Genomic DNA, 69,922 nt, shown 5'->3' on the forward strand with positions numbered 1-69,922 from the left:
TCCTTACTGCCTTTTTGCTTCCATCTCATTCCTGCTTTGCTGCAATCCCAGAGCTTCCAGTGCTACTCAGCACCTCTCTTGTAGTGTGACAAAAATGTTGAAGCAATATGAAGTACAAGAATTCACAGCACAGCAAGTCTTTAGGTGCACACTAGGCTGAGCAAGGCAGAGCCAGCACCACACCTCATCCTTGCTGCTCTGGTGCCCTCTGCTGAAGTATCCACCTGCCTGGATTCTGAGTCACTGGCCAGGGACAGGAGCCTCTGCCAAGTGCCCTATGCTGCCACCTCTTTATTTTGATATATTTCCATTTCTGTTCTGTCTCAACAGAAAAGCAGAGTATGACTCCTTACTTCCCTTCCTTCCTGCGGTGGTACTTAGGCTTTGTTATTTTTGAAATCTGTTCTTTTCCTTCCTCACATTTTACAACAGCCTTATATTGAGCTTCTGCTCTCTTAGGGAAATTTCTTATTCTGACAGGGCCTCACCACCCTCACAGCAGAGAATTCCTAATGCACATAGTCTTGAAAACCTCAGTTATGGAATTAAAACCAGAGAACTCGACACAGTTTTGCAGCAGGAATTTGGGGGTAGAGGTCAGTAACAGCCTCCTTGGGCACAATTACAGCTTTTACCCATCCAACTGCCAGGATTAAAGTGAGGCGCTTCAAAGAAGGAAGGCGGGACTGCTGATGGGAAAAAGAGCTGCAACTGAGCTAAATATTGTTAGCCAAACACCAGAATAAACCATGCTGAAGGACGTGGAAGTTTTTGTACTTTGGCTTTAAGATATTAAAAGCTAAAAAAAAAAAAAAAAAAAAAAAAAAAAGAGAGAGAGAGCGAGAGGATTGGAAGGGGAGGAGGCGCTGTGGGTGTTGGTGCTGTGACTCGCTGAGGGGAGCCGGCTGTGTGCAGCGCCGGGCTGCCCTGCCCTGCTCTCCCGGCAGGTTACCGGGCCCAGGTGGCCTGTGCCACTGCTGTCACTGCTGTGCCAGGTGGCCTGTGCCACTGCTGTCACTGCTGTCGCAGGTGGCCTGTGCCACTGCTGTCACTGCTGTCGCAGGTGGCCTGTGCAACTGTCACGGCCTCACAGCACCGCGCCTCATGCACGATGCCCCGGCCACCCCCGCCGCTAGCCCCGCCGTGCCGTCAGTAGAGCCGCCCAAGGTAACGCCGCCGTCTATGGCTTCTTTTCTATTTTTCTTTTCTTTTCTTTTTTTACTTTCCTCATCGTAATGTCTTTCATCTCCAACACCTCTGTTGCCGGTACGTTTTCAGAGCACTAACTGTTTAATATGCGGGTTAGCCAGGTGGCTTTCTGCTGCAACAGAGCTGGCTGCTGTGCTGCACGCAGACCCGCAGCTGGGCGCTCTTGCCTCTCAGGGGTTTTCAGTGAGAGGAGCCGCTCCCATGCCCGATCCCAGACCGGGACCTAGCGGACAGACCGGCTCAGCTCCCCGCCGCCCACCCTGCTGGGGGTTTGAGCAATTTGGGAGCAGATTCTGATCGCAATCTGCATTTCCGAGCTGTACGGAACCTCGGCGGCGGGGCGGCTGTTTCCCGGGCGGCGGCAGGCTCGGCTCCGCAGCGCGTCCGGGGCGCTCCCGGAAGCCGGCCGGGAATTGGGAGCGGCGGGAGCGGCTGTCCCAGCCCGGCAGCCGGCAGGGAATTGGGAGCGGCTGTCCCGGCCCGGCTCCTGAGCCTAGCAGCAGGCAGAGAATTGGGAGCGGCAGGAGCGGCTGTCCCGGCCCGGCTCCTGAACCCAGCAGCCCCCAGGGAATTGGGAGCGGCTGTCCCGGCCCGGCTCTTGTTCCCGGCAGCAGACAGGGAATTGGGAGCGGCTGTCCCGGCCTGGCTCCTGAACCCAGCAGCCCCCCAGGGAGTTGGGAGCGGCTATCCCGGCCCGGCTCTCGCTCCCGGCGTGGGTCTCCTCAGCGGGAACTGGCGGGCTCGGGGCCGGGCATTCCTTTTGGGTTGAACGTTTTAGGCAGTTTTCAGCTATAAAAGTGTCTGGGAGCACTCGCTCTGTCGAGTCAGCCCGGTGACCTGGAGTTCCAGCCAGTAAACAGAGCTCTCATTTCACCGATAAACCCGGAGTGTGCAGGGCAGGAAAGATGCGAGATTAGCAGTGGTGCCGATGTCCCCTCGTTGTGCTGGGAGCAAGGAGCCGGCTCGCATCCCGGCTGCCAGGCATCCCTGGATCACAGTGGGCTCCCAGTTCCAGGGGAAGCCTGGTTGGAAAGCAGCGGTCCACACGTGCGGTCAGGCCCGGAGGATGTCCCGCAGCGGCAGGCAGTGCTCGGAGCACCGGGAGATGTGACCTCCATCCCCCATCGCAGCCATTCCTCTGCGGGATCGCTGCTCCCGCTGCCTTGCACGGCCGCGCCTTCCAGGAATAACTTCGGGAGCTAAAAGGAAACAGCGAGGCCTGAAATGCTGGTATTGACAGCAGCCCGTGGTGAGATGTTTTTAATAAATGTGGGGATTATAATAAAATTGTAATAATACTAATAAAGCTTTCTTGAACGGGGTTATAAAATAACAACTATATTTTCCACAAAAATAAGTTGCACTTCCTTCCTGCCTTGTTTTTGCATTGTGCATTTTTTGTTTTGCACTTTTGTTTTTGCATTTTGTGGTTTTTTTGCACATTGTTTTTCCATTTTGCCTTTTGCACTCATCATGCTCCCATGTATGAAGGGGACATGTTTTAGGGGTGATTATGGTGACATTGGGGTGGTGGCCTTGGTGATCCAGAAGATTTCTGCCAGCCTTGATGGTCCTGTGTGATTTTGAAGTGCTTTGCCTTAAACAGATTATTGTCCTGATTTTTGGATTTTCTAATGACAACAGTGGGGCACCTCCATAGGGTACTGTTGGTCAGGGAAGGGAGTACAGAGAAAATAAATATTACAACAAGAAAAGATTTTTCTGCCTTAAAAGACACCCTGGCTGCATTTGCTGAAAATATCTGTGATTTTTTTGTTTGGGTTTGTCTGTTTGGTTTGGTTTTTGGAGGGGGATTGTTTGGGCTTTTTTTTTAGGTTGGATTGGAGTTTGTTGGTTGGCATTTTTTTGTGTGTTTTAAACTTTTTTTGGGGGGGAGGGGCTTGGGGTGGTTTGTTTTTCTTATTTGTTTGTGGTTTTGTTGGGGTTTTTTTTGTTTGGTTTGGGTTTTTTTGTTAGTCAAATAATCTCCAAACTTGGAGCTTCTTGCTTCCAAATTAGCTTCCAGCATATGAATGGAATATGGAGAATAAAATAAATAAAATGGAATAAAGAGAAAAAATCAACAGTAATACATCTGATTTTGGTTTTGGCTTTTTCTAAGGCAGAAGCATTAAGAATTATTTTGCTTTTTGTTTTATTCAGGGCTCAGAGATGGATTCACCAGAAGGGGCCACCACTAGAAGTGAGCAGAAATACAGGTAACTTGTATTAGAGTTGATACAAAACTGTCTCTTAATGAAAATCTGAAACCACAGTGGGAATAAACTACTGAATATTGAATACATGAACAACATCATGCCAGAAAACTTGAAGTTACCCCAGGAGCTAGTTCCTTCACTGACCAAGTACTTCATGCTTACTCAAGTTGTTTATGAGGAGTGAACAATGAAAAGAAACAATTTGGGCTAAATGTAGCAGGAGGGCATGGGGCCATCAAACATATTTTATTTGTAGGCACTAGCTGGCAACCATAGCTGCATGTTTATTGCTTTGCCTGAGGCCATTTCAAGTTGACCATTATAGTTTGACCTACATAGTTTCAGATGATTGTGAAATCAGATGTGTTAATAATCTTTATTACCATGTTACCAGGAACTGAAAATCTGTAAAGGTAGTTTGAAAAGTCAGGAGGGTTCTGAGTTTCTGTACTACTGAAGTCCTTGTTTGTACAGAGTGATTTTGTTGTATGGTTTCTATGCATTTTCACATATTTGCTGAGTAATCATGAAAGGCAGATTTTCCTCACATTCCTCTGTGCTGGTTTATGCAGAGACTGTGGATGTAACACCCAACACTCCTCTGAGAGGGATCTGTGGGTAGTAATGTCAAAACAGTGAGTTGGATGAACCCTTGATCTGAACCAGCATGACTGCTATGTTCACATATCCTACAGTGATCAGAAATGAGAATAAAATATTCCACTTTTTCCCAGAAAAAAACCAGAAGTTTGTTTTCTTGGAATAGTGTGACTGTCCCTTTGAAATAGTTCTACTTCCTCTCTATCACATATGTATTAGTTCAGGCATTGGACAATCTTTTGCCTTCTTTTTTCAAAACTTCATTGGAAATGGTGTTTGTCTTGCCCTGTAAATTGCCAATTTTCAATTTGGATCTCAGAGGTAGTGGTGATTTGAAGTTGTTGCCTTTCTTTGGCTGGCATTAACCATGCACATTTATTTGTCTGAAATGGCAAAAAGGCATCAGGGCTATTTGTTGGTTTGGGGGAGGCCATGAGCTTCTGTGGCTGGAATAGAGGAGAATGTGTAGGAGTGGAGAGCTGTTGTGTAGGAATGGAGAACTGTGCTCCTGCAGGTTTGTTGGTGTTTTGGAGAAACTTGAATGGCTCAGGTGAACTTCTGGAGTCAGTCCCTGGGCTCTTCAGGCAAGCCAGGAAACGCACCGTGAACAATGAACACTTTTGTTTTCTGTGTTTAAGAAAATTCTTAAAAAGTCTCATAAGAAAGCAGCCTCGGGACCTTCTGCTGGTGATTGGGACGGGGGTGAGTGCTGCAGTGGCCCCAGGAATCCCAGCACTCTGCTCCTGGAGGAGCTGCATCGAGGCTGTCCTTGGAGCAGCTGAGCAGCTGGAGGTGCTGCACCCGGGGGATGTCGCCGAATTCCGTAAGAAAGTGGTCAAAGAGAGGGACCTGCTTGTGGTTGCACATGATCTCATCAGGAAGATGTCACCAGTGAGTATGTTCATTACCTCTGTTAATTTCTAAGCCTGCTATGTGCTTTTGTTCTGTTATAAGGGAACATTACTTCCAGAAATTGATTTTTTAATGGTGAAAATGGAAATTTTGTGAGTAATCATACTGTTGTAAATGCAGGGCCACCAAGGAAGGAAGGGATGATGAGGGGGACTCCATCTTATCAGAAGGCTAATTTATTACTTTACTATATTATATTATATTCTATTAAAGAATACTATACTATACTAAAGGGTACAGAAAAGATACTTACTGAATGCTAAAAAAATAATAATGTAAACTCGTGACTCTTTCCAGAGTCCCGGCACAGCTTGTCCCTAATTGGCCCTAATGAGTCAAATCAACTCACACCTGAATCCAATGAAACAATCACCTGTGGGTAAACAATCTCCAAACACATTCCACATGAGCACAGCACAGGAGAAGCAAATGAGATAAGAATTGTTTTCCTTTTCTCTGAGGCTTCTCACTGCCTTTCAGCTTCCCAGGAGAAAAACCCTGGGCGAAAAAGAATGTGAATGCCACAATCATACAGCACATTTTACATTTTGGGGAGACTAAAAAAATCCCTGAGTTTTAGTACACGTTAGCATCCATCAGAATTAATGCAAACAGTAGTCCTGACTATTAAATATTTGCTGTAATGTTTTTGAGACTGAAAGAGGAATTTCTAGATCTGTGGCTGTAACTGCAGGGACCCTGTAAGTACAGGTAGGCCTTGAGCCTGCTGGTGGCCTTGGAGCCACACATTGTGAATCACCAGTGCAGATCACACTTCCCTGAGGACAGCCCATGCATGCCCAGTCTCACTCATCCATCTGAGTTTCCAGAGGTTTTCAAACAGTGTTAAGACCTTTGCCAAGTCTTCCTTCTAGTTTAAATAATCTGGGTGACAGACATAGTGCTCAGTGTAGGCTGGGGTGAGCCTGTCAAAGCTCCAGTGTGACAGTAAGTCTGCATGTGTTCATAGCAGATTTAATTAGTAATAAAGTTTTTTCAGCCAGGAATGAAAACACAGAAACTGCTGCCCCCCCATCCCTCTTTATACTATATCCCAGGGATATCCAGGATATACTGAATAGCTGAATACTGATAAAATACTGGTGTGCCTGAATCCAGGGTAAGCTAATTTTTATTCTATTGTCCTTGTATTACAAGCTCTCTTGAGAAATCCAGACAGTTGTTTGGAGCTACATTAAGTAGAAACAAGAGCACTGGAACAAACTGAGATTTGTTTTGGGTGGTTTTGGTTACTGTTCAAGGCCTCTTTTACAGGAATGCTGTGGCATTAGGTGGCCAGGTGGGGTGGGTTCCTGTGGGAGGCAGCTGTAACAGAGCACACGGGCCTCATGCATTGTTCCTCTCCTCTTTCCTCAGCGGACCGGGGACACCAAGCCCAACTTCTTCCAGGACTGCTTAATGGAGGTGTTTGATAATTTAGAGCAACACATTCAGAACCCTGTGGTTCTGCAGTCCATCCTGAGGCTCATGGAGAGAGGCACGATGGTTCTGACTACAAACTATGATAACCTGCTTGAAATATTTGGTCAGCAGCAGGGTAAACCTATGGAATCTTTAGACCTTAAAGATAAGGATAAGGTATGATGAGAGCTGTAAAATTATTAGACTTAATTTATGACAAGTTGGCACATAAGCTGCACTGAAAGATGTTTTCTTGTTTAAAGAGTCAGGACTAAAAGTTGTTAATTGTTAAAGCATGTCTATAAATTACAGCAGATGCCCAGACATTTTTTTTACATATCTCTTTATTCTGAATAATCTGGTAACAGTTACCAAGGAGAATTTCAGTGACATGTTTGTCAACCAGTTCCCTGCCATTTTACATTTGTGGAAAAATCCACAAATTATTTAACTTGTGTAAAGTTGTTAAAATTCCAGATTGAATTTCACCTGGCTGGTAGTTAATTTGGTGTTCATACCTTTCTGTCAGTGGTGCTGGAACTTGCTTCTTGGTTGACTGGCTGTTTAACCTAAAAAGCCAGAGACAGCTGCAGTATCAGCCATCACCTCTTTGTTATGATTTAAAGTGAGCTGTGTAATTAGTAATTACAACCTCTTGCTGTAGGAAAGTGCCAAAGGAGTTGTTTCTGCTTTAAGTGGTTTATAACTCAGTTCAGCTGTATAGTTTTGCAGATTCATGGTGAGTGTGGTACATTATAACAAAAGGATGTATCTTGCATGATGTGCTCTAGGTTCTTCAGTGGGCAAGGGGCCATGTAAAATATGGAGTTCTTCATATTCATGGCTTATATACAGATCCCTGTGGAATGGTGCTTGATCCCTCGGGATATAAAGATGTTACTCAAGATCCTGAAGTCATGGTTTGTATGATCTTTAAAATTTTGACTATGTTTTGCCAAACAGTTTTCTTGTAGTCACTGCAGACAAGATATCTAAGGTTCTGTGGGATCATATAAATTAAATATTTGGGGACCAGAGGAACTATTCAGAATTATTCAGGAAGATGGTTCTGTTGCAAGGGCAGTCTGTGCCCCTGGCTGTGTAAATCACAACTAAACCCCTCACAGCTGGATGTCACAGTTTGTATTTATCTCTGGAAAGAACAGGAGCCTCAAAATACTGGACATCAGGACAAGGATTCATCATCGTATGATTGCTAGGCTTCTTAGGGGTTTAAATTGGTACCAGGATCCTGGACTTAATGTCTTAGCTGTCATAGGAAGTCAAACATCTGGTCAGGAATATTCATTTTCCATATTTAGAGGTTGATTTACAATATTCTGTCACCCTAATTCTTTCAATTTAAATTCCCTTGCTGGCAGCACTTACATGCCTATTTAAATTCCATGGAATGGCTTGGGTTGGAAGGGAGCTTAAAGATCATCTTGTTCCAACTCCCATATTTGTATTATAAATTTGCCCTTTTTTGTGTAGGAACAATGGTTTTGAAATGTCAGTGTGGCCTGATCCTGAAACATTTGATTTTTTCAGGTCACAGGTGAGGTTCTGCTCTGCTGGTCCTTTTCTGGCTGATGTATTTTAGAAGTTCTGACCTTGGCTTTTGTCTGCTGAAGTAAACATGGCTCTTCTTTCTTTCTGTTCCTTCACAGGAGGTTCTCCAGAACTTGTACCGAACCAAATCCTTTTTGTTTTTGGGCTGCGGAGAGACTCTGCGTGACCAGATATTCCAAGCTCTTTTTCTTTACACAGTAAAGAACAAAGTGGATCTAGAACATTACATGTTGGTGCTTAAAGAAAACGAAGACCACTTCTTTAAGCTGCAGGCAGATATGCTGCTGCATGGAATAAAAGTGGTGTCCTATGGGGACTGCTTCCAACAATTCCCAGAGTATGTCCAGGATCTGACTGCTCAGATCTGCAAACAGAGAAGTCCAGGTAATGTGGCCTCATCAACAGCACAGTCTGGAGCAGGTACTGGGCAGTTTGCCCTGCCTGAACACTGCAGCTGATCCAAGGCACTGACCTTGTGTGCAGCTTTGTGGCTTGTGAGGGACATGCAGAGTTGAAGCATGTGGCCAAACTGTAACTAGATGGGCTTTTTAAATCTGTGGATTTTGGAGGTCTGTGGATTCTTGCAAATTTAATCTTGAATTCTGGATTTGTGTCTTTGTTAGTATTTGGTAAAGATGTTTACTTAACATATATTTATGATGTGAACTGCTTGAGCTTATTGAGTATTACATTGTTAGAAATCTGACTTGTCAGGAAAAGAGATTAAGAGAATTGAAGGGATTAGCTGGTGGGATAAGCTGGTTGAGCTACACTATCTGACTGAGCATAGAATGGGAAATTAAATCACTGCATCCAGTAAGTGTTTGGTTTAGTACACTTAAGGTTGTGAAAAGAATGAAGAGAAACAACAACTGTATGTCTAAGGAAAGAGATTTCTTTAATGTTTTCCAAACAATGACGGTTCAGTTTTGGTTTATCCAGAGAACAGAGGAAAATAACTAAATGACCTTGGGAAGAATTGCTATTTGACAATTCTTCTATTTATCATTTCAATTAAACTGTTTTGTCTAAAATTATTCCCAGTTGGTGCATGGGAGGAACCTTTCCCTGAAAAGTGTGTGTCCAAATTAATAGCCTGGTTTTTGTGACTTGATGATCCAATTAGACTGCATTATGTTTTTCTTTCCATGAAGGTCAAGATCCCAAACAAAACCATTTTCAGGTGTGCAGAACTGCTCTGTACATCACCCAACTGTCAGGGTTTGGTTTTTTGTGCCTATTTACAAACTCTATTCTAAAATGTAGCAGGGGGAGTTTGTTAAAAGGGGTGTATTAAAGAAATGAGGAATGCAAAACCAAGATAAGCCTGATGCAGACTGGGGACTACAGGAAAAGGAATCCAGCAAACCACAAGCAGTCCAGGAATCCTGGAATGCCTTGAGGACCAGTTCCTAGGAGAGGTGCAAAAGAGCCCAACGGAGGAGAGGCTCAGCTGGACCTGAGGTCAGGGTTAGTAGTAGCCTGGGCTGGAGTAATCATGTCCTGGTGGAATTCTCAATCTGCTAAACCATGAATGAAGTTGCTCAGCCATATGATTTGAAAAACTCTGTCAACTGGGGAAGTTCCCACTGACTGGAAAAGAGGAAACATAACCCCTACTTTTAAAAAGGGAAAAAAGGAAGACTTGGGGGATGTGGGTAAAAAATGGGCTGGATGGTCACACTCAGGGCTGTGGTTTTATGTGTGGATGGAAACTGATGGAATCTGTCCTCCAGGATCTGTTAGAACCAGGACCATGTCCTGGTTTGATGGGGATGTAGACAGTGAGCTTGAGTGTCCTGAGGAGACAACAGCAGGCTCAGGGCTGTGGTTGTAGGGAAGAGGTCACAGCCAGAGAGACCTGGATAGGCTGGAGAGGTAGGGCTGTGCAATCACCAAGTTCAGCAAGGCCAAGACCCTGCAGCTGGGTCAGGGCAATGGCAAGCACAAATCCAGGCTGGGGATGAGCAGATGGAGCAGCTCTGGGAGAAGGACTTGGGGGTGCTGGTGGTGAGAGCTGGCCATGCCCTGGCCATGTGTGCTGGGAGCCAGAACCCCCCCAGTGTGGGCAGCAGGGGAGGGGGATTCTGCCATCAGAAGGACATGGAGCTGCTGGAAGTGGGTCCAGAGGTGGGCAACAAAGATTATCAGGGGCTGGAGTAACTCTTCTCTGGATACAGGCTATGGGAACTGGGGGTGTTCAGCCTGGAGAAGAGAAGGCTATAGGGAGATCCTACAGCTGCCTTCCAGTGCCTAAAGGGGCTCCCAGAAAGCTGGAGAAGGACTTTGGACAAGGTCACATAGGGATAGGACAAGGGTGAATGGCTTCAGACTGAAAGGGCATAGATTTAGATTAGATATGAAGAGTTTTTGTGATCAAAATGTGGGACCCTGGCACAGGATGCCCAGAGCAGCTGTGGCTGCCCCATCCCTGCAAGTGTTCAAGGCCAGGCTGGACGGGTCTTAGAGCAGCCTGGGATAGTGGAAGGTGTCCCTGTCCCTGGCAGGAGGGTGGAACTGGATGAGCTTTAACATCCCTTCCAACCCAGACCATTCTGGGATTCTAAATACAACCTTGCTGTTTTGGGATGGTGCATAAAAGTGTAAAAACTTCCTGAGTGCTCATGTGTGTTGCTGATGTCTCTTACACTTCTCTAGATGCTGATCGGGTGGACAGCACAACACTGTTGGGTAAGTAATGTTTTTATTTTCACAGAAAGTTCCGTAATCCTACCAACACAAGAAAAATACCCCTCGTTCTAGTTAATTTCCAAAATAATTAACTAATTACTGTGCAGAGCACTGATTTAGCTCTGAGAGTTTGCTGAACATTTTTTTTACTCTCTGGTTTTCTTTCTAGCAGCAGGTAACTATGGCTTTTTCAGGTCTATCAAATGACAAATGATAATATTACCTCAGAGTACTCTGGTGAATGCTAGTAACTTTTTATATACATCTTCTGGAGCTTTTACATGCTAACATCAATGAGATTTTTGGTTTAGATTTCCAAATACATGTTTCTGTTCCAAAAGCCTCCCTTAAGGGATCAGGAAGACCGAATCTCAAGGGTGTGGTACTGAAGGTGATTTTACAGCTGAGCTGTTTAGGTTGCTTTGTGATATTTCTGTGAATAACCCAAGCAATAATGATGGAAAAGATGTAGTGATAACAGCTTTAAAAGATTCCAGTCCTGAGAGATCTGTGCTGCTGCAGCCAACATCAGAGTTGGATATAAGTATCATTTGATACTGAATGTAAGGGCCTTGGGCAGTGCAGGAGGTGCACACCTTGCTCTTTCCCAATCAAAAAGCACACAAGCTCCAAGGCACTTGTGTGCAGGTGTAAAGCCAGAGATTAGTTCTGTAATTCCAGTGGGATTTTAAACTTACCTTTCTCTCAACTAAGTTCATCAATCCCAACTTCAATCAAGTACAATTAGGCAGAACAGAAACCAAAACCTTCAGTACAATTTCAGTCCCTCTTAAACAGTCCTCCTTTACTAACTTGTTAGCACCATCTTTAGGTAGTTTTAGCACCTGTTTACTTGTAGTTCAGAATACAGACCAAATAAAAAACCCAAGATGATTATTGCAGGTAATACCCCACAACCTTCTGCTTTTGAAGTAATTTCTATTCCATTCACTTTACTCTCCAGTTATGCTGTTCATGTACTTCCAACAGCAGCTTACCAAGGATTTCTGCTGCAGACTTCAGGGATGGTTCAAGTTAGGACTACTGTGGTAATCTATTCCAAGCCTCCAGCTCAAGCTGGGCCTCTGAATAAGGGATCCAGACTCATGTGTGAGCTTCACAGGTGCTAAATGAGCTTTGGCAAAAGGCAGCTGAATCCCAAGCTGAGTCCCTGTTGTTTGTGTCAGTACCAGAGGTCAGTTTTGGGGAGAGCTTGAGCCCAGCCATTTAGTAGGGTTAATGTTACATGTAATTCAGAATCCAAAGATGAGAACCTTGGGGGGAACCAGGATTGTGTTTATCTTGCTAGCTGGTGCTTAGAATAAAAAGTACACTAAGCACATGGATATGGCAATATTAATGAGTTTTCTTTCCCCTCTTTCACTCCAGGAACATCATGTGTGGACTGTGCTAAAAGGAAGTTAGGAGAAAGTGGCACTGATTCTCCTAAGAGGATTAAGCATTTAGATATGCCCACTCTTGAATGAAATAACTCCAGACACCAAAGGCCCACCCCAGAAGCTTTTTAACAGTAGGTGTTTTACATCTGCTGCATGGAAAGTTTTGAGCTGGTATTTTCATGATTTTAAGTGGAATAAAATTGTACATACTAGCTTTCTCTCTTCTAAAGCCATAAATGTGTCATGTGTAAAGCTTGAGAGTCAAAGGAGTCACTCCCCTGGCACTGCCAGACCACTCAGGCAGGACCTGCAGGGACAGACAGAAGCAGATGCAACTTCTCTTTGCATCTATGTGAAACCACTTGGACCAAACTCCTCCCCAGGTGAATCAGTTAAAAGTGCCTTTGAAATAGAGGGTTTTCAGTTCAGTTCTCCCATCAGCTGAACTGCAGGTGGGTTTCTGGATTCTTGCAGGCTTCAGTCTCTGATCCCCAAGTCCTGAAGAACAGTGCTGTTCCACATTTATGGAACCACAGCACGATGACCCACCTGCTTTCCACTTTTGGCATGAGGATTTGTTTTTTCCTTTGTCTGGTAAGGCACAAGATACCTGGGGAGGAAAGGCTGGAACTGCTGCACCTGCAGGGACAAGACTGCAGGGCTGGCATTCCCTGACCTGTGGAAATGTTTTAAATATTGCTACATCACACGTTGTGCTGCCTGCTGCCTTTGGTTTGACAGGTCTTTACTCTCTTGTCACACAACCACCTCCTGCAGCTGCTGGAAGGTGCTGCTTTGGAAAGTGACTAGTCAGGCTCTTGTGGATCCTGGTGATCAGCTCAGAATGCTTCACCTGTTGTTTCAAGCCAAGCAAAATCCATCACTTGCACTGAGGTATTTATGACCCTCATTACTACCACTATTTAACCCCTAAAGTCATGCAAATCCTTATCACAAGGATTTGATTTGGGTCCGCAATGGGAAATCCCATCCCTCCCCTTGGTAAGGATCAGCCTACACCCAGCACTGGTGATTCTTCCCTTGTAGATGCTGCTCACCTGGAGCTTGTCCAGCAGCCTCCTGTCTGAGGGCCATCTATTGCATCCTCAAAAGCAGAAGAGTGAGGGGTTGTTTTATCTCCTAATACATGTGTTACTAGATTCTGAAATAAGGCACTGATGCTGAGTCATGCCTCAGAGCAAAATATTTTATTGAGTGAACTGTAGCAATAACACAAGTATTTGATGAACATCTGTATCCTGTGAAACATGTTACACTCCTGCTCAGACAATCTTCCTCCCTGAGGCAGGATCCTCACAGGCCCAGCACACAAGCCCAGGGCTCACAACACATGACAAGGTAGGTGTGTGTGAGCAACCCACAGAACAAAAGGAACCTGCTCTGAACACAAGATAAAATTATTAACAGCCACAAACCAAGGGAAGCTCTTCAGCACACACAGAGGTGGAACATAAGCCAGATAAAGCGATTGCAGCTTTTAGTTCATTTTATCCAACTTCATTAACTTTTAAGTGAAAAATTCATTAACTTCCATTTGCTTAGATGAAAAACAGCCAGCAAAGTAACTTCAGTGTACTGGGACAGCTACATAATAACATTACATTTTTATATATTTTTATATATATATATATTTCACTTGCCTCTAGAGCATGACTCATTCTTTCCACTTCTGTATGAGGTGAATTAGCTCAGAGGTGAAATTTTTCAAGGTTACATCACAGCTCTAGAGCTGCATCCCAAGTTTTTGTACAGTTAACTAATACCTGTGTAAGGTTACAGTGGAGAACTGAAGTCTGATTGTCACAGAGGTCACCCAAGATAATGAACACACTCCAGTACCTTACTGTTTTAGAAAAGAGGAAATAATCCTATTCTGAAGGCAAACAGAGGCAGCTACAACACAAAAGGTCCTGACTGGAGCAGTGAGCACCTGAACAGCATGCTGGCACTGTGGACTTTTCCTAAGAAAAACAAGAGGCTTGTTTGGGATACTCTACTTATGGAAATGAGCCTGCAGCACTTCTTACAGCCAAAATACTTGGAATGAAAGCTTTGGCTACCAGTGTGCACACCTCAGAAATAGCCTCGGGCTCTCCTTAACAAAACTGCATCAAGGAGTAACAGCTGATTCCCTTCATATTTTGCAAAACTGCTTCACTTGCAAAGTGAACATTTCCCTGTCAACCTCTAACAGCCCCATTCAAACCCAGGTTTGTAACAGCCAGCTGTGAACCCAGTTCCTGTTTTCACCTGGCCCTGCCACCATCCATGCACTACTGGAAGAGAGAACCACGGCTGGGCTTCTCTGCTGTGTCCTGCTCTTCCTCCTCGGGGTACTCGGTAAGATCCAGGGTCAGCACTTGGCTGAACATGACATCATCGTACTGAGAAGAGGGAGGATCACATGTAACACACTTCTGGTACTTGAAATAAGCATTTTGTAACTATGAGAAGCAATCATGAGCTGGAGTTCCCCAAAGGATGTTCCCCAAAGCTGGTACAGCAGGACATACCCAGCCACCAATTGTCTGCCTGGTTCACTGGAGCAACACTTCAGGTGCGACCCAGCACTTCCACAACCCCATGTGCATTATTTACCCATAATAATTGTTACCTCAGGACACACTCCAATCAATGCATCTGCCTTGCAATAGAACTCTTCCTTCAGGGAAATGACTATCATTTGGAACTGTTCATGTGCCTGTTCTCTAATGAAACTCGAGACCTTTGGAAAGAAACCAAGTATTTCAGTTAGTTCTGGCAACCTGAAACAATGCTGTGACTGGGGAATGGTGAGGGAAGAACTGAACTGTGCTAGCTGCAAAATTCCATCACGATTGCTAAAATGAGAAATAAACCAGTTTCAAAAGCCAGATATTTTGCATGGTTTTAAGACAACTCCTCAGGTGTGCTGCTTTTTGAAAACATTTAAGAAAATAATGGTTCATTCCAGTGAATAAAGCTATAAAAAGACAGCAGTGCCAATGAATTAACAATTTTACTTTATAGAACTAGAAAGGAAGGTGGCAATCCCTAAATAAGTTTTTTTTTTAGAAGTGTGAAAATTTTGCTACTGGCTGTATAATAATCTTAAATTAGTTCACTGCAGACAACAGCAAGTTTCTCAATGATAATGCAGCTTAAAGGTACAAAATTTAAGTTATTAACTGGTGAGATTGCAATTTACCCCAATATAAATTAAATGCTGCATAAAGGAAAACCAGTACCTTTTTAATGAGCCCTCTTTCTGTACACTTCTATCTACATGACATGTAAATTAGTTTTTTACTGGAAGAACTGTTAGTAAGAAGAACTCTTGGGGGAAGAACTCTTATGGGAAGAACTCTTGTTAGTAAGTTACAAACTGCACAGTCATTTCAGAGTATAGCTCCAATTAGTGAGAGATCTGTTTTAATACATCATCAGCCTGAAAGAATGCAAAGAAACAGATTAATTTCTTAGGATAAAAAACAGATACCAGTGAGTAGCAGCAACCATCTTTCGTAGATCAGTTTTGCTCACTTGCAGTATTTAATTTTAGCTATGTTTGAATTGAGTAATCCAGGTGCATAGAGGCGGAAAATCACCTCTTTGTTTCCAGTGTTTTGACAAGAATGGTGCTCAGCACATCCTTAGGTGTAAAGGGGACCTCTCTTCTGCCAGGCAGAATGAGCCTCCTCAGAGAGGCAAGGTGCAGCAAAGTGCCTAGTGCACTCATTAATCATTATCAGCTCTGGTAATGCATCATAGGTGCCTATATGGGAAGCTGGCAACATCCCAGAAATCCTCACCTTCATGCAGTGGGTACAGGACTGGGGCATGTCTAACTGCAACAGGAACTTATTTGGATTAATCAAGTCATCCAGGTAACAAGCAGGTAAGGGTCTGTGCCCGGCTCCAGAAAGAGCCAGAAACCCCAGGCAGCCACCCCAGCCAGCTGCAGAGGTGGGCAGTGCTCATCACCTGGCACCCCACAGCTTCCACAACAAGCAGAAATGTGAAGTTCAGGAGTAAATGGTGTAACAGCAGAGGAATGCCTGGAGTCAGCCTGCACTGCTCCAAGTCACCAGCCTTGAGACATCTGAGCTCAGAAAGAGTAACACACAGAAAACACAATACTCATATTCAACCAGAACACATCATCTTAGAGTGTCCCAAGTGAGACTCAGAAGCAGAGCAGTATCTGACAGAAGCTCATCTCATGGAGGTGCTGTGTGATGTGATGTGTAATCTTGTTTTTAATCATGTCACTGAGAGCCAAACCCTAAAACTTCCTCAGGGATCTTCATTATAGCCCCACTACATCCCATCTGATGCTGCTGAAACACACTGCACAAAGTTAAAACAACCTCAGGGCCTGGGTAACTCTTGTGGACTTGCATCCCAAGGATTTAAGGAATTTAGGTTCAGGAACTTCTTACAGTGAGTCAGTAATCTCCAAGAAGGAATTTAATTCTATCTGGCAGGCACAAGTGGTAGAGCCTTCCAGCTTATCTATTCCAGAGGTACCCTCCAAGCAAACTCTGGGGCACTTGGCACATCACAGTTAATACCATCAGGGGAAAAACCAAAATATTTGGTGTTTTAACAACTGCTTTTGTTTGCTAGGCTCTACCAAGACTGACATTAGCAGTAGTGCTAGTAGAAATACTGTTCTGAAAAAGAATGCTTCCACAGAAGAAAATCCAGGCATATGCGGAGAGCTTTAGGATTCCTCCCTACAAAAAAATCCCCCAGTTCTGAGCCTCCCCCTCTCTGCTGTTTGTGCTCCAGCCTCCGTTCCTGCTACATTGAACAATTACTGCCAAAAAGAGAAAGAGAAATTAAGAAGGCAGGAAGGTGTTTTACTGAAGAAAAGTCATGGGACTTTTCTCTCTCATAGACTCATTAGTTCAGCCCTAAATCCAATCTAAATTAAATCAGATTCAGTCAGGCTAAACAATCTCTGTATCCCAACACCCTGCAATGGAAGTAGCCACCCTTTTACAGCAGGTACCAGATACTGTCAGTAAAAGAGCAACTTACTTTATCAATGTTTGTGTTGTCCAGGGCAGCATCTATCTCATCCAAAATAAAAAAAGGAGCTGGACGAAAGCTGTAGAAGACAAGAAAGTATTTTGTATTGAAATACCAAAATGTTAATCAACATTCTAAATACTTACTTACTCCATAAATAAAGTTGATAGTATTTTGCAATATTATTCTTATATTTACTGTAATTAAATAACTAGGTACAATTTAACATTTAATATTAAATAGACAACAAATTAATTAGCAGTTAATATTTTTAATTAACATGAAATTCTACATTGAATATGTAAAGTCATGACAGATAAAGAATAAGGACTTCATTAGCAGAATTTTTAACATTTAACATTTTTTTTTGTATAAGCATAACACTTTCTCCTTCTGTCACCTACTTGGCCAGATACTTGGAGAATACCCTAACACATTTTTTTCCCCCTGGATAGTCCCAGAACAGTTCTTTTACCTGTGCACAGCAAACACAAGAGCCAGGGCTGCCACTGTTTTTTCCCCTCCTGACAAACTGTCCATGGGCATGAAGCGCTTGCCCGGAGCCACGCAGTGAAAGCCAATCCCTTCCAGATAGGGCTCCTCAGGATTTTCTGGACTAAGGAAGGCCTAGAAACAAACACATTTACTTGTTACTAGTGAGATTTAGCATATTATTTAGATGGGTATTTTTTAGGTTTAAATACTGCCTGAGCTGGTGACGAAACCATGGAGTTTGCTTCCCTTTTAGGGAAGTTGTTCATCCATTCTGAGAACAGCAGTATCCAGTTCCCAGAGAAAATGGTTTTGTCAACAAACCAGGAACCAAGAGGCTCAGTAACAAAACCAGTATGGATATGGTGCCACATATTTGTTATTTCCAGACTTTCAACTACTGAACAAACTTGACTTTATCACCTTTTATGTAACTACTTAGATTTTTAAAATTATTAAAATGTTAGACTTCAAAAACAGATTTTTTTTTGGCCTGGAAGACAATATATTTGCAAAATTGCCTTTTTTTCATGAAAGGTTAGCTTTACAGAGCCTAGCTTTGAGCTGGACAAAGACTGCTTGTATTAAAGTCTTTTTCTGTACTTTGTATCTTGGTTCCCAGGGACAAAATTTAAAAGCATTATTTTAAAGGAACCCCCATTTTTCCTAACCACTAGAGGTATGATAGGCAAGATCTTTGCTAGATGGTTTATTTTTCTCATTAAGAGAAGAGACAATAAAATGATACAGACTCTTCCCTCTGTGTACCTGGAGACAGGCAAGAGAAATTTCCTTACTTAACCCACATTTCAAATGTCTCCTCTCAGATCACAGACAGCATGGAAGAAAACCAAACCAACACACAGCATGCTGAAGAAAATCTTAAGACAAACAAGAGTTCAATCCTTTAAACATTCCACAGTCTATGGAATTTGACATAACCAAAGCATTTGGGAGTTCCCTCTTGACTTCTGGTATTAACACAGGAACAGTAACAATGCTAATTGTGAGAATTTTTCGACATGTTTCTTAAAAGTTGCAAACATTTTATGTATGTTTATGTTTTCTAAATATTTAAGTGGGGTAGAAGGTGCTTCAAAACCTTATACAAAACACTAGCACTGATTTATGATTTTCAGTTGTCTGTACTAATGATTATTATTAGTGTAACTTGATGTGTAAACCAATGTTATTTTGTTCTGATAATTTACAAGTCTGCTAAAAGCAGAGGCAAACTAAGCCAAGCTGAATTTTTGCTCACAGATTACCTCTCTCTGTCTAATGTCAAGCATACTTAGGCTTATTGCCTATTCCTTCCCTGACCTTAAACTTCTGTAGTCTTTATTTCTGTAATTTTCTTCTTAAGGTCTGAGGCTGTCTTTGGAAACCAAAAGTGCTACTTTATTCTAGATAACAAAGCAGCCAGTATGGCCTTTAAGGCACAGGCCCTGTGCACAGCTCACCTGAGCACTGCTGTTCCTGCAAAGTCTCTTGTAGATCCTGTCAATGGCTATGGAGGCATGCTCAAAGCACCTGCTGAACAGCTCATATCTCCTTTTTTTCACCTCTTCAAATTCCTGCTTGCATTTTCTGGCCTCCTTTCTGCTGTTCTCAAAAGCTATGGAAAAAAAAAAAAATCACAGGAATTATTCCTTAAGAAGTGTTTGAGCAAATACACAGAACAAATATATACTGGGTACCACAAACAGTATCAAAGAAAACACTTATTGCAGAAAAAGGAACATACCAATATAGTGTGAGTTTCCTTCCAAATTTCAAATGGAAGACCCACAAGCCAGCAAAGTTGTGATGTATTCAATCTGCTCTGTGCCACATTTGTCTGGAGCAAGGAACAATATTCTTCTCCTAATTCCTTCTGGGAAGCAGGCAGCCCTAAGCAGCACCAGCACTGACCTGGTACAGCTCCAGAACCCCTGAAGTTTCTTACATTGTTAATATCTTCAAAACTCTCTGGAAATACTAATCATTTTGCAGAAATGCTCGTGTATGAGTTTTGGACAACATACACAGTACCTTCAGTTATGTATGAAAAATTTAAACAATTTTAACAATAAAGTCAGTACTTCTCAGAAAGCAAGTAAAAAAAGTAAAAAACACTTTGTGATGTCATGTGGGGAACAAATATCTTCCCAATCATTCAAACTTTATTTCAACAAACTACTCAACACTCAAGTGTATGTTAATAAGTTGCTGAACATGTAATTAAAATATAACTGAGGATAAACACTTGAGCACAAAAAAATCCCTCAATATCTGAAATGGGCAAAGCCGGCAGGACCAGCCCCAAGAAGAGGAATTTCAGTTAGGGTGGAATCACAAAAGTGACTGACATGAAAGACTCAGTGTTACCATCTATCGATTCTTGGAACCTGTCCCGAGCTATCAGTAACTTCTCTTCTGCTCTCAGGTTTGGAGCAGCTGTCTTCATTAATGTGACCTCTTTAGTTTTGATTTCTTGCTGCATTTGCTTCACTTGATCCTCTATATCTTTATCAGATTCTAGTTCCTAAAGGAAAAAAAAAACAAAAACCAAACAACAGAGCAATCAAATTTGCTTTTGGGCCAAGACATTTCAATACATACAGCAAACACTCATGGTTCCTGAAACAATTAGCCCACTCATTAATAGCTTTAACTTGAAACACAACTGAAAATGGTCTTATTTCTTGCAATGAGTCTACCAGGCCCTCACTCTTCTTTTCCCCAAGACCTTTAAAAACTGGAAGCCAATTATTTTCTCTCAATTCCCTTTATAAAATACAACACAGGAGCAGGATTAGTGCTTCGCTCCTTGATTTTTAAAGAAGAATCAGTGAATTCTTTGAGGTAAGTTCTACTGATGACAGATTCATCCTCCGTTCTGTATTTAGCCTCTGACATTTAACTATTTTCCTCAAGATTAAAGAGGAAAAAAAAATCACAAAACCTGCTGAGAAAATGTGGGCTGTTAGACAGGGAAGGATGGGAAGCCTTGGTCTCTGCAAATACCACAAATAGAAGGTGAACAACCCCCCACAGCCACCCTTGGGTTCTGGAGTTTTGAGCCTTAACATACAAAGTTGGAACTTTGAGGCAGAAGGTAAAGGAGGAAGGAAAAAAAAAAAGTTATATTAAGTCTCTCAGTTCCATTTTTGTGGTTCAGGTAAGCTGTAAGTTAAAGCCAGTTACATGGGAAACTGACCTATGCAGAAATCCCACACATCAATGCTACATCATGAGTACAAAACTAGAGCACACATACACATGCACTTCAGCTTAGCAGTGGTTTTACCAGGTGTCACTTAAAGACTAGGGTGAAGAACAACAAATAAAATACCTTTCACAAAAATAAAAATCAGATATTCCATCTCTAATAATTTCAGACAAAAGATTACCTTTAGGTCAGCTTCTAGGGTGCTGTAGTCTATCTGAATTCCCTCTTCCCTTTCATAGATCCCTAATAGAGCCTGGGTTCCTTCCATTTCAGCTCCTGGCTGTAAGATGAAGGACATTCCAGTTCAGAAATACAACAGTTAACTTTGAAACTGTACAATCAATTCATTAAAAGGTTTTAAAATTAAGATACAGTGGTAACATGGTACAAGGTGTCCGTAATCCATGGCTCTTCCCCTGGCCCAAATGGAATGAAGAGTTAAGATCTCATGAGCCTAATTAACACACACACCTGTTAAAAGAAGATGAAAACATCTGCTCAATTCAGCTTGAAGCTATGCTAAAAGCAGCAGCAACCTGGTTATTACGTATTTACAACACTGTACATACTGTAAATGTCCTCATTGGAAAGATGCACTCTCACTGATACCTCAGTCCCTTCCAAGGAAAGGCTGTGCAAGCTGAGGCATTTCTTCCACTCAAAAGAATTGAGGAGCTTCAGTTCTGTATGGCAGAAGCAGAGAATCTTGTACTGCCTGTCACCTGAATTTCACAGTCATGTTCCCTCAAATGAAACAGGTCCTATCTCTCTTTATTAGACCCTTTCCCACCAAGACTTTTTCTCACAACCAAATCTTGCTGATCTTTCTTCTCTGTGAGGTTAATTAGGAATCCACATTGTTATTCCTTCTGCTCCCCTCCTTGGTTTCCCCTCTTCCTTATTCAGAAACAGTGAGAGCTGAGCTCCCACATCCTTGGATCATTGGCCTTTCTTGTTCTTTCCCTTCACAGACTGCCCACCCCACCTCACTGCCTGCATTTTGTCTGCTGCCCAGTTCACACCTATCCTCCAGCAAAAATACTTTTCTAAGGAATGGGTTCAACAAGACTCCTTCCAAATGCACACACTTGTTGTAAGTTCTTCAAAACCCACAGCTCATTTCTTTTCTAACAGTGCAGAAAGTCTGTTTCTCCTCACAAGAGATGTATGTTGGAAAAAGAGGGAAGATGAAGACAAATAATAAGGAGCAGCCATCAGATAGCAGGAATTTTATTTTAGCCTATCCCTGATTTCTGTGAGTATCTACATCTACTGAACACAAAAGGATGATTTTATACACAGCATTTATATTATGGATGATAGACCAAATATGATCTCAACCCTTGCACGTGCCATAATTATTTACATTTCTGAACTGACCTCTGTGTATCCTCTTACTTATCTTCATACCAATTTTCTTGTACAACAAGATTTTATATATTTCACAAGAGTATGTTTCAAGCACAAGCAAAAATACTTGCAAACAGTATTTCTGTCTACAAAAATAAAAATAAATCCTTCTTTTGAATGTAAGAGACCTCATCACATGAATAGAGTGTATTGGTTTGAACATTACTATGTAAGAGAAACAGTCCTGTAAAGAAAGAAAAATTAAATTCATGAGTAAGTGCTCCTCCATGATATATATCCATCTTCTGTAAACACTCTAAGTACCTCTACTTCACTGATGTCATCCAGTGATCCAGACAGTAACTTGATTTTCAAGTCCTGCACCTTGCATTCAAGCAGCAGATTATGTCCCCTTAATCTCATCTCTTCCAGTGAGGTTTCTAGAGCTGTAGCTTCCCTCTGCAACTTTGTGGCTTCTCTACATGCACAAAAGGCACAAAACAACTCAAGGGTGGAAACAGCACTGCTAATAACATCCACAGAAAAACAGCATGAAAAATACAGCACAGAAAACAGATTCCAAGCACCAAGAGGGCTGTTTCTTCTTCAATGACCCCCACCAAACATAAAGGAAAATGGTAATTCTGCCATCCCCTCCATTCTCCTGAATTACTCCAGAGGGAGCCTCAGTCTCAGTACATTAAAAGCACATTCAAATACCCATCTTTCCTAATTACAGACTACCTCTTCTGTTCAGCTCTAGTGAACATGTATGGAGATTTGATCCTTTAACATGTAACCAAGTATCTTTTATCATTACTCTCCCTGAGACAGCTTGATTCTTTACAACCAATTCCTGTGGTAGCATCAAGTTACCATCAGCAGAAACACTGTTAAAATTATACACAACATAAATTACAAGGCATACAGTCATGAGTTAATAGAAAGTTCCACAAGTTCACATAACCATACTGTGCCAATGTGACAGGGTTTTTAAACATAGCAGTGACTCCTGATTAAGGGACATCAGTAATAAGCAAGCACAACAGAACTGAAGTATTAACTGTCCACAAAGAAGTTGATTTAATATAAAAATAGGAGAAAAATGACCTAAAGTCAGTATTACTTTAAGGTAACCAACATATGAAAAGTCTGGAAAAGTAACAATAAGATTGGAAAATAAGTGTTCCCATTAATCAGACCCACTGTACAACTCAAACTGAACTGTGAAACTACAAGGGAACTTCACATGCTGCCAATCAAGCTGTAAGCTACCTCACCACAAGGGATGGGAGATCTGTGGTCAGAGAGTGAGACCTAAGACTAGGCAGATAATAAAAAAATTCTGTATGGTTTATGGGATGGCCCTCTCCTTCACACAGTGAATTAGAAACACTGTTCAACTAAGGCACACTGTAGATGCAAATCACTATGTCTCCAATAAATCTTTCACAAGAAAACAAGATAAATCCAAACATGTGATCAGTAAATCCATTCTAAATATTATCCCTTTAATCATCCTCCCAGGAGTAGAAGTAGGAGTTACCTATTAAGAGTTAACATCGTCTTTCTGAACTCTTCAACTTCATTTTGGCTTTTTGCAAGCTCAGCTTTATGAGCACTTAGTCTATCCTTAAGGTGTTGCTGCTCCTCCAAAAGTTCATTCACTTTTTTTAGAAGCTTTTCCTCATCCTGCATAGAAATATTTAGATTTTTAACCTCCCACCAAGAATCTAGATCTGGAACCTCTACTAAACAGAAAGGAGGAGTTAGACCTGTTACATTCAAATGTGTTACAGAGAAGATCTGAAAGGCACTGGGGGAGGGGGGGTTCCCCCCACTTTGTGGCAGTTTTATACATTTCACGTTTTGTTTTTTGTTCAAAGCTTCTCCTTCCCTTTTCTGTGAACAAGCACAAGCTTGTTTCTTTGACAAGCACCATCACACATTACAGGATAAAGAACACTGTGAATGAGAAACCCACACCTATTACTTCAACTAAAAATCTAAACTGGTTTCATAGCATTATTTCAAATGTATTAGGGGCTGTAAAGTAGCTTAAAGATATAAAGCACCAGAGTTGCTTGCTCTTACTCATAAAATCTTTGCTGAATCTGAGCCACATGCTGCTGGTTTTATCTATAGTACTATGTTGCCTCTTCATATCAACAGAATACACTAACTGAACAAAATATAAAATAATACTGTACAGACAGTATTCCAAAACTTAATTTTTAGTAAGCTTATTTTTAATAATAAATAAGTATTCAAATATGGCAGCTTATTCCAAAGTTAAAATGCAATATGCGTCTGCATTTGTCTAAGCAATTACAAAGTCAACCCTGACTTAACCCCTTGAAAAATTCATCCACAGCATCAACTACATTTATTCAAAATTGAAACTGAGAGGAAAGAATGTATTGAATTACAGAGACAGAGAAATTGTTTTTATTATTACCTTCTGTAGCTTGATAATCTCAGCTTCATCTTTATGAATTGTCTCCCTCAACTTGCTGACTGAGTTTGTTAATTTTTGTAGATGATCACGATTATACTCCAGCTGAATGTTCAGTCGTGTCCTCTGATTTTCAAACTCCAGTCTAATCAAGGTACAGGATTTCAAACCATTTCTTACAAAGCAGGCTATTAACTGTGACTGGACTCTATTTAGATAGCATTATGTATCTTCTATGTGAACACAAAAATCTGCATTACATTGATTCTACTACACCACATCCTGTGAATATATGTGAAATCACAAAGACATAGTGATACTGGTTAAACAAATACAATATAGCATATAGCCACATCAATATGGAAAGTGGCACTTGAACTTCAACCACCAGTTCATTTAACATTCTCCTCCTAAGATACAAATCTGTGGTGCAGTAACACATGTCTGTGAGGGAAACACTAGCTGAGGTTGCCTGGAAAAACTCAAGAACCTGTTTTCCATACAAGAGTATGTTCCTATACCAAACACCTGCATCTTACACCCAGTTTTCCTTAAGATTTACTCACACATGAGTGACCCTTCATGCTATTCTCTATCTGGGACAGTGCCATTTTTCGATGTGGGTATTAGAAAACTACTTTTTTTTTTTTCATTAGTGCTACCAAAATTTTACCTTTCAAGTTTGTTGCAAGCTGTCACTGACTGTGTCTAACAAACCCAAACCACAGCAGTGATCTAACTAATCCTGGTCTAACTAATCTACAGCGGTGGCCTAACTAAGTGACAAGGAGCACCTTCTACATTCTCCTATGACTTTGTGTTATTTCTTGTGAGGGAGTTTCTCCAGTACCAGTGTGCCCAATCTAATACCAACCACTGGTTTACATTTTGGTGATAGATACCACCTTCTCTTATCAATCTCCTCTTGTTGTCTCACATGCTCTTGTTCATACACACGGATATTTTCTATCCCAATTTCTTCACAGAACTCCCGGAAAACAACATCTTCAACCTTTGAAAACAGAGAAATGGAACAAAAAAATGATTATACTATTTGGCAACTCACACATGTAAAATATTCAATCACTTCATACTACAGACTAGATTTTTAAGGTACTTCAAGAAAACAGCTAACAACTACTGAGAAGTAATTTGTACTTGAAATTTTCAAGTAACACTTTCAGTCCAAATGCCAGACATAAGGCATTATGATCTACCAAGTGCAACTCCAATCTAAGCTCTTCTTGACAGCACCTGGTGATTCTGAAGACAGAAGTCATCACAGTGTAACCAGCTTCCCTGGTTTTGCCTGCTGTTCCCAGGCAGCTGAAGAAGAGAAAGCTAGACAGGACACTAATTCAGATACACTAAATTCCTTGGGAGTTGTAGTTCAGTTCTTTACTTGAATCCTTTCAAGAGATCCATAAATATTAATTACTATGCTCTGTTTATAGAAAAGTTACAGCAAAAACTCTGCCACAGAATAGCTACTTTGCTAATTATACAGCATATATTAACAAAAGCATCAGTCAAAATCAATTCTAAATTGTTTTTTACAATTTATGCAGGCAAATACTAGGTACAGTGTATATGGCTAGACTGAAGGAAGAAAAAGCAACAGTCCATTCCTATAAATTCCTGTTTAAAAGGAAACACAATGGACTGAACAAAATTTTAAGAGAACTCTACAGGTCAAAGCCTGATATTATTTATATTGTTTTAGTATTCAGGATTTTTTATCCAGGTATCAAGTAGTACATCAAACCAAGTTATACTATCCAAGTTACACTTCTCTTTGGAAACTGATGATTGGTTCCAAATGATAGCCTTTATGTTTTTGTTTTTTTCAGAACAAGCAAAAGAAAAGTTCCTGTATCTGGAATTCTTAGACAGTTACCCATCAATGACTTCCTCAGTGTTTGCAGATGACAGACATCTGCACTCCCTCATGCCTGCACCCCCAGTAAGACAGAGAACAGGCAGCAATTTTGGCTTGTTCTTACATGTAGAATTCCAGTCATGGATTAATCCCAGACTGACTGATGAGAATGGGTCAGAAGCCAGGAACTAAATTACAGATGTATGATACAGCCTGAGTTACTGCAGACAGTGGTGAGGAATGTCTCCTTCTCCCAACAATATACATTTACACCAGCATCTAAGTTCTGGGCTGTGTATTTCCCAGATAAAACTGCAGTACCATTTTTCCACAGCTTATACCAGATTTCTTTGCTTGACAAGAGTATGAGCAAAGGCAGCTTCAAAACACAGGTAGAGAGGAGGTGCTATTTCCCCAAGAGGTCAATCACTGCCTACTCTAGCAGAACACAGCAGGAAACCCCTCTTGGCATCACATTAGGCTAACATTCCCTTCACTGAATGCCTTTGGTCTCTTCATGACAACCCTGCTCTGCAATCTGTCCACTGTCTGTATAAACTGCTCTGGGGACCACTGGAAGATTGGGAAATTACAGAGAAACCAAGGGATGAGATGGCCAAAGTGTCTACATCAGTAAAACTTAAGCTTCTGTAGCCTAATAGCAGGAGCTCTCAAAGCTCTGACAGAAGGCATTACCTTGTTAATTTTTTTCTGAAACTCTTCTATTTTTTCTTTTCTCTGCACTATTCCTTCATTCAGCATATCATGCTGAGCCTCAAGATTTACCAGTTCACTTTCCAGTTTTGATTTTTCCTAGATAGAAAGGAAAAAGATGGTAATTTTTCTCAATAGGATGATCAACTTTCTAGAAATTAAGGGACAGCTCTGTTCCAGGTTAAGAGTTTTTTTCTGATTAAAAACATTAAGCATTTTCTTCTCAAATGCCACTTAGCCACTATTAGTGCCAATCTGCATGTAACAATTATAGTTTTAACAAGTGGAAAAGCAAACTAAGTACCTCATAGAGTGCACTTTGACTTACAGACTACTGAAGGTTACTAGATGATAAACCAAGCTTACCAGAAACCCAAGTTTTAAACCACAATAGAAAAAGTCTCCTATAAAGTACTCTGGAATCTTTGGGGTTTTTTTTATTCTATCAATTCCTCAGTTGTAACTGCTGTATGTAAAACTTTAACTGAATTAAAAAAACTACATAAAGAAGTAGCATTACTTGATCAGTAATTGCAATTAAAACAATACCATTATTAAACATGAAAATTGTAAAGATTTAATATCATACCATGAAGAGATTAGCAAGATGTTTCTTTTTAATAAGGTCTAATTCAGTCTGTGAATATTTAAGTCGTGTCTGAGTTCCTTGGCACTGAGCACGCAACTGCTTCAAGTCAGCCTCCTTCCGTCTGATCCTCATCAAGTCCTGGGAAAGTGTTATGGGGGGAGAAAAAGCTTTTTAAACAAAAGAGGAACTGTTAGAAATTTTTTTTTTTCAGATGTTAAAGCCCCACTGACCAAGGCCTCATTCAAGGTAAAGGCTGATAGCAGAGGTCATATGCAATATTAATATTGTAATGGATTTATTTCTCCCCAGAAAGTATCCCATTAAATTACAACTCCATTAAATTAAATTACAACTCCATCCCTCTTAAAAAAAGCCAACACTAAAGGTACAACAAATCATTTTACACTGGCAGGTTTTGGTTCATGCCAACATTCCCATGTTTACACAACCACATTGTCATTTTCATTACAAGTCTTCAGGTACACTCTTAACGTTTTCCTAGAGGGAGCTTGGACCAACAGTGTTGTCCTGTATTTCTGCCTGTATGTCCAGCATGCCTTCTGCAGTTAAGTACTTTTAAGAGACCTACCTTTAACTCAGTAATCAAGCTATCTCTTCTTTCTTTCATTTTATTCATTTCTTTCTCATCCCAACATCTAGCTTTAAATCTTAAATCACTTGATCCTCCAGAAATCACTCCAGATTTCAAAAACAAAGTTCCATCAAGAGACACTGTCTGGAAGAAAATAAGTTATATCCAAATAAATCTGAAAAAACCTCAGCCAAAGTATCCCATGCACTAGTGCCCAAGATATGGTAAGTAAAACAAGTAACAACCACATTTGAGTTGGACTCAATTTTTTCTTTTCTCTCCAAACCTGCTAACATGAAGCATTTGAAGCAAAGAGAAAATCTGCACCTTCTTAGGAGCAATCACATTTTGGTACTATTACAGCTGATCAGAAAATAAAATGAAACTGTATCATTTCCTTGCATATAGCCCCTTGTGTATACACTTGCACTTTAAAGGTGTAGAACAAACACCTTTTAACTTGGTAGAACAGACCAAGCAACATGGTAACAGAGTAAAGGCAAACTGTTTGTAAAGTGAAAGTGTACATTTTTGTAAAGAACATGGGTGTTTTTGTGACTTTATTTCAAGTAAAAATGACTTCACACTCACCTTCAACTTAAAACTCTCTTAATCAAAATTTTAGAAGGTTTATTAAGTGAATAAAATACTCTCTGCAGCAATAGAGACAGGAATGAGAAAGAACTGTAGGAAGTGACAGAGAAGCTTGCAGTCCTTAACATAATGCATATCTACAACCAAGATACTCTGGCAGATATTTTAAAGAATTTTGAAAGATAAAGTCAGTGTTTTAAAATCAGACAGTTTTAGAAGCATGATTATCCATCCCTCCTACTCCTCATAACAAGGACTATACCAAGACCTGTATTTGGACACTAACTATCCTTTCACTTGCCTCCTCCTTTTCTCAGAAAACCACTTCAACTTACTACCAGAGGAAAAAAAAACAAACCAAGAGAAGTATCTAGTGATTTGTTTCTGTGAGATTGGACAGCAGAGTACCAGCTCTGTTTTATCTGCAACACTCCAGCATGTTTACAGAAGAATTTTTTAATGGCATCAAACACATAACTGCAATGAAAAATGTATGTAAAAAACTTTGGCTTCTCACTTTCAACCTCACTGGTCCATCAAATGCAATGTGTTTTGCATCCTTAACTGTTTCACAGATCAAGGCATTCCCACTCACAAACTGAATCACTTTTTTCAGTGGAGCAAACTGGGTTTGTACAACATCCACCATCATTTTAGCCTCTTTTATCTCCCTTAGCTTCTCGTTAATTGGTTTAACCTGTAAAGCAAACAAGCAGGGTTTAGAATCCATGTTGTTAAAGCAAAGCATGTCCAAATCTGAGTAGTCTGGGGACAGGACATACAGATCAACACAACAAGGAGCTCTAGCACTGCAAGACTAAAAACAGATCTGAGGTTTATTTTCTCTGTACACCACTGTCCTTCAATCTGCATAACCTATTGCATTACTATTTATGATGGCATTAAGATATATAATTGTATAGCCTGTGCATCAAATCAAAGGACACCAAGGCATGGAGAATAAACAAGAGAGTTCAAGATGTGTGTGTGGTTGCAGGGCTACCACCTTGCCCAGAAAAGCTGTGGCTGCAAGTGTTCAATGCCAGGGGGCAGGAGCAGCTTGGTCCAGGGGAAGGAGTCCCTGCCCATGGCAAGGGTGGAACTGGATGAGTTTTAAGATCCATTCTAAACCAAACCAGTCTGTGATTCTATGATTTTTGGGGTCAAGGAGACATGGTCAGATAGTTCCTATAGCTGGAGCAGTGCCATGGAGGGATACAGGCTTTTTGGGAAAGACAGGTGGGGTGGGGACAAGGACATGATACAGCATATAGAATAGACTGAGGTACTGAATTCTTTTCACTTCAGTCTTTACTTGCAAGACTAGTCCCTGGGAATCCAGGCAGGAGCCCAGGGAATCTAGAACAAGGAAGACATATTCTAGCAAGAAGAGGATCAGGTGAGGCAAACTTAAGCAAACTGTATGCATGTAAATGGGCCCTGGTGTGATGCAACCACCAGAGCTGAAGGATACCATTACAAGGCCACTTTCAATGTACCTATGAATGATCATGGCAACTGAGAGTTGCCTAAGGATTAGGGGAAAACAAACATCACTTCTGTGCTCAAAAAGGGCAAGGAGGAGGACCCAAGGAACTACAGGACAGTCAACCTCATGTTGATTGTGGAAAAGGTATCCTATCTAGAAACTAGTTCCAAGCACACAAACACAAAATCTTGGAGAATTAGTCAGCATGGATTCACTAAGTCAGTCATGCATGATCAACAACAGCCTGACACAACAGAAACTACTGGCCTGACAGACCAGGGGAGAACAGTCAGTATTATCTAGCTAGACTTCTGAGAGGCTTTTAACACTGCCTCCCCTAAGATCATCATGGAGAAACTGATGAAATAGGGTCTGGATGAACAGTGAGGTGAACTGAAAACTGTCTGAAAGACAAGGCCAGGGTGGTGACTGGTAGGACAAAGTCCAGTTAAAGGTCAGTAGGTAGCCTTGCCAATACTGGGATTGATCCTGTTTTATGTCTTCATTAATTATCTGGATGATGGGGAAGAATGTACCCTCAGCATTTGCTGATCACAAAAAACTGTGAGGAATGGCTGATACACCAGACAGTCATGCTGCCATCCAGAGAGACCTCAGCAGGCTGGCAAAGACCAACAGGAGCCTCATGAAATTCACTTCCCAAGTCCTGTGCCTTAACACTTCAGCTCACTCTAGTTAAACTAAAATGAGCCAGTATCGAGAATTACATGTGTATTAGCTTGCTGATGACAGGAGAAAGAAAAACATACTTACATCAAGGTAATCCAAAGCAAGAAAAGTTTCAGGCTCAGCTCGTTCTTGTTTTAGGAACCGAATGCAATCTCTTGCTATTTTTTCAGTGGCAACAACAATAGCAGTCATGTATTTGCTGAATACCTTGGTAACAGCAAGCTGGTATTTTTTATGAATAGGATGACACAGGTCAAGCAATCTTCCAAACTGAAGATTAAAATACAGGGAAGTATTAGTTAATATTAATACTATACACTCAAGCAAGAACAAAAGTTAAAAAGATATTCCAGACTGTCCAATTTACTCAAGCTGCTTACTCAGTCTGTTGCAGAACTTTTAAGTCTTAACTCTAAAATAAAGCATTAAATGAGGTCATTCCATTACCACAGAATCTGGATAGAGCCTTTTTAGACTTTCCAGGATCTCTGCTCTCATCTGCTCACGCCTTCCTTCATGGTAATCAATCCTGGCATTCTGCAGTTCACCAACTAATTTGTTCAAGTCTTCGTTCACTTCAGCCATTCGTATTGTGGCATTCTCAATTTCCTTAGCCAGCACTTCCTCCTGCTGCTTTTTTTCTGTTAGTGATCCACTTTGAACAGAAGCAAAAATAAAAAGTAATTCCCAGTTTCATTTATACACACTTTCAGTATAAATTAAGGTCATTCTGAAGTCACCTAACTTCACAAGCAGTAAATATCAAGCAGAAGACAAGACCAAGGAGGCAAGAACCGAGCTGTGCTAATACACAACATAAATATTAATGTTTTCTAGAGCAGCACAACTACAAAATTCTCCTGTTTTCTTGCTCAGAATTTGTCCAATAATAGCCCTATACCCACAGTAACAAAACTTGTGAGAACTTAGAATTATAGAACTGATTCAAACAAAATATGGATTAGTCATCATACTTCCGACTTTATTTTGACAGCCAAAGTGACTGAAATATTAAGTAAAATTAGTAAGAATTCTAGTTCTTATTAAAATTTCAAAGAAAATAATTAGAAGTAGAAACCTGCTATGTTTTGAAAATGATTAATACCCAAGAAATCCAGTTAGCTTTTAATTTTTTACACATACATGCATATTTTAGCATATTCTTCCAACTTCTCTATGCGTTTTTCATGCTCTTCTACCTGTTCCACAGTCTGTTTAATGGTTTCCTATACAGTCACAAATAGAATGTGTTAAAAATAAATAAGAGCAAAATGACAGTTTTAAGATATACAGGTCTACATTAAGAACAATACTGAGATAAATATTTTCTTCTTTATTGCTATTTCATGGTGAGGTAACAGCATCTCTTTCACAACAGTGGGTGCCAAGCTACACCTGAACAAATAACATAGGGAAATTATTATATTAAGGCCATTATGGGATTTTCCATGTTCAGCTACAATTTAGGGAAAACCTCTTCAGCACAGATAATCAAGACATCAACAAACAAAAAACCCTTTAAACAAAGCACCAGGAAATTATAGGTCTTGAAGTAAAGAGGTGCTACTCTTGGCCCTACATCAATATCTTTTTCCAAGGAAGTTGACACAGTTTCCAAACTGACACAAAATATTACAGTAAAAAAAACCCTACCAATGGTAAAGAAAGAATTTTCAATAACGCAAATTTATTAAAAACACATTAACTGAAGCAAGTAGAGAGGACAAAAATACTGCTACCTACACAGTTTATTAACCCTTAATTTAACCCCTGAACTCCTTGTGACCTTTTAAATAGGTCTAGGGATGGAGAGTCAACTTGCACCCACTACATTGTTTGCATATACATATTTCATGCACTCTTAAGTAACCCTTATTCTTTTCTCAACAACACAATGGGACTTGCTTAGTTTAAGAAGCACAGGCAATGGAATTTATTTCACTTCTAGATACTAACTACATTTTTCTGGTAACTAGCAATTAAAAAAAGAAATTGTATTTTATGAAGTAAAAATAGATGTACAATTATTATCTTAGCTATTATTTATATCCTCATAAAAATGGAGCAAAATACAGACTTTTCCATAGAAGCAAGCTTATATGTTCAAGAATGAGGTGTTTGGAGCTCTATCACTCATAAAGCCTCATATGGTGCATTTTTAAGCTTTCTGGATAGCAGTCTCCCTCAACCTTGACTCTGTAACTAAATGCTGAAGAAATGCATGTTGCCTCTCTAGCAGAGTTAAAAAAATACAGCCAGAAAACCCAAAACACCTAACAGGACAAGGTTTCCAGCAAAACAGAAATGCTACATAGCATTCTGCCCTTTTTACTTCTATCAGAAGCAAATATCAGGCATGGTAACCAAGCCAGAGTAAAAAATGTACATATTTTATTCTTACATGTTTGGTTCTGCAATGATCAAAGATATCACAATCAAAATGCCTGCAACTATATTCACACAAAAAAGCTGCATATGAAGTGCAAGAGAAGAGTGGACACTGAGATTTTCCAACTGCAACACATTCTTACACACAACTGACCTTAAAACCATCTCAGCAAAGATGTTGCTGTGATCAAAATCCACCTCTGCAGGGTTTGAGTGCCATACACACATACAACAGCAGTGGGACACCTCAGAAACACTACACTTACACAAGCAGAGACTGCTGACAGTTAAGCCAATGTTCTGAGTACTTGTAAAATATCAGAGCCAAAGTTTCCAAACACCAATCCTCAGTGTGGGCTCATGCACACGATTTCTGAACAAATTTAGAGGCCATTTTGCTAAACCTGCTGCAACATAGAAACTGAGTTAACACTTCCAATATCCCTCTCCTGCTGAGGATTTGATGACATCAAAGCATTGAACATGTTTATATACAGTTATAGCAGAGGGAACAGAAGAGAGACATTTTTCTCCTAAAAACCCAATTCTAGTTTGATACAGATACCTCAATTTCATTTTTCTTCCTGCGATTAAGCTTCAGCCTTTCTTGATCTCCCTTATCCTCCCAACGAAGCTTTTCTAGCTGCTGGGCTAGTGTAGCTACTTTCTTTCTTGCCATTTCCTTTAGCTCCTTGTACCTCTCTAACTGCACAAAAACAAACAAACAAACAAATTAATTCCTTGGAAAGTGAGAAAACTCATGTTGTTACAGCCTTAAGTAACTTTACCTACCTAAATTTTGTGAAAACTATCCAGAAGACTCTTCTAGCTTCTGATGGCATTATAATAACCTGAATTTTTTTACACTAAGTTTCAATCCAAAGCTTACACCTAATAGTTCTCACCAACAGTCTTTTTTTATCCTTTTTTGCTACTCTTATTGTTCAGGGAAGCTTATAGTACTTCCCATTCAATCTGAAGATTTACACTATGTTTTTTGCACAGCCCAAAATTCATGCAGTATTTTCAGCATTCTCATGTTATTAAAAAATTTCATATAGTAAGTGAAATACAAATATTTTAAACAAATCTGCTAAGTGATGACTAACTGACCAAATGCCTCTAAAGTGCAGTGCAGGAAGATTCACAAACTAAGGTAGCAACCCTGCAGGTTCTCTATTAATTGATCAGAAACTATTTTAAAGAGGAGGAAAACAGCTATCACGTAGTTTTACAAACATTTGTGGCCACGTGGTTGCAAAGACAGCTTCCTTCCAAGTGAATTTACTATCAAGGGATGTAGCCCTTTCCCTCTCAAAGAAGAAGATGGTATGTATACTACCAGGTCTTCATTGGTTTTCCCTAATTGACACCTCAGATGAAAAGCCAGTTCTCAAAAATCACTCACCCTGAGACCCTGACAAACATTTTCTGTCCTACCCTCCCCACAGTGTACCATGCATCTAAATAAAACTTAGAACTTTGGTTTTGTTTAAGTTCAAGGGTAAAAAGATCACTAAAAATCACAGGTCATTGGTGAAATAACAGTTTCTGTGTAATCAGGAGTATTTTTGGACTTCTCTAGTAAACAGTACTTTTGGGCCTCCTGGTTTACCTGACTTTCTCCCAGCTCAATATCTGCTGCTCTCTGCATTCTCTCTTCTTCAGTTTTCTCCTCAAATGCTCTCCACGCCTTCTCAATATCACTCAATTCCATCTCTAGCTCTTTTATGTTCTGCTTTTCCTTATCACGGGCTTTCTCCTTGTCCCTTAGAGATTTTTTAGACATTTCAACTTTTTTGATTTGGTAGGATGTGTTTTCCTTTGCCTTTATATAGAGGGGTCTCTGCTGAATCAGTGATGCCTCCAGAGTCCTAAAAAACAAAACCAGAAACAAGCCCAAAACAACCAACCCCAACAAGACACAGGCAAAGCTGCAAAGCCACAGGAAAAGGGGAGAGAGGGAAGATAGAAAGGACACTTCCTCCCCCCTGCTGACCACATATGCAAACAATCAGTTTTAAACTGTTAAGGGTAGGGCTTACACTGTGGGTATGCCCACAGAGGATTTTTTTTTTTAATATCCAGTGAAAATGGTAATTTAAGTGAAACCTCCTAAAATTTAATAGAAAACAAGTATTTATATAATGAAAAATATAACTAGACATGGTATAGGAGGTAAAAACCATTTCTGGATTTTAGTTAAGTGAATTGCTAGGAACTGACTTCCACAGCACTGAACTATCAACCAAATTTTTACCAGGAAATGCACACCTGCCAAGCAACCCCCAGTGCAGATAATGCTTTATTGAACTATCACAGAATCTCACTGGAAAACCTACTTCATTTCTTTTTCCATATGCTGATGGTCCCTGTTTAGTATCCCAAATAATTTTTTCTTCGCTTTAAATGAATCTTCTGCTGTAGAAAGAGCCTCTTTCTTGATATAAGCCTCCATATTCTTTTCATCCAAACTGTTTTTCAGAAAGCTAATTTGTTTTGCATTGTGATAAAGCTGAAAAAGCTGCAGCTGTATCCTTTCTTCATCCAGTTCCTTGATTAACATCTGGTAATGCTCTGCCTACCAACATTAAAATTTAATTTATAGTTTATAAAAACTATTTTCCATCATTAGCAGTCTAATTTCAAGGCCAAAGTGATGTAAGATGGTGTACAAGTAGCTCTAATTCCAATGGTAATGGTAACTAATGGCTAAAAGTAACGGTAACTAAACATAAAACTCAAATATTGAGGTCCATACTTTAATTAATTATACTGGCAAACCTATACTTTCTTTTATTTAGATTACATGTATCCCTCTACGTTTTCAAATGATACTAAATTATTATACAGTATGCCATACTGAAAAAAACTACTAGACTAAAACCAAAAAAAGTTTGTGGCTTTGTTTTGTTAGTTTGTTGTGCTTTTACAAACACTACTGAAGTTCATAAGAGATGCAAAATCTGGCAATTTAACATGAAAAAACTGAATGAAGCTTTAAGCTACCTCCTCTTTTTCCATCCTTGCTTGTTTGCGTTCTGCTGCCACACTTTTTTTCTTGTTATAATTAAACTGTGCATCCTCTTCTGCTTGCTGCATTTTCTTCTTCTTTTGTTCATAGTCTTCAGCATATTCCCATGAATTACTAATTTGTTCAAAAAGTTGAGTTCTCTCCTTTGGCTTCTTCATTGCAATTGACTCTACTGTTCCCTAAACCAAAATTGAAAATAAATAAATTGTGCAGCACCACAGATCATCCTGATGCCTTATGAATTTAGGAGCACATAGTACAGATTCACTTTTGAATTTATTTATGGTCAACACAGATGGTGGAAATGCATCTAGATTCAAACCCAAGGAAAAATTTCGTGCCAAAATGAGGATCACCTTGCCAGCCACTCAGATTTCTATAGATGTTTCTGTACAAGGGAAAAATCTATTCTTCCTTAGGAATTTTTGTTAGCAATTATAAGTAACATGATTTTGTGAAATGTATTATTCATCAAAAGCTTAAGGCCTATGTCATTAAATTCTTGAACACTGATAGCTGAATAGAATTTTCAACCCCTCAATCTTAAAAGAAATCCTTTACATTTTCATGTGTCTTTACTAACAGGAGTATTTTAGGACAAAATTACTTCTTCCTAGCACTCCTGCAATTAAATACACTAAGCATTTATACAAACCCATACTTTTCTATATATTGTGAATAACAGAAGCACTCAACTTCTTCCAGATTGGCTTCTTTCTTACTAGTGTATGCATTTTTATACAAACCCCATTAAGTGGATTTTGTAGTCTTGTAGTTCTTGGTAAGGTCAATAAAAAGTACATTGCCTTGTAGTGGCTAAGGGTGCTCTCATTTCTGGGCAATATTTGACTGTGTATTCTATGAAATAACCTAAGAATCTTTTGTTTTCTTTTGAAAGTACCCTGAATGCTCACCTGAAAAATAAGGCAATTCCTGGCCTTGACAAGAATACCTATTTTTTCTAACTCAGATATGTAAGCAGATCGGCTGACAGACTTGTCATTGAAAAAAAACTCAGAACAACTGCCTAAAGGAGGAAAGGAAAAAGAATTACTGCTGAAAATGGCTACAACAAAAAAACCCACTGGAAAAGAGTTACACTAGTGGAATAATTTAACTGAGTGATTTTTTCAAAGAACACAATAGATTTCAATTACTCCTCTATTCCTTTCAGTAATTTACTTTTTCTGTTTAAAAACTCCAGTTTCCAATTTTAGTACTTTGTAAAGGAACTGACACCTGCAGCAAGGTGTCAGATCACATTTCTTAGAGCCTACATCACCTACAGACCCCAAGGAAATACCTAGAGACTGATACTGAGCAAAGAACATATAATAACTTGCTTAATTTTTTAAACTAATTAACTCAAACATATTTTTTCATTTATATCACTATCTGAAGGACTATACTAATCTGCCCAACTATGAACTAATATTGGGCATCTGAAATTCTAAGTTGGGTATTTTTGGTCTCCATTTCTTTATACATCAGACAATAGACATTTCCTGCAGCAGAATCTACCACCTACCACGGATAACTCTTGAAAATGTTTTCTCTTCCCCATCTTCCTCACAATATACAATCTTCACACTAGCTGTAGAAGAAACAGGTTTTCCAACATGTGCTCCATGAATGAGTTCTCGAACACTTTTAACTCGCAAATTTGATGTTTTTTCACACATCACAAAGCTAACAGCATCCATTATGTTAGATTTTCCTTAAAAATTAAAAAAAAAATTGACATGACATAAATGGAAGCATTTTATTAAGAATTATAGAATCTGAATAATTGCAACATTCTTTAAAAATTCTATTTCTAATTCTGTATTTTTTTAGGAAGAAATCCTTCTCTCTGAGGGTGGGGGGATAGTGGCAGAGGTTGCTCAGAGAAGCTGTGGATGCCCCACTCCTGGAAGTGTGCAAGGCCAAGCTGGATGGGGCTTGGAACAACCTGGTCTAGTGGAAGGTATGATGGGGGGTTAGAACTAGATGAGATATGAGGTCCCTTCCCACTGAAACCATTCTATGATTTTGGGATTTTATCGAGGAAAAGCTGTTGCACATAATAAACACATTTTTAAGATGTAACACACTGGCAGCAGAAAATAAGCCTGTCTGTAATAAAAATTATGACAAAACTGATTTATTTTTTCAGTCTTATTGGAGAAATCTTTTTTGTTTTTTACACAGGCTTCTTAGAGGAGAGCGTGCCACATCACTCTCCTTCCTTGGCAGTGTGTTTTCTGGAGTGAAGTGAGTGAGGTTTATTGCATGAGCACTCCAGCCCCAAGTTTTCCACTGCAACTCTAATCTCCTGAAGAATATTAGCACTTTCCCAGATCCATTCACCCCAGCAACAAAGCTAGCTGGTCATAGTACTTCAACAAAAACCCTCCTAATGGAAGCCTCTTTTCGTTTTATCCCTTTAGTCTTGAGCATTTCTGCTGACAGAATTATTTTCAATCTATTTTCAACCTTCCTATGTCCAGAGTATTTTGACTTACTCTCCAAAGTATCAGAAAAGCAAGAACACTAGGAGGAAAACAGAGAAATAAAGATACTCAATTCAGAATTACATAATATTCACACCTTTTATTCCCTGGATTAATCCATAAAATGTACTCAGATTTAACTTAAAGAGCACCTGGAAAAAGTATCCTAGTTCTGAGACTTTACAGTGGGGACAGGATCATAAAGAACATGATAACAATGCTAAATATATTCAACATTCACAGATCTTACTTCAATCAGGAAAGTGAGGAAACTACAGGGTCTAAAAATCTGAATTATACACTAAATCAATAACAGACATGAGAAATGAAAAGTGAAATGTTGAACCCATCCTTGTTGCTCTGTTAAGACAGCCCTCACCTCCTATCAGTTTGATAAGCAGACACAAAATCCCTTTTGTTGAATGGAGCTTTCTGAAGCAGAGATCAAATTTTAAGAATGTGAAAAATGCGTATTTTATGATTGGTTTTTTGCAAATATTAAAATGAATATGTGTTATACTAGAAAGTTATGCTGTATTAATTTTCTGAAGTAGCGTGTTAAATATAGTTTTAGGTTATAAAATAATGTTTAAATAGAAACTATGCTATGTAAGTTTTTTTTTAAAGAAAGGACTCACATGGAGATAGCAGCCACAGGACACTTAAATCTTTCAGAGAAAAAGAATTTATTGCTCACTCATCAGAAAAAACTAACTTTGTCCTGCCTCACTCAGCCATGAAGACGCCATTAGAATTAAGAGGAAGAAGTTTACAATGACCAGACAGAATCCCGAGTTTGAATGGAATTTATGCATCATGTATGAAGTGTATGAATATGTAACAAGTTATTGTTTTTAAGGGCTAATCCTCTGTTAACGTGTGTTCTTTTTCTGGCTTATGCTGCCCAGAAAAAGGTACCCGGACGTCCGTAACTCTTTGTCTCCATTGTCTCATATTGTCCAAATACAAATTGTCCAAATTTTTATTACTCTAACTATATTGCTATTTTTATAACCACTTTATTGCTATTAAACTTTTAAAATTTCAAAAAAACACAAGTGACTGGCGTTTTTCACAAAGAAGTTCCAGCACCCTGGCATCCCACAGTGCTGCTGCCCCTTCAGAGCCTCGCTGGTGTGGGCCCCGCTCCGCGGCCGCCGCCATTTTGCAGAGCCGCCCCCCGCCTTCCCGGAGGAAGCACAGCACAACCCACACACTCCCATCAAGGAGCAGGTTTCCACTGGTACATCCCGGAGTATTAAAATAAAACCATCCTTATATGATTTTGGTAAGCTGAGGTAGCTAAGACAAGGTGTGCTGTTTGTAAACTAGGCTTTCAGCTTAAGCTGGAAAGCAGCAGGTCAACACGATAATAAAAATCCATGAACTCTCTTTCTCTCCCCCAGTCTGCTTCTGCTCTTCCATCCTGGAAAAACCTACACTTTCAGCTAAGAATTACAGAGCAGGTGCTTCCTAGGCTTCATTTATACTGCCACACCTTCGGGTGCACATGAGGAGATTTCAGCAGGTCCACAAGGCTAAATTCCACCAAACGGAGCCCTCAATGTTGACAGCTCAATGGAGCAGCTGCTCCCTACCCACCCACAATACCTGATCCATTAGGCCCGATGATGCAGTTGAACCTCATGAAAGGTCCGATAACCTGCTGCCCTCTCCACGACTTGAAGTCCTTCACCACCAGCAACTTCAGGTAACCCATCCCCGCGGGGAGCTGGGGTCAGGAGCTGCCGAGCTCCACACCTCAAACAGTCGACGAGGCCACTTCACCAATTTACCAACAGAAAACCACCCCCACCCCACAGCGCTCTTCGACGATTTTATCGCCTCAAAGGGAAGGGCGAGCCCGCCCCGCCCTCACAGCCTGCGCGCCTCGTGCAGCGGCTCCGCCCCGCGGTGCCCTTCGGGAGTCACCGCTCCCGTTCCCATCGCGACCGGCCGCCTTGTGTCCCGCCCGGCCGGTGCCATCGCGACGGGCCGCCTTGTGTCCCGCCTGGCCGGTGCCGCTCCCGTTCCCATCGCCACCGGCCGCCTTGTGTCCCGCCCGGCCGGTGCCATCGCGACGGGCCGCCTTGTGTCCCGGCTGGCCGGTGCCGCTCCCGTTCCCATCGCGACGGGCCGCCTTGTGCCCCGGCTGGCCGGTGCCGCTCCCGTTCCCATCGCCACCGGCCGTCTTGCGCCCCGGCTGGCCGGTGCCGCTCCCGTTCCCATCGCGACCGGCCGCCTTGTGTCCCGGTTGGCCAGCGCCGCCGTCCCGCTGTTCCCATCGCGACCGGCCGTCTTGTGCCCCGGCTGGCCAGCGCTGCTGCTCCCGGCCACCGCTCTCAGTCCAGCCCCGCCGTGCCGCTGTTCCCTCCGGCGCCATGAGCGGGCTGGGGCCGCAGCGGGAGCTGGAGGAGGCCGCCGCCCTGGAGCGCCGGCGGCGGCGGGAGCTGCTGCGGCGGGGCCGCATCTTCAACCCACGGATCCGCACCATAGGGGTGAGGGCGGCAGGACGGGAGAGCGGGCGCCGTGTCCCCCTGGTGTTCCCAGGGGTTCTGAAGAGAACGGCGTAAGGCGGGGAGGGAGTGCAGGGAGGGAATGGGAGGCTGAGCCGGGCCTGGAGCTGCACCCAGTGACCCCTCCTCAGGTGTGTGTGTGTGTGAGGGGGAGCAAGCAGCAACTTTCAGAGTCGCTTTTAAAGTTACTGGTGAAAGAAATCATAGAATATTTAGGGTTGGAAAGGACTTCTGAAGATCATCCGCTCCATCCCCCCTGGCATGGCAGGGTTACCCAGAGCGGGTGACACAGGAACGTGTCCAGGTGGGTTTGGAATATCTCCAGGGGGAAAGATCCGTGACCTCCCTCAGCAGCTGTTCATGCTCTGCCACCCTCGATGGAAAGAGGTTCTTCTTCCTGTTGAGACAAAACTTCTTGTGTTTTCCTTATGGCCATGGCTTCTCCTTTGTATCTGTGCCCCACTGCTCTGGATTCAAGGGCAAGGTGCCAGTGCCCCCTAACAGCACAGAGGCATCAAGCCCTGTGTTGTATCTCTTCGTAGAGAGAGATGTACTTCGTACATCATAGTAGTACTTCGATGGAAGCCGAGAGCTTCCAGAGTCAGTTCATGTAATGTGGATGAAGCAAGTAATTGGGGTTTTTTACCTCTCTGCTCTGTGATACTGCCCTTTTGTGCTTGGTCCTCACTGGAATTGATGCTGTGGGAGGTTTAGTGCTGTAAGTGTCCTGCAATTAGTCCACATTTTGCATCAGATTAATAGGACAGATCTGTCCTTGTTTATATATGTAATTAATTGTTGTGTCTGATTTTTCTTGACATGGATGTGTAAATGTGAACATACTTCAGGCTAGTAGATTTTCTCCAGAGTGTACTCTGCAGTTTGCATCTTGAATGTCAGGAAATAATGTGCTCTATACCTATTTGACTTTGGATGCAACAGTATTTTGAATCTCCCCGTGATATGTCCAAAGGCCCACATTAAGATGTTTGTGAGCATGCATGGAGGGAAGAGTGATGTGAGGTGACTTGGTAAAATTGCAACAGATGTCAATTGGATCCTCTTCTCTTAGGTACAGAAATATGTCTCAAGTCAGTAGAAAAACATCTTCCCCTTATCTCTGACAGGGCTTGAATTTATTCTTTTCACTCTTATGCAAGAGTCATTGTATCTGCAGATCAATTAGCAGTTCCCACTTACTGAACATGACAGGTGTGTCCACCTGGTACAGCATCCCAACACACACCAACAATATACTTAAGTACCCAATAATATTCTTCAGTGGAAGGAGCTAATAAGATTTTTTAGCAGTTGTGATGTGGGTTAAGGTACTTGAAATTTCTTCATCAGAAAAACATACTTTCTCTATAAAGTGGCTTTTCTAGAGCCTTAAAAATGAAGGACTGCAAACCACAAATCCTCATTTAATGAAATAGCTGCCAGCTAACATATCCTGGTGCATTTTATTGAGCTGTACTGGAGTACACCATCCAAAGGTTTTACCCAAATACTTTTGTGGAATTTATTTGTTTTGTAGAACTGACTCAGGCAGGTTTTGATAGATCTGTTTACATTAGACAAACAACTAATATGAAGGAGAGTTCATCTGGAGAATTTTGATTAGCAGCTTATTTTGATTTAACATCATTCAGTGTACCTGAACAATGATGCTGACAGAAGGGACTGTTCTTATGGTTTGAAGTTAGGCCAGGTCTGAACCATAAAGAGCCAGGAAATCAATACAGAGCTATATCAGTATTTCTGTGTGGTTTTAAGATTATTTGCTTCAGTTCTCTGACCAGTTTACCTGAGTGGCAGTCACTGAGAAATTTAGAAATCAAGACAATATTTGACTTAGAAACAAGAAATCCTAAAGCAGGGTTTGAATATTTTAAAAACATAGAAGTAATATACGAGAGAGCAGAATGGGAACCCAGATTTTATATTTTTTTTTCCTTAATCATTACTAGTTTTATAATTACTTTGACTTCTGTGTCTGTTTTTTCATCTGAGTAATCTAAGCATAAGATAATGCTCTCCTCACTTACAGATTGAAGAATCTATCCTCACTAAATCACTGATTTTTCTAAAGTGTTCAGATGAGTAATCCAAATGAAAAATTACTTTCAATTGACATGTAAACTTTATACATAAATAGAACTAGTTTAGAAATTAGCTGCCTCAAACTGTTCATAGATTTCTTATTTAAATGCTTAAAAATGAAACCTGTAGCTTTATGTGACTGGGAATGTCGGTTTTAGGGATGTTTTTGTGTGCCAAAGTGAAAGTGTTTTGAAGAGGTCAGAGCCAACAGTGTAACACAAGTCGATACACTGACCTACCTCTATTATTGCCATGCTAAGAACTTGTATTGAATTTCTCTTAGCAGTATTTCCTGTAGTTGTATTGTCAACTTGGCTTTCCCAATGAGACCTCTGAAAGAGCTGATATTTAGTGTCCACAACACCATTGTTTTTGGAGGATAGAATTCTTGATGGTTTCAGCCTTGCTTACAAACGTACCTCTTTGCTGATGGCTGTTGTCAGTTGTCCTTTACAACACTAACCATGTGTATTTTCAGCCGTGATCTGTTTCTGTTGTCATCTGAACAGGTTTTAGACAAAGACTAGTAAAATTGTTTGCCAGATTCTTGAAGATTTGTCATTGTGTTTTTGACAAAATTTTAAGGACATTAAGTGACTTGTCAGTAAAAAAAAAAAAAAAAATAAAATTAGTAAAATCCATGTTTCTGCCTATTAATTTGCCACAATCTGCTAACAAATGTGGGGCCACACTCTTTTGCCCAAAATGGAGGTGTCTGCTCCCATTTGATGATGTGGCCTCTATTATCCTTTGCTCAGGTCCCACTTGCCATGGATGTGGATGTTCTGTTCCATATCTGTTAGCTCATCACAGATACTGTATCCTGTAGTGCGTTTTGGCAACCATGTCAATCTCTCTGATAAGTCAGGAAACATTTCCATTCTTTTTTTATAGTGAACCCTTTGTATTTTTTTCAAATATGAACTATTACAACTTCCTGTCATTTTTACTGTTAAAATACTTACCTGCTTTATAAATGAAAGCAGAACAATAAAATAAAATTGCCAGCTGTAATGGGGAAAACATTCTATGTAATGCAGCTGAAATTATTTATAGCTCTATGGATCATGTAAATGTGGTGTTTTCATTGGATCAGGTGCAAGAACATGCCCATCATTATTAAAACAATGCAAACAAACGAATATTTCTGTTTCTGGATTTTGTTTTACCTACATTAGAAATGTGTATATATTCTGGCGCTAGTGGTGTTATTTCTATCTTGTACAACTGTGAGTCAATGTAGCTTGACAATGTTTTAATTGTTCAAACACAGTATCTCCTAAAGAGCTGCTTTTTTTTTTTTCATTTTAATAGATTGATAAAGATGCATTGGATGCACAGGTCAAGGAGAAGAAAATTCAAGAAGCAGCTGAAAAAGCAGAGCATGAAAGATTTGGTATATTCCTAGACACTGTGATATTTCTGTGAATAGCTAAATGTTTTAATCCGTTTCTTGATTTCTTTTATCCTTTGATATATTCTCTAAATTCAGTCTTCCAATTTATGTCCTATTTATGTTCATACATCTACATTGGCACAGTATGTATTCTCCATGTTATCTTAAGATTTCTATTGACATGATTAAACTGGGATACATAGCATAATAGGCCAGAATTTTCAGTGTTTTCTTTTAAAAGGCATTGATGAATAGCATCATTTGAAAACCTGAATATGCAACAGGATTAAAAAAAATAATTATTTACCAGTGTCCTTTTCAGTATGGTAGTGGCTAATCTGTTTTAGTTGCTTTTTGTAGAGTGAGCTCATCTTTTGTCTAGCCATTCTTCTATAGAATATATAGATTCTGTGGATCCTCTCTAGGTTGTTATTGCTGGAAGCATGAGTCATGTACAGTAAGGTGATAAGAGGAGCCATTGCTGAGTCAGAACTTGCAGCCACACAAATATTTCATGCTGTGCCCTGACCTCAAACTCGTTGTGGTCTTCCATGCTTGGGATGCTTTCCTGGGCTATCAGATGAAAGGGTCCTGCAGCCTAAGCTCTCTGTGTGCCTCAAGAGGAGCTAAAATGCAGCTGCCACTTCCATGCTGTGCTTCCACTACAGCTGCTTATGATTTTCCTGGCTGGAAAATACACCTGTCAGGGCCTGACTCTTGGGAAACTACCAGCAGCAATGTGGAGTCTGGCAAAAGAGGAAATCATATTTTCTAGCAAATTATTTTAAATAACTAAAATGGCTGGTTGGGTGGGAGTTTTGGTGTTTGTTTTTCTTAAAAATGCTGGAATTTATTTAGTTCCAATTAAATGGCCAGGAGCTCTTAAGCTGTTCAAAATTTAATACCAGCCAATGATTTTAGTGCTATGGTTAGAAAAATCATTGGAACTATGGAAGAGCTACCTGTATTCCTTTCAGTTGCAGCCCAATTTTGGTTTGCTTCCTGGCAAGCAACAATGAATTTCAGCTGTAGCTATAAACTAAGAGTAAATGGGGACAACTGGTTTACTGTACATTTCTTATGTAGCAAGTTTTCACCAAACAAAACCTCATAGTTCTGGTACTTATTATTGTATTTGTTTCACATGCACATATTTCATTGTAACATTAATAAAATAATTTATAGCTAAAAAGCTGAAAATATTTAATAAGTAAATATTACTAACTTTAGAATGTTTGCTGGGCTGGTACTTATGGATCAAATACTCTCCTAAAGCATAACAGTTTGAAAACTTATATTCTGTGTATTCATCTTGAAAATTTTATTTTCACCTTATGTCTGCAGTCCAATGACTCATGCACCTCTAAGAGTTGTGATTTCATTGTGTTCATTTTTGTCTAGCTCATCACATGAAGAAAAATGACAAGCTCATGTGTCTGCTAGAAGAACGCCAGAAAAATGAAATCAAAGACATCAATAGGGCTCTAACTGAATTTCATAAGAATTTTCAGAAGCCAGAAACAAGACGTGAATTTGACCTGAATGATCCCCAAGCCCTAAAGAAAGACAGACCTGCTCGAGTTTCAGATGATGATCCTCGGTGTACTATCTCTGGCATGCAGAAGTTTATGGGTGAAGACTTAAACCATGATCAGAGGATGAAGTTTCAAAAGGAGCAAATAAGGGAGTGGTCTCTTCAGCAACAGAAGGACTTAAAAAATGCATTAGCTGACCAAAAATTGGCAGGTAACAAAAAGGATAATGTAGTTTTAATCTTCTTTTTCTGAAGTTGTGGTGTATCTGATGAAAATATGGTATTGTATATTAAACTTACAAATACTAGACCAGTTAGAAATACTAGACCAGTTTTTACTTTATAAGCTTTACTTTGTAATGTATTCACTGTTTCTCTTAGGAAATCTCTATTTTATAACATGTGATTTAAATGTCACCCAGGTTTCATTTCTGGTTTGTGCCTCCAGTTGGTATGCTTACTTCATCAGGCTAAACTATCCAATCCCTACTGTCCTAGAGCAGAAAAAATAACACTGATTTTTCTTTCCCAGCTTGTCATGAAACATTATTTCCTGCAGTACTTAACATACTTCTTTCATTTTAACACTAAGTGTTCAGACAAGATAGGTAACATATTATACTGATTCATGAGTCATCTGAAATCTCAAGATGGACAGCTTTGATGGTAGGATTTGGAAATAGTTACTTAGCCTACTGTATCTGTAGCTCCCCCCTGTCTCTTCCCCTGGTTAACTCATATGCACATCATGTCCATGAATATTGACTATGTTTTTATTTGAATCTAATTTAGATGATCTTTATGACAAGTTTAGGATTGAACTCGACAGAAAGATTATGGAAGAACAAAGAAAAGAAGAGGAAAGCAGGCGTGCTGTTTGTACAGCTACTAAAAATTTCAATAAAATCCAGGTAAATTAATACTTAGTTGGTTTGTTATTTTTTAGAAAATGTGGTGACAGAGAAGGAAAATAAGATGCACAAAATCAGAATAAGTACTCATGTTTTCAATGGGGGTTTCTTATCACCTGACTTCCAAGGCTGTTTCAGCTTGGAACAAGGTAAATTTTATGCACTTTGCCAAGTGAGCAATCGATCCAAGGATTTAGATGTCTTTTCCCTAGTTATCCTCTGCCAAAATTGTCCCTCCTGGTTCTCAGCTTGCTGCCTGGTGAGCAGGAACAGCTCCCCAGTCATTCAGAGGCTTTGAGCTGGTAAATTGGGGTACTGCAAAAGCCTCCCATGCTTCTTTCTGGGTTTATATCAGACCTCCCATACTCTTATTGTGTCTGTCTGCTTTTCTTTGCACTTGTGTGGAAACATTGCTAACAGCTGCTTTTTGTCCTTGTTGTTTACATTAATTCCCCACAACCACAGGTTTTGGCTCTTCAGCTGCTTCATGTTTTTTTTTGTACAATGTCTCTTGGTTGTTAACTGACCTTCCTTTGGAACCTGTCTTAGTACCATTACCTCTCATGCTCTAGTTCTTCATCTTACTGCAAAGGGTTTTCTTCTTTTCAGCTTCTACACACAACTCAAAGGGCTACATGGATGCTATTAGCTTGGTTAAACTATATTTGTTATGACTTACCTTTAAATGTATTTATCACTGCAAAATAAACCACATTAGAATTGCCTACATTAAATATGGTATCTTTTGGTTCAGCTGTATAAGCATGCAAGTCTTTAATGTTGCTTGAGTCTTTTGGGGGGCATTTGTCATATAATTTTGTTTATAGACAGCCCGAGTTAATTGAAAATCAAAATCTGAAAGTACAGGAGCAAGCCGTCCCCTGCGCTCTGTGTGTCCTAGCAAGCAGAAGGTTTCTCTCTGTCCACTGGAGGCTGGAACTAGGCATTGTTACAGATAGTTTAGTTTATGTATTACAGAAGAATGAGACAGTATTAGAAATGAAAGATGCATAGCATTATCATTCTCCTTCAAATTAGTTTACTTAGTCTTAATTCTTCTTTGAAAGGTAATTATGTTCAGTAAGATCATTGTATTTTATTTCTGGAGTATTGTAAAGGGAAATTTCCTTTGAGTACGAGACTGTGCCTTGTCGTGAACATTAGGAGCAGTGATTTCCATAGAAAATGCACACTGTGATTGCCAGTATTTCAGATACATTCATGTAATATGATTCAGGTTTGCATTTTGTATCAGCAAAGAGAATCAAGGCTGCATCCTCAGACTTTAATTGGACATCTCCTGTCTTCTGTTTTGAGGGCTTACCCATGCTTTTCACCTAGATTCAGTGTGTAATATATAAATCAAGGCTAGTGATTTGAGATAGTAAATTTTACTGTAAATTTCTTCCATATTGCGTTTGTCTGCCAAATATGTATTGGTTATTAACTTGAGGATAAATGTGGAATTATTTTTTATTTAATTCTGTGTTTTCTTATAAAACAAAGTTATTTTTCCCCAGTTTACTTGCTACATGTGATATGACAGCATTAAAGAACTATTTGATATTAGGGTTTTGATCTTGGCTAATAAGACAACAATCTTTTTTTTTAGGTGATGCTTTTGACAACTCTATGCAGGTTGGAAATCATCTCATGATGTGTTAACATTTTTTCATCCCTTAGTTCATATTTTTCTTGGAAAAAACATCACTTCTCTCTTTCCATTGAATTTAGGTTGCTGAACTAGATCACAAAAATGAATTGGAAAAGGCTCAAAAAATAAAAGATGATATGTATGAAATAACCTGCCTCCTTCGAGGAGATTTCCTTTCTGAAAACCCAGACCAAGCAATCGGTCCCGGGGGTAAACGTAATGTGCTGGTGGATCGATGGAAGGGAATGAACCAGGAGCAGCTGATGGCAATTCGTGAATTCCAAAAGGAGCAAGTTCTGGAGAAACAGGTATTTAAACTCACATGAATTTTCATGCATTGTTTGTTTTCTTGGTTGTAATAATACTATAGACAATGTTTGTAAAACAAAAATACCATTGTTTGCCCTGGACATGCCAATATGAGACTGTGTTTTCCATTGATCTGAATTTTACCCAAATTTTAGTCAGTCTAACTGAACACAGTACCTCTGAAGCACCTGGGAGATGTCATGGAGAAGGCTCTAGTGCTGGAGTTGGACTGGGAGGAAGGTTGCTGAGGAGCCCAGAGCCAAGGGGGTCTTAGGGCATGGTCCATGATGGTCCAGCTGAGCAGCAAAGTCCTGCCCAGCCTGAGACCAGGCTTCATGGTGCAGTTCAGGACCTGAGAGTGCACAAGCTGCCTGCAAGGAGTGGGCTGCTCCATAGGGGAAGAAGATCCAGGAGCTGAAGGTGAAAGCAGGGCAGGCCAAAGCAGTATTCTCATGCTCAAGGGTGCCCAAGCAAGGCAAATAGAGCAGGTCCAGTGACCTTGCTCGTGCTTATTTCAGAGGCCTAAAAGTTCATGAATGGATGGAGTATGAATGTGATGGAGTTTTATTTCTACCATCCCACATGACTATGAGCCATGCTATAAAATAGAATTTCAATGGTAATAGTTGCTGCTCTAGAGGAGTATAGAAGCAGGCAGTCAAAATGAAGACATCTAGTTTCCTATGAAGTCAAGAGTGTCCAGGCCTAGATATTGTGGAGTAGGAAGTGACTTGCCTCCCTTGTGCAGAGGCTGCATTTATGACAGCTAAGGAATAGTGTTTGATTTTATCTTTTAGTCCTTACAATACGGTAGACTTTACCATATCTTACCTAGTATTGTTATTAAAGCTGAAGGTAGAATTGTTATTTTCCTGCCTCTCCTATTACTCTGAAATGAGCCCATTCAAGTCATTAGGCTGGCTGAAAATGAGTACAACCAAGAAAAGTAAGTTTTTTGCAGGCCTGATTTTTTGATTCTGTTCAGTGGGGTGTCAGACAAGTAGTGAGGCAGAGGAAAAAAATTTCTACTCATGTGGTGTTCGTGGCTCCCCTGTTTTACTGAGTTCGTGATGTTGTAAGCCATACTGATGTCTATGCACCTCTTGTTTCAAAAAGTTTCATCTCTTGCTGACAGTAATTAAAAAAAAATCTGTTGCTGCTGTGGGTTTTTACAGAGAGAAAAGAATAGCCCTTTCATTGGCCATATCTTGCTTCTGCCTGGTTTAGGAATCCTTGCTCCCTTCTCCCCATTCAAATGCTACCCTTAGTGTTCAATAAAGGCAAGCAAGTTAGTTTGGGTGAACTTACCCATGAGACTTTATATACACAGTTCCATCTTGGACAGAGAAAACGAAGGCTTTTTCTCATTGCTGCAGAGAGCGAGAGAGCAGGAGCGCCGAAGAGACGCAGAATGGGACAGGCAGCGTCTGCAGGCTGCGAGGACCCAGCTGCTCTGGGAGCGGCACCAGCAGCGGCAGGATCAGGTGCAGCGCCGAGATTTGGATGCTGTGAATGCAGGGCTCTCTCAGGAGCAAAAAGCAAAGTAAGTATCAAACCAGCATTGTTCAAATAAAAAAAGCTCTTCACCATTATTAACTCAATAGCTTGGCTTTCAAAGAGCTCTTTTGACTTGTTGTTTGTAACTTTTTTTTTTGTTACAACTTCATGCTTTTAAAAAAATCAACGATTCACCTGAAGTGTGTTTTCCACTATTCTTTAATCAATCTTCAGAGAGTAGGTTTTGAATGTTACTGACTGACATGAATGAGTTAGGATCTGGAATTCTTAAAAGCATTCCACTGACAACAGACTGTTTATATAGATGGCAAAATAGTGAATAAATATAATTAGCTATGCAGAAAATCATATTATCAGGTGAAAAACCATTACATGTTTCTTTAATTTATCTTAGTTTTCTGAAACAAAAAAGGATGAATTGCCAGCAGAGCTGCCAATTTCTGATAGCTCAGGGTTAAGCTAGCAACACAAACAGCATTTCCATTATGTGTGACAGAACTAGATGATTCTTTAACTAACCACTGGATGCGTCAGGAGGGCAGTTCTTGTGTCTGCTCTTTTGGGAAACAAGAAAGATAATACATGCAGGACAAGAAAAACAAACATAATGATTTAGTGTTCTATTTTTCCAGTATTTTTGGTTTTGGGGTTTTTTTGTTTTGGATAGATAGAATAGTCAGAGTTGGAAGGGACCTAGAATGATCATCAAGTCCAGCTCTTAGATGAATGGCCCATATGGGGAATGAACCCTTGACCTTTGCATTATTAGCACCATGCTCTGACCAACTGAGCCAGTCTCAGGTTCATATATACCTTTTGCAAATGAATTTCCAGTACATGATGCTTTCTTATTATGAAACAAAAGTTTGGAATTGTGTTAATTCAGGCTTTTTTACTCTTGAGATTTCTGGAGGGATATTTCAGGAAGAAAGAAAAAACCCAAGTTTGCTATATTGAGATGTGGCATATATTTTGCAGAACAAGTTCTAGTTACATTAAATTCAATTTCTAAAAATTGATGAGCATTTATGGGTGTTAATGCATAATACCTTTTTTAGATTTCTTGGGCTACTTCTGAATAATAACAAAAAAATCACTAACGGCTTTTAAAAAAATTTATTTATTTCTAGGAACATTTATCTTAAAGAGGAAGAGTATTCAAATATTCCAACAGAGGAGTTTTATGCACAGTTTAATACAACCACCCGGTGATGATCTGGATAAATCAACCAGAATTATACAGAAGTATGTAGACACATTAAAATTTTCAGTTGAGCAATCCCATGTTTTATTGTTTTTATCTGTTCCCTGCCCTGTTCAAACACTGCATTCAAACTAAAGGACAGACAGATCTGTTCTAAGAAAAGGAAAACATTGTATTAATTTTTAAACATGATTGTTGTTCTGAAAGGACTAGTAGATTCAGTAGTAGGTTGTTTGACTCTTGTGTCTCAGGCTTAGCTGTAATACTTATATTATTCATGCCTATAGGAATCAACTTCTGGAAAGACATCTAAATTTCAACTACAGTGCTGCTTTATGCAACTTGGCCAGAGGGGAATGCTGCCTCCCATAGACCACAAGAGATGCACTTCTCTGGGAGGGAAGGAAAATGACCTAGACAGAAAATGTTGTATGTGGTTTGGTTTTGGGTTTTTTGTTTTGGATTTTCTTAAAGCAAAAAACCCAGCCTGACAGAAAGGCAAGAAAAAAGGAAGAAGTGGTCAAGTTGGTCAGAAACATTGTGAACAGAGGGAATAAGGAGAAAAGAGTTCAGTAGTCATGGAGGTGATTAGTGCACTGAGGCATGGCACTGAAACAGAATGTGTGTTAGAGTTAGTGTGGAAAAGCAGGGGGGAAAGTATTCCTACAATACACCCTGATGCTTTGGAAATAGTGGAGGAGGTTTCAGGTAATCTGCTGCTGAAGGAGAGTGGGGACAATTCACAGGTGTGACAGAAGAGGGGTGAAAAAGCAGGTGTGCACCAAACAAAGTCAAGGAGAAAAATCTCAGCTCGTGCAGGGCAGTTCATGGAACCTGTGTACTTCCTGTCTTCATGGTGACAGTATTGACTTAGCAATTAAAGAGCCAGTCATTGGCATCTGAAAATGGGCAAGCACAACACAGGGGAAGAAACTATGGAGAAGCAATGTAGGAAAGTAACTGCATAAGGGAAATGGATGGTGGAGCTAACAAGGAAATTAAATCCAGAAGAGAAAGAGCTGAAATGGAAAGGGCTACAAAAAGGGTTAGAAGACTAACCTAGGAGTCAGAAGATCTGAAAGAGGAGAAAAATGAGTCAGATGAGAGATTCAGCTAAAATCCTAGACCTCTAATATTGTGAACCTTAAATAAAAATAGAGCCCATTTATGAGGATAGATCTCGAACTGTAATGTGCCAGCATATGGGACATAAATCTGAGGTAAAAACATCCTGATGATGTTGGCTTGGAGTCCACCGATTATTCTTTGTCTCAGCATTAATGGTAATGTTTGGTACTGAACTTTGTGGGGAAACAGGTTGAAGATGCCTCCACCAAGCAAAGGAGGAAAGATGCTTGAAAAAAACTGAGGGCTGAGGTAAACTTGACTGAGTTATTCTTTTCTCTGAAGATAATGAAGAATGCATGGTTCTTGAGATATTAGTAGGAGGATTTTAAAGGTGCTTGAAGGAAGCATTTCTTGAAAGGGGACTGTTTAAACAGGTCTGTTTGCTCAGCTGAAGTAGTGCCCTGTGGGATCACACTGATAAAATCTTGCTGCCTGATTCAAAACACTGATTAAAGAGGAGTAGCATTTTTTGATATGATTGTAGAAATTGGATTGGGATCTTTTTTTGTTCATTGACACATGAACTAGGTAATTATATATGGAAATGAGATGTAATTTTTTTCTGTCTTCCATTGATAGTGATGTAATGCAAAGTGCATAGTTAAGTCTTGGAAATTATTGTAATTGGTGTGAGAATTGAGTTTGAAATTTTGGGTATGGTTCCCCTTCTTCCATTCCTTTCCCTGAAAGGGACTAAGAAATTTATCAGAATAAATATCCAGCGAAGCCATCATCTTCTCCAGGATGGAGGAATACTCCTTTCCAGCAAACTGTCTCAAGGACTTCCAGAGCTATTATAGGTGGTTGTTATTGCAATCAATAATAGTGATAAAAACCCTTTGATTTTTGAACCCAGATAAATAAATGTACCAGCCAAGATGCATTTCTGCAGACTCACCTTCTGTCTGTTTGTTTTTTGAACCTAACATCTCTGAGCTTCACTTGCTTCTTGTTAATCTTTTTTGAAAATGTTTTTAAAAGGTGAATAGCTGTTTATATATGTTTAAAGTTGTTTTAGACTGCTGTGACATCACCATTTCATTTTCACTTTTTGTAGGTTGAAGAATCCTAAGTTTTTCCTCAGTAGAAGTTATCACACAGGTTTCTCCATCCTTTTTATTGGTTTCTGTACTGTAAAAAATTTGACTATATAACCTTTATGAGATGAGGGGGTCAGAAGATTGTGTAATAATGATATTTTCTGGTTAATTCCTATTTTCCATAATGCAAATACGTGTGTATTTCTATAGAATTCTAACATTGGGGGTTTTGGCCATTGTTTACCACTGAGAGGCATTTTCATAGAACTCTACAGTATCTCAAAATTTCTCAAGTGTATTTTTTTCTTCAGTTGTATCAACTAGTTCAGGTCCCCCAAAATTTATACTTAAAATTGGGGAGAAGGAGGGGTTGGTTCTTGATGTGTCACTTTTGGGTTTTCCTGTATCAAGCTTCACCTAACATCATTTTATCTCCCCATCATCCTTTTGCTGCACAGGTAAGTTAATAGGATCAGGAAAGTATATGATCACAACATTTATTTCCTTCTTTAGGATGTTGAATAGCATTTTACCCAGGGCTGGTGGGACTTAGCAATTTCCCTCCAAAGGGAAGTTTCAAAGGGAATTTTCATTCTGTGCAACCTGTTACTGTCTATTTTGTTACGCTGTCCTGGACTGTCTGTAATCAACACAACAGCTTGAAACTATACCAATAAGTTCCACACAATATATTGTTCTGGTTTCATTCAGAATCATTCCTACTCTCCACCACTCTCTTCAACTCTTTGCAATGACGTTATTTTTTTCTGCTGCTTTAAGAAATTTTGTCTCCTGCAGGATTCTTTTTAAGATCACCTGCTTATGAGGTATTCAGAAAGGAATATAAATTTTATACCTTTACTTTAGAGATCCTTACACTTTATTTTTGGTCTGTGTTGTGAAGTTTTACATCCAACTTGGCCACAGTTTGATTTCCCCTTTGGAATGTTTCTTGCTATTGATGCTCTAAATGTAGTGCTGCTTAGCAGAATTGTACTGAACTCTCACCCTGAGAAATCTAATTCCTGTGGCTTCTCATTAGCAATCCTGATTCTTCACAGAAGAAACCACAAAAATCTTGCCCATACAAGAAACCACAGAAAATAAGCAGCAGCCTCTAGATGTCATAGTAGAAATTGCACAATTGCTTTTCACACAGCAAAAAATAATCACAATGAGCTCCTTAGAAAATAGGGATAAGTGTATTTTTTTAAAATAAAACAAAATCTAATCTAACTATGACATTTTACAATAATACAAGAGAGTGGAAATACAGAGGATCCAGATGCATCACTGTCACACCAACTTGAACAAAACAGTGCTCCAGTGTGTGCTATGGCCTTTCTAATAAGAATATTTGCTATTGCAGTGGTGGTTGAAATACACTAAAAAACAGAGTACTGTAAATACTGTGAGTGTTTGATATAGCAAATAAAAATGAAAGTTATTTACCTTTGAGCTTTATTAGATTTTCAATGAGCTTTATCCATCAATAAAATTTAAGAGTTAATTTAGGTTTCTTATTTGAAAATGCTAGGAAGGAAGTGAGGATTGAAAAATAGAGCATATTCAGGAAAAATTGACAAAAAGAAACAGTCAGCTACATAAAGATATTAGTATTTAAAAAAACAAAATATTTAATTGGTAATATTAAGATATGAGTTACTAGTTTAATGCTATGGCAATTAAATGCTAATTTAATTGCAATAGCAGTGATTAAGTGATGAGATGTTTAAACACGATGTCTTGAAAATTGGTGAAAATGCCTGAAACCAATGACACTGCTCTGGAATCAGGATGAGTGGGGAAATTAGTGAAAAAGGTGGATGAAAAAATGGTACAACTGCTCAACAGTTTCATAGTATGCTATATGAGAAAACTCAGTTAAAAGGACATATAATAATTGGGGTTTGCTGAGTAGCAAAATGGGTAAAATTTTGTCCATTTCAAGCAAACCTTCTAACTGGAAAATCCTGTTTGTCTTTTCACATGCAGAAGGATCCACGGTCATTCTCTGGGTTCATGCTTCTGCTGGAATGACAGCCAGTGTGAAACAATGCCAGTGTGAAACAATGATTTTGAGTTGTGAATTCTTGGGAGATGCAGGTCTGCTTTTATCTGTAGTTACCTAAGTCCAGCTCAGAGATCCAAGTACCAAGCCTAGACTGAGGATAACTGAAATTGCAGTGGATCAATGTTTTTAGCCTCCCACAATATATGTGAGCATATAATGTGTAAGTATAGATGTGTGCAGAAATTAAAGTGTAATTTTTAAAACCATCTGCTCAGCTCCTGCTGGCTTAAAAAAAAGAAAGATAAAATAGTAGTTTTTTGGAAGGATGGCCAGGGCCAGAGTTCATTCCAACAGAGATCATAAGCTTATTTCTACAAAGAAAATGTTTTTCCCTGTAAGCTTAAAGGACTGAAGAATGAGAGGTTCTGCTAAGGCTAGCCAAGTGTTATCCAGCTGGTGTTATCCAGCTGGGAAATAGCTTATTGCTTTGATGAACTGCATTAAAGAATAGTTGACAGGCTCTTTGCTTTTCTATTTTTGAGACCTTAGTAGGATGTGTAACAGTTCTTCCAGAAGTGAGAGCCTGAGTCATGAATGGCATAAAGAAGTGAGCTCTGGTGGGGTGTGTAAATTTGTACACACAACCTGTGTAAACACAACCCCTGAGTGGAACCAAAATTTCATCCCTTACCTCTCCCTGTTGGTTTTTAGTTTGGTAAGCTATTATCAGCATCCCATAGGGAATGGAGCTGTAGTTTTTCTTTAAGGTGGTGGGATAGAATTTCACTGATACAAAGGTTAGTGGCAAGTTTTGTCTTAGCCAAGGGAAAATAGATTTCATGCTGTTTAAATGAATCATCTGTGTTTTCAGATATTTAAGCAAGAAACAAAATAGAAAATGAAAAAAGTAGAAAAATAATTAAGTAAAATATGAATGAAAAGTCAGAAACACCAAAGCATGGCTGTATAAAAATCTGAGCAAATTATGAAAGTAATATTTCATGCTTCCAATTTTTGCACTTTTGAGCCTCTTTACAGGTAATTTATGAACAAAATAGAGCAGAGGTCACTGAGGTTCTAGTCAGGATTATGGACACTTTTAGCTGCAGCCATGATTTGAAAGTTCAGGTGTGTACAGCTATGTGACCACTCTGCCAGAACATGGGAAGCAGCATGTACTGAGCTCAGGAAAATGGAAGGTGACAATTTCAATAAAGCTCTTCCACTCTGAAGTAAGTCTGCCCTTCTTATCCTGTAGTTTACAATGTGTGTTGATGCATTAGTATTCTGCAAGGAGGTCATGCTTTGCCACATACCTGTTAGAATCTTTTGCTTCCACATTTCTGATTTAGTTGTTTATTTCTGTTTAGTTGCTTATACTTTGACAAGAAATTGCTCATTCTGCACAGGCTTCCTTAATGCAGAAGGACACTTGGGAGACTTAGTCCTCTTACAGTCTGGATACCTTTTTTGAAACATGGAATATAAAAGTTTGAATTTCTTCCTGCATGATTATAATCAAGGTATAGGTTGCATAGAGATGGAAGAATCTCAGGCTACCAGATGGGTATGTATTTCTGGTTACATTCCATGTTGAAAAAAGTGAAGCACAAAAAGGGAATATTACAGAAAAAGGGAGGCTCTCACTGCAATGTTCTCCTGGCTTGGGGTTTTCTTTCCTCCCTTCCTTGTAAAATTCAAATTGTTAATTGCATGCATTGAAGAAGAAAATGATTTTGCATCCTTACTGAAGATGAAAGGCCTTGCTGTATTAAATCTGGAATACAGCATCAGTTTTCAATTTGACCTGTATATAAATAAGCCATAGAACTGTGACATAATTCAGTTTATGAGGAAATGCATCAGTGTGGAGCAGAAAAAAAGCCTTCTGTTAGACATAAGTAAGGCTGAAAAGATTTTAAAGAAATAGTACATATTTTTCTCTTCTAGAAATGTGACTTGTGCTAAAGTGCATTTTTCTTTTCTGTCAGAGAAAACCCATGTGCCCTGAAGTTACCAATTATAGCTCAGCGTACCAAAGGCTTGGGGAAAAAGAAAGGCCTCAGCCTCCTCATTCAGGGTTTTCCTGAGTGCTAGAAAGCTGTTTTATTGTCATATTTGAGTACAAAAGAGCAACTTACTAGAAAAAGTTAATGAACAAAAAATGAGTATAACAAGTTTGACCAGCACAGCAAATTACTTCTATTTATTCTAATATTATTTGTTAATGAGATGAACTCCTAAAGATACCTGTATAACAATCATTGTCCCAGCGTCTACAGACCTGCCTTACTATGAATTTAAATGTTTATTCAGTTCTGCTCTGTGTATTAATTCATGTTTCATTTACTGGAAAATTTTGTAGTTTATAACTAGCTGATGTAGGATTGGATTGTTGATGTTGTCATGAAGGTAAATGTCAAGAGAAAGTACTTGAGTAATAGCAGCATCTCCACTAAAGAAAATCACTTTGCACATTAGGTCTCTAGCACGTGAGACTTACTGTATTCTGGTGTTATGATGCATTTATAGAAATTAATTCATAAATGACATAGTGGTATTTTAACTTCTCCTTGATGATGCCATTTTGCAGTAAAATTCTCAGTCTCCCTCCTGTGTCACCTGCCCACAAGCTGTGCTTTATTCAGACCTGCAGCTGTGCTGCCTGGCAGGGCACACGGAACAGAAGCCACATGGAACAGAAGTATCAAACTGCTGAGTCCTTTCCCTGAACAGGTCCATCCCCTTTGTTCTTTCTACCATCTCCAAGCTCAGCTTGTAAAAATAATAGAAATTTCTATTTGAAAACTTTCCCTTCTTTTGTTTGGGTTGAAACTGGTAAGGGATTCAATGTGTAAATGGAAAGCAGGAATGCAAGACAGGAAATACGGGTTCTGTCCCTGTGAAGTCCTAGAACCATAGGAAAAAAGCAAGTCACAGGGAACTATGGACAAAGTGCAAATATCAAACCTTCCCTAGCCCAGGTCTCTGAAAATGCAAAACACATTAGGAAGTGGTTTTTTATAATGGCTGCACATATGACACTTCACTGATAAAGCCAGTAAGCAGCACGATAATACCTTAAACCTAGTGGAAGACAGTTTACAAGAGAATAATGACATCTATTAAAGAAAAATTGTAGCCACTGAAGAAAAAGAGCTAAGACAAGTACAGACTGATGAGGGAAAGTTTTTAGCCAGTCTGTCAGAGCCCCAAACCCCAAACTGATTAGGGAATGACATAGCATGGTAACATGATCCAATACCTTATGCTTGGCTGTGAATGTCCTCTGCCAAAAAATTCTGAAGTACGAAAGGGAACATTTTGGAGACGAGAAAGAAAAAATGTTTGAATCTCAGAAAGAATCAGTTTGTGCAATAGTTCAGAACACTGGGGACCATGATTGCATATCCTTGGTCTGCCCCATGTCATGTCTGACCAGGACAATTTTAAGCTTTCTCCAGTTTAATTTCTAGTCTGCAAAATGAGAATAATTCAATAGCAAATATAAACTAATATATAGATTAGATCTATTTTCTATGCTCAGTTTGAATTTGAAGCAACTATTTCACAGCACTGCAGTCAAATGATAAAGTTAAATAATGGCATTAAATTATAAAGACAGATAAAACAAAAGAACTGACTAGAACAAAAACCCAATTAATATACCAAAGATTTTATGTCACTAGACAGAGATTTAAAAATACATAAGACAAACTGATAGGTAAAATAGACATCAAGTTCTACTGGGCAGCTGGTAGGCCTGAATATCTCAACAAATACCCACGTACATTGAGCCATTACAGGTCTCATGTTATTTTTACTCACTAGTTTGGTAGTTCTCATGGGCATCCTCAGGTTTTAAATGACTTTTGTTTAACTGCCTTCTGTGCAACACGATAACACCAACTGCTCCTGAAATGCAGCCAACCTCAAGAGTAGAGAAGCTGCATTTGTGCAGAGTTGCAATCCAAATTAGATCTGGTTTGGGCTAGCTCAGGTGTCTCCAGCCACTTGAGCTTTGCACAAATGCTACAACTGAGAGCACAATGAATGGGTTGTCTTATTGAGTCTCTGATAAGGGAAGAGAAGACAATGAAAATGGGAAGCAATATGCTTACCATTGTAGAAGGAAATGTTTGAAAGCAACACATAAAGTAAAGAAATAGAATCTTTGAGCGGGTTTAATAAAATTGAACAATTTTCTTATATGCTTGGTGAGAATCTATCAAACCACTTTGGGTATGTTGTGAAAATTATGATGTAAACAGTTGTGTTTAGGGCTTAAACAAATTATTAAGGAGCACTGTGTGATAAATCACCAAAGGAGGGTGGGAGGAGGCATGATTTCATTCAAGGCAATGGAACTGTTCACACTCAAGGATAAAGCATACCTCAGTGCTCCACTGGCTCAGAAGCTCATTGTTCAGTGGTGGAAGTTCAGCTGTGGGCAGGTTCTTTGGAAGGTGTCTATTTTGCCTTTCTCTTACTTCCCTCTAATGCCTAGGTTACTGTCAAAGGCAGGATATTATGATAGATGGACAACTGGTCTGATCCAATAAGTTGTTCATGTTCTTGTATTTTCTGGTGAAGAGCAAATTTTCAACATTTGGCTTTCCTTTGTCTGTAGTGCATTGAGGAAAAAGGAATCATGAGCCCTATCTTCTTCATGTTCTGTTTGACCTCTCTGAAAAGAGAAGACTTTTTCCCACTGGGAAATGTCAATTACATGGACATGTATACCCTAGGAACAGACACTTTAAAAAATGTTATATAGTGTCCAGGTTTTTTAAGTAGCCAGGAAAATAATTTCATTCTTCAGCAATGATGTCACTGAGCTTGTAGTCCAAATGGTGTTCTCATTCTTGGCAAGAAACATTAAACAAAAAATGTATGGTTTTCAAATGCTACTCAGATTCAGTAAAAAGCATTTACGCAAACAAAAGATGTTGTTGTGTCTAGAAAATATTGTTTATCTTTAGAATGGAGCCATGTTAATAGTTTTAATATGCTAAAATGTGAGGTCCTAGATGCACAGAATAATCAAATTCTGTTCATCTGCCTAAAAGCACTGTCATCCTGTGAGCTGAATTAGGACTGTGCTGAAGCCTCAGGCCCTGAGTAATCTGTGCACAAACTAAATAACATAAAAGGTTTTTTTCATTCTTATTTTCTATAGAAAGTATAGTTGTCTTTATCAGTATTAGCTGTATTTTTTTGGAATGTCTAGAGAAAATATATGTATAATCCATATAATTGTCATCATACTGCGTGATGCATCAATATACAAATTTACTGATTTTTTTTTTTTCTGGAATCTTGAAGGATATTTACATTGAGGAGACATTGTGAGTTTTGGTTCAGAGTGGTTTATGTCCACATCCAAAGGTTTTAAAGTCAGCAGTGGGATCTCAGTACTTTTGGTATCCTCTGTTTTCTTATCAAGTGCTTATGATTTAATCAAAGGATATGGTGGTATTGAGTGTGAACATGTAGAGTTATCTTCATATTCATGTCACAGAAAATAAACAGAGACTGAAACTTTTGGTTGAAAGTATTATCACTAATAGTAGGTAAGAACACACAAATAGATATGAAGTAAAATGAGCAATGTATTCTTGTGATGATTTACTTGACTGTCAACTTGAATTTTCAGTTTTAGCTTTTCTGTGGTTTTTTTTCCCTAAACATTTCTATTTCATTGTAGGACAGTGTGTGGTGCCATTTTTGCATGGGGCTGTGCTTTTGTACTTGGAAGTCATTCCCATGAGAATGATGGAGCACTCTAACAGATTGCCCAGAGCAAATGTGTCTTGATTCTCAGAGATACTCAAAATTCATGTGGATACAGTCCTGGGTGACCATCTCTAAGTGGCTCTGTTTGGCTGAGGGAGTCTCCATGTCATTTCCAGAGGTTGCTTCCAAACATAACCATTCTGTAATTTTGTGCTTTCATTTCTTGCCTCTAAAAAAATGAAGGGAATATACTTTTTCTTCATTTAAAATATTCCTTTGTGTATCTAGGTGTCTTTTATCTCAATATCACTATGACATTCAGAGGAACAGAGAAGGAACATCTGTATGTCAGCCATGTACCCAGACAGTTCTAAAGCACAACCTCAGGGCCATTTGGATAACTGTGTAATTTAGCAAGGCAAGTGAGACTTTATAAGCCATTTCTGAAGTAATATACAAGTAAAATAGATTGTTAATTTCCATAGGTTGTTTTTTCCTTGCTTTCATTTGTTCTTCCATTTTAATAAATTAGTCTCAAGTGGTCTTGAGCAGAGAAATAAGAAAGGAAAAACATAAAATAATGAAAAGGAGGAGAAGAAATAAATGAAGTAAAATTAAATTCGTTAATTTATTACTGTAATAAAAGTAATGCTGTCCACTGACTAGAAAAAACTCTGATGGAGTAAAGTTCTTCTATGTAAAACCAGGAAGTTTTAATCCCTTCTGGGATTATTTACTCAGTAGTGTTATTCTGGACAGAATTAATCAGTCTACCTTCATAATGAGTCAACCCATATATAAATATGTATATACAAAGTGTAGATTTTCAAAGAAATTCTCAGAAATTACACATTCTTGGTAGTTTCAGGGGAGCAGAGCCAATATCTTTCTATCTTTTAAATAGGAAAAAGGCTCTGTGCTGTTTTGAAGGCAAACCAGCAGGAGGAATTAACTCCACACAAATAATGTTACCAGAGATTCCAAGTCAGAACTACAGTTTAATAGGAAAAATTACAATAAAGGCAACAGTACAGTAACAATGGCTTAAACCAACAGTATCAGGACACAACCTGGCATCCTGTTGGCCAGGGTGGTGGCAGCAGTCCAGCTGGAATGATGGATGTGGTCCTGTTGGAGTGGCGATGCTGTGGAAAGATCTGGTCCTTCTCTGGAGGTCCAGTGGTGCTTGTTGAGAGCTCTTTCCCTCTGTGCACCAGTGGTGGTATTGAGGTGTCCCAAGCCCCAGATTATTTCCAGGTAGGAACATTCAGTACCACCCCCATGGTGGGGCTTTTCCCAATAGGATGATGTAACTCTGTGGGTCATTTTGGGAAGCCTTGATGGCCTCTTAGCAGAGATGGCCCTCCTTTAGTCTGAGTGTGCATTGGGCAGCTGGTGCCCAGACCAACCCGTGACAGCTCATCAGAAGGTGATGTAGGTGGTGATAGAATACACACCTTACATTGCAACCAAAGACAAACACTCCAAGATCATAAATAGTACCAACAGACTGCAGCTGAAGCAGTTCTGTGAGACAGAGAAGGAAAGGTTGAGAGACAGGGAGGGTGTTTTTCTGTCTTCTCCTGCTGTGAGATACTGTTCTTCTCCAGCTGAGGTAGAATATTCCAGATTATTTTAGAATTTGAAGAGCAAATGTATCACCCTGTGGATCTCCACCTTCTTGAGAGTATGGAAACTATCTTACTCTATCTCACTCTATCTTACAATTTGAGGCAGCCATGAAGATGTGTAGATTCTGCACAACTTGCTGTTTAAAACTGTGAGAAGAAAAAAAATCCATTTTCTTCCATCTTTTCAACTTGTGCTTTTTGTTTTCAGCGACAGACGCCAAGATCTAGTTGCATATTTTCAGTTGTTATAATAGGCCTCTTACACAAAAATGTCAATTTCCCCATGTCACATTCCAGTCCACAGACTCTTCCCAGTGATTAGGAAATAATAAACTTTCCTAGAGCATGATACATAAACTTTTTATCATCTATAATGCAAACTTCCTCATATAAATCTGAATCTTTTGTTTCTGAGAATCCAAGGCAACTGTGTGTGATCATTTTGGAGTTCACTATGCCAGTTCCTAATTTAGCACTAATATTTTTTGGAAAAAGTGCAAAATAACAAGAAGTGGTGCTTACTTCATGTGTATTTATATCTCAAATTTGGAGTTTTGTTTTTGCCCAAGGTTATTCTTTCTCTCACCAACTCCCTGTCATGTAATAATTCTCTGTCATCTAATTAAGTAGTGACCTGAGATCAGATAAGGCCATTCAATGTGTCTATTGAATTTGGCCCAGTCTGTGAAAATAATGTCCAAGAGAGAGAGATGTGTGAAAGCACTAGGAGAAATTTAATTTTGTTTTGAAAAGTATTTTAGACAATCTAGCTTCCTTTTTTGACTCTGTTTCTTTATTTTTTTTAGCCTTTAATGTTTGCCCTAGAAGAATACTTTTGATCTACAATGATTTATACCAGTTCAACTAGAAATCACTCAGCACAGTTAAATATAAAAGGAAGTTGCAGTAATGCAGTTGGAGTGACACAGAGCAGGAATGGTGTTTTTTGACTTGCCAAGGTAAAAACTGGTTTGCAAATGTGACAGTGTGCTGAACAGAGCAAAGTCTGTCACATTCCCCTGACACTGGTTCCTTGGCATGGAACAAAATGCAGGAGCGTTACCGTGGGAAGCATTTGCTAAGGCAGGTTGGGTTTTCTGTTGTGCAGAGAGCAGTTGTTATCTGATGCTGAGGTGTGGCATTTGTACCTGGAGTTACAGTGTTTGGGTAGAGAAAGGAGGGATTTCTAATGGGATTCTTCACTTACAGAAGTTTCTTCTTAGGAAGATTCTCGTCTTTTGGAAAATTCTTTCATCCTGCATTGTATGGTGCACTGAAGAGGTGGGTAAACTGAATTTCAAACATGCACTGGAGGGAAATAAGACTCTGTTATCAGAGACTGCTAAGTGTTCCTAATGCAGCAGTTTAGTAGAAGCATAACTGGTGCAGGACTGAGGCTTATGCTTTGTGCTCACAGAGATGTTAAAACACAGCATTGTCTTTCCACACTCAGTTCTTAAGTCTGGGTATAAAATATTTTGGGGAACTGAATATATACTTGTTGTACATAGAGCAAATATATTGAGTGGAGAACAGACACTGACGTGGCTGTTTGATTTGTTTGAATGATATTGAATGGATGTTGGGTTTTGCTAATGTTTTAGACAAAAGATAATTTTTCATAAAGATGTATTTTGTTTGAGATACCCTGCAAACAAATCAAGTCTTTAACTCACTGCAGTCTCAAATGATTACAACAAATTTAAAGTTGAAAAAACAAGTAAAAAACAAACACACAATTTTTTTTTTCTATGCCTGATGCTTAATTGTATTATTATTTTAACTACTAAAGGCCAAAAAGTTGTTCACTCACGTGCACAGCCTTTATTGACAAAGTCCCAGCAAGTGCCCCTAAAATATTCTGATTTTCAGCCTGTTGCTTTTCATCCTGCCTTGCATCTGTGCCAACTGGACTTACAGTATGATGCTGTAATTGGAACATGCTCCTCACTGCCTTGAGTAGTTTTCAGAGCAGTATTTTCCAAGTGTTTGTGACACTTACCATATGGTTTCCAACTTCAGTGCTGGCCAAAGCCTGGCTGTCACCAACCAGACATGAACAGCACAGCTTCAGAAACTCACGTTCCTTATTCCTTGTGTCTTGCATCAGTTCCCTTTTGCAAAAAATCTGCACTGAACTACTCTTCATTAAAAGATGAGAAATTGAAATCAAGTGTTCTATACATGTAAAACTGCTGCCCACGAACAGGAAAATGACCTGCATCTTCTCTACCAGCACTGCTTGTCCTTTTACACCCTTAAATTTACTTTACAGTTCCTTTGATAAATGACTTAGGGTTGATATTGATAAATGAATGAAAAACTGAAGACACTGAGAGGGGGTAAGCAGTTAATCTATTATTACAAGCAAGACAACTTAATTCTGTGAATAGTGCCATCTTTCTGTTAGCCTGTGCTCCATTTGTGTGTTTACCTCGCATTGTATTTTTCTGTCCTAAATTTTAATCAGAAGTATTTTGGTATCTAAAATGAATTCTGTTTCCCATTTTGTCCTACATGGTGGAGTTTTAAATATATTTAGGTGAAAATTCATGTTGAATGCAGAAAGAATTTAATGCCTTTATAAATATAGTGACTCAAAATAAATAATAATTAGAAGTTTATCCAATACATTTGGAATCTCGTGATCCAGACAGTATTTTTTTACTTATTGATTTTGCATCATAGGGAGCTTTCATGGATGGGCCTAGGAGATTTGATGTCTTTTAGATAGTAAAAAAAGAGTCTGTTTGGGTCATACTTTCAGAGGACTATGAGCCAGTGTTGTATGGAGAGGACGCAGGGTGGTGTAGCTGGCTATGGAACACTGGCTGTGGGTATCACTTTAAAAAGGTAACTGTAATGAATGCAGTTATTTTTAAATCAAATTCTTTCATAAGGAAGGAAAATAATCACAGTTAAATGCTGTATTTTTCCTTGAAGGCTTTTGCAAGTACTAGAAAGGGTTGAAATAATGATATGAGTTTTCTTCCTCAACAACTTTAGTTTTCCAGGTTTCTAGGTTTTCCTAATGAATTAATTAGTCCTTTTTCTTCTATGAATTAAAGAAAACGAATCAATCATTTGAGTTCACTTTTTGGTAAAACACGATTTTGGCTTACAGAATGGTACATTCCAGTGAAAGTAAAAGCCAAGCAATCCAGTTTACCACCCATTAGAATAGAAATAGAATCATTAAGGTTGGAAAAGGTCTCCAAGGTCATCAAGTCCAAATCAAGGCAGCTTCATGGAATCATGGAATTGTAGAATGCTAAGGGGTTGGAATGCTCCTTAAAGATTATATAGTCCCAACATCCCCTACCATGTGCTGGGACACCTCCCACTAGACCAGCTGGCTTTATCCGACCTGGCTTTGAACGCTTCCAGGGATGGGGCAGCCACAACCTCCCTGAGCAAAGGCCTTTCTTTCTTTCTTTGCCATATTGCCCCACATTTGTAAAACAGTACATTTTTGGGTTTGGAAATACTAATTTGTTCCTGTTTATAATGTGCAGTGATCTGTTCCATGCAGAATTCAGTTATAAATTCATTATAAAAATTGAAATGGGGAAACCTTACTCAATATGATCTATGTAAGAGAATCAAGAGACTTTTGCCTTATGGACCTCTGGGTGATCTTTCATAGGATCAGTGCAGTTGTTGACCATGTTGTTATTTCAGGCCATAGTTCAGGTAGATAGGCAGTGCATTTAAAGAGGTCTGTTACTGAGAGCCTTTAAGAAAATTAATCAGCACAGACCAAAAAGGAAGGTCCTTGCTTAGCTAAAAAGTCACCTAAAATACTGGCTAAAGAGGATAAGTCTAAAATGTAGTTTTTACAATGCAAATTTCAGGAGTGGTCTGTGCTAAGATCTACTCACTTCAATGTACTCATAAATAACCTAGAAACAGATGTGAGCATTCAGATTAAAAGTTTGGAAGATACTAAGTAATTCAGGATAGAGGGAAGAAGAGGAGATGGTAAAGAAGAGCTTATAGGACTAAATGACCAGGCAATAAAATGGCAGCTGAAATTCAGAGTAAATAAATGTGAAGTCAAACACACGGCAGAAACAACTCAGGAGTCTCATAAAACTGAACCAGCTGTTCCCACTCAAGAGCAAGATTCTGAGGTTAAGATCTTTAGTTTCATAAAACATTGATTCATTGCTCAGTGACAGTCATAAAACCAAATCAACTGTTAGGCATTTTCAGGACTGAAAACAAAACAGGGAACACCATTATGCCACCATGTATCTTTATAGTTCAATCATGGGTTTTTGAATATTGTGCAAATTCTGATCTCTTGGTCTTAAAAAGAAATGTATTAAAACTTGAAAATATTCAGTAAAGGCAAAAAAAGGTATGGAGTTTCTCTAGAAGGGGTGGATTATTAGGCTAGCCATTTTTAACTCAGAAAAGGGTGATTTGGAGGGCTGATAAGAAATCCACAGCATTCTGGCTTTCACAGGCATAGTTGATGCAGCTCAGCTGTTTGCTGTCTCATTTCATAGAAAAACTAAGGACCTTCAGATGAAGCTGATTTCAGAACAAATACAGTATGGCATTTCTTCATGCAAAGAGTAGTAGCCCTGTTGAACTGCTCACCAGGAGGCATTGCAGATGCTCATATTTATGTGGATTTTAGGGGGAAGTGGACAACCACTTTGAAGAGGAATCCACTTAAGGTTACTAAACAGAAAAAAATCCAGTAATCTTAGGAAATCGTGTGACCTGCATATAACTGGAAGCTGAGGGACTTCTGAAGGAAAAGTCTGTTTTTATTCTGTTGCTCTTCACTGAGCATCCACTTACAGCTACAGCCAGAAAAAAAATACTGGTCTAAATGCCCCCCTAGCTTGAATTCCTGTTCCTAAGAAGGGCAAATAAAGTTTTTCTTTTTTAAAAACAATGAAGACTGAAATCACACAATTTAAGACCAAAATCACCTGTTTGGGGCATGTGGTGCGCTGTATTATTAGACTACTTAGCTATCCAAGCAAGAATTTAGAGCTGATATTTTCATAAAATACTAAGGGACTTAATGACTTCCAAAATTACTTAAATGGACTTAATGGCTTCCAAATCTGACCAAATTGCAGTCTGGTTTAGACGTTTCATTGTATTTGTTGTCACTGAAAACAGGCATAAAAAACTATACGAACAATATCAGAGAGTATTGATTACAGTAAAAAATACATTTACTTTGGCACTTTAATTAGGATTTATGTCTTCTGTTATTTTTAAGCTTATTTATCTGCCATGCATATTTTCAATATAGTGTGAGTAGAAACTCATGTTTCTGTTTTAAAAGCCTGGTATGAGAAAAAGGAGTTCAAAACCAGCTGATGTTCATTCAAGCAGAATTGTGCTTTCTTCATTTGCTGACTCATTGAGGCTGCTATAGCACTCTAGAGTGCAAAACCCTTTAGAAGGGTTATTTCTGAAGTACCAACTGGGGCTTGGGGTGGTTTTTTGTTTCAGCTAAAACTCAACAAAAATTATGTGCTTCCTTAAGGCATTTATTTCTTAAAACTACCCAGTTTAAGACCTAGAAGAATATTCCAGTACAAGATTATAATAATGCTTTCAAATATTTCATCTGAGAATTTATGTATGAATAGGCATTTGCAAAGCATATGTGTTAGATTAACATTCAGTCCACCATAGCCACAAAACAGTTCCCTTTAATGGATTCCAGGGATTTAAGAAAAGTATATTTTACATTATTAACTTCAGCTTAGTTCTATTAACAGCAATTAATCCTCTTTTTTGTTCAACTTTGTGAGATTTATGCAGGTTTAGAATTTTGAAAATAATATTGTTATATTAGCATAAAGCTACTAATGAAGGGATAAATCCCCTGTCTATCCAGATGCTAGCATGCTGTCCATCATTAACCTACCTGCATCATTAACAATTAAATGAGACTTATAGTTGGCACCCTAGGATGCTGAGTTCACCTAAGGACCCCTGCTGACTGATTATAAAATTAATGTATTTCTATATATATACAAGTATATGTTATATCTAGCAATACATTACAGCATTTGTGACAAAATTAGGAATTTTCTTACTACACTAAGTGTTTTGCTTATGTTATTTGTTGCCTGCAGTATATATTGACCAATAATAATAATAATAATAATAATAATAATAATGTTCTGTAAAGTTAGCAAAGCACTTTAGTTCTT

At 39.4% G+C, this 69,922-nt stretch overlaps 3 protein-coding genes across 5 annotated transcripts; 2 read left to right on the forward strand and 1 right to left on the reverse strand.

Moving 5' to 3' along the window:
- The first annotated feature begins 906 nt into the window (after positions 1–906).
- Positions 907–14,919, forward strand: FAM118A (family with sequence similarity 118 member A). 3 transcript variants are annotated; one of them, XM_066549716.1, is made up of 8 exons: positions 907–1,167; positions 3,373–3,428; positions 4,667–4,919; positions 6,318–6,539; positions 7,154–7,282; positions 8,033–8,318; positions 10,593–10,625; positions 12,015–14,919. In XM_066549716.1, exons 1-8 carry the CDS (start codon positions 1,105–1,107, stop codon positions 12,110–12,112), a joined length of 1,140 nt encoding a protein of 379 aa, XP_066405813.1. In that variant the 5' UTR covers positions 907–1,104; the 3' UTR covers positions 12,113–14,919. The 3 variants fall into 3 exon arrangements, with proteins under 3 accessions (XP_066405813.1, XP_066405814.1, XP_066405812.1); XM_066549717.1 differs by lacking the exon at positions 907–1,167 and adding an exon at positions 1,647–2,458; XM_066549715.1 differs by lacking the exons at positions 907–1,167; positions 3,373–3,428 and having other exon boundaries at positions 4,506–4,919.
- SMC1B (structural maintenance of chromosomes 1B) lies at positions 14,320–40,754 on the reverse strand. Its single transcript, XM_066549714.1, has 25 exons — positions 40,646–40,754; positions 38,071–38,259; positions 37,457–37,569; positions 36,518–36,721; positions 35,851–36,089; positions 35,124–35,382; positions 34,074–34,214; positions 32,264–32,346; positions 31,568–31,775; positions 31,205–31,390; positions 29,459–29,638; positions 28,345–28,491; positions 27,756–27,893; positions 27,149–27,265; positions 25,479–25,585; positions 24,577–24,718; positions 23,665–23,810; positions 22,443–22,596; positions 20,950–21,048; positions 19,925–20,081; positions 19,018–19,172; positions 17,538–17,689; positions 17,072–17,141; positions 14,661–14,771; positions 14,320–14,430 (listed from the first exon to the last, which is right to left on the reverse strand). The coding sequence occupies exons 1-25, from the start codon at positions 40,752–40,754 to the stop codon at positions 14,320–14,322; spliced, it is 3,717 nt and encodes a 1,238-aa protein (XP_066405811.1).
- A 657-nt stretch (positions 40,755–41,411) lies between these two features.
- Positions 41,412–54,198, forward strand: RIBC2 (RIB43A domain with coiled-coils 2). The gene is made up of 7 exons (XM_066550034.1): positions 41,412–41,532; positions 44,968–45,049; positions 46,451–46,795; positions 47,376–47,494; positions 49,229–49,456; positions 50,834–51,000; positions 52,106–54,198. Exons 1-7 carry the CDS (start codon positions 41,416–41,418, stop codon positions 52,185–52,187), a joined length of 1,140 nt encoding a protein of 379 aa, XP_066406131.1. The 5' UTR covers positions 41,412–41,415; the 3' UTR covers positions 52,188–54,198.
- The last annotated feature ends 15,724 nt before the right edge of the window (positions 54,199–69,922 follow it).

The sequence above is a fragment of the Molothrus aeneus genome, chromosome 5 (assembly GCF_037042795.1).
Source record: "Molothrus aeneus isolate 106 chromosome 5, BPBGC_Maene_1.0, whole genome shotgun sequence".
Lineage (NCBI taxonomy): Eukaryota > Metazoa > Chordata > Aves > Passeriformes > Icteridae > Molothrus > Molothrus aeneus.

What these genes read in the sequence shown, in the direction of transcription:
- SMC1B (XM_066549714.1), bottom strand. Translation starts at nt 40,754, where the DNA reads ATGGGTTACCTGAAGTTGCTGGTGGTGAAGGACTTCAAGTCGTGGAGA. An exon ending in GAATATGCTAAAATATGCAT is followed by an intron (nt 31,776 to 32,263) that starts GTATGTGTAAAA and finishes TTCTGTTCAAAG; the next exon opens with TGGATCACTAACAGAAAAAA. An exon ending in TTCAGAAAAAAATTAACAAG is followed by an intron (nt 25,586 to 27,148) that starts GTAATGCCTTCT and finishes CTGTTTTCAAAG; the next exon opens with GTTGAAGATGTTGTTTTCCG.
- RIBC2 (XM_066550034.1), top strand. Translation starts at nt 41,416, where the DNA reads ATGAGCGGGCTGGGGCCGCAGCGGGAGCTGGAGGAGGCCGCCGCCCTG. An exon ending in AGCAGAGCATGAAAGATTTG is followed by an intron (nt 45,050 to 46,450) that starts GTATATTCCTAG and finishes ATTTTTGTCTAG; the next exon opens with CTCATCACATGAAGAAAAAT. An exon ending in TCTCAGGAGCAAAAAGCAAA is followed by an intron (nt 51,001 to 52,105) that starts GTAAGTATCAAA and finishes ATTTATTTCTAG; the next exon opens with GAACATTTATCTTAAAGAGG.
- FAM118A (XM_066549715.1), top strand. Translation starts at nt 4,521, where the DNA reads ATGGAGAACTGTGCTCCTGCAGGTTTGTTGGTGTTTTGGAGAAACTTG. An exon ending in ACCTTAAAGATAAGGATAAG is followed by an intron (nt 6,540 to 7,153) that starts GTATGATGAGAG and finishes GATGTGCTCTAG; the next exon opens with GTTCTTCAGTGGGCAAGGGG. An exon ending in GGACAGCACAACACTGTTGG is followed by an intron (nt 10,626 to 12,014) that starts GTAAGTAATGTT and finishes CTTTCACTCCAG; the next exon opens with GAACATCATGTGTGGACTGT.